Source organism: Ruditapes philippinarum, unplaced genomic scaffold, assembly GCF_026571515.1.
Source record: "Ruditapes philippinarum isolate M1 unplaced genomic scaffold, ASM2657151v2 ctg6728_1_1_1_1, whole genome shotgun sequence".
NCBI lineage: Eukaryota > Metazoa > Mollusca > Bivalvia > Venerida > Veneridae > Ruditapes > Ruditapes philippinarum.
Window position 1 is genome coordinate 20,312 of NW_026866303.1, and position 66,604 is coordinate 86,915.

Below are 66,604 nucleotides of genomic sequence, written 5' to 3' on the forward strand. Positions count from 1 at the left end.
TGCCATTCCATGAAAAGCGGCGTATGGTCCCCAAGTAATAAAAAGCGTGTGCCCTAAACGAGAAAACAATGGGCGGAACTAAATAAAATGGTATTTTGAAAGGGGATCAGAGGTTATGAAGCCTGCGTATCACAGATAAGACGTCAAAAGACAAATTTAAAAAGCAGGCAACATATCCTGAGGGTGATTCAACATTATTCAAGTAGGAATATTGGAACCACCCAACTAGAAAATGCCGAAAAGTTGAAACTAAAAGTACCATAAGCACAACAATAATGTCGTGCTGAACGAACTTCAAGGATCGGAAATATAACATCATTGATTAAATGTACGGGGAGACTTTTTACAGCCGCCACGCGACACAAATAACACGGATGTGATCATAAAATAGATAAATACAAAATCCCTAAAGAAAGCCCAACACGGCAAAATTGAAAATGTTGCAGGCTCGGTTTGATTGAGCCTGTTCATGGGCGGTACTGGAAAGTGCAAGCTACCGTCCACGCCCCCTAGCACCGGCTTAAGCAGAATTCAATATTTAAACGTGAAATAGTAAAATTTGGAATTTAGAAACATCTGCAGATGTGTTCATACGGCGGTTATCATGGAACCTTCAATGTGACACGTTAGTGCCATTCCATGAAAAGCGGCGTATGGTCCAAAGGGGCATAACTTGTTTCATAATTCAATGGATTTATAGAATTTTCTTCATGTGAGCTTGCTTGTAACCATTCATATGAATTTTTGGTTTCAAGTAAATATCTGTTCTGGTTAAAGAAATGTTATAGTAAATAAATTTAAAGACATTTAAATGGACTTAACTTTGTCAAAATACAATACAAAGTTTATCCCCCCACACTTTTTTTAGTTATGAAACTTGACATGCATATCTTACTTGCGACACTTCATATATATTTGAAGTTTCAAATGATTATCTGTTCTAGTTTTAGAAATATTCAAGTGTATGTTAAAATTTCAGAACATTTTCTAAGTCAGTTTTTGACCTTCAAGTGTGGCCTTGACCTTAAGCTGGTACAAGGGTATGATAGGTTCTGAACATTTGAGTCAAGTTTGAAGAAAATCCTTCCATTAGTATATTATTTATAGAGCGGACATGACATATTGTCTAGTATTGATTGTATGTAAATTTTAAGACCTAAAAAGGGACATAACTTTGTCAAAATTCAATACAGAGTTATGAAACTTGACCTGCATATCTTACTTGTGACACCTCATATATATCTTCTAAGTTTTAAGCAATTTGAAGAAAATTCTTTGATTATTATAGGATTTATAGAGCGAACAGGACATATTGTCTAATACTTGATCTGCATATCTTAATTGTGACACGTCATATATATTTTAAGTTTTAAGCAAATACCTTTTCTAGTTTCAGAAATTTTCAAATGCATGTTAAAATTTAAGAATATTTTTGACCTTCAAGTGTGACCTTGACCTTAAGCCGGCAAAAAAGCAACATGGGTTCTGCACATTACCTTATTGAGGTGAACATTTGAGCCAAGATTGAAGAAAATCTTTCAATTAGTGTAGGCCTTACAGAGAGGACACGACATTATGTATAATATTTGATTGTTTGATATTTGACCTTCAATTGTGACCTTGACCTTGACCTGACACATGGGTAAAATAGGCCACTTTACATCAGCCCTTTAACCCAAATGAGCCTTTCAATTAGAGACAAACTGTCCACAATATGGTAAAACAGAAGGATTGTACCTAACAACTGCAGGTATGGTCTACAGTCATCATTCATGTCAAAATTTGTCATAAATTACCTTCTTCTTGTCTATGTAAAATGAGGGTCCTGCACACACATGCAGCTTTCGTTGATATTTTATATGAATAATTTTCAACATATTTTCATATAGTGAATTTACAAATTTTAAGAAACATAAAGTTCAATAAATAAGCTTGTCTTATCTCAAAATAATTAAATCATATAAACCTACAATATACACAAATTGTTATTAAATTATTACCTAAACAGAAAAAAAAATAAAGATTGATAAAAAAAAACATCATATAAAGTACTAAATTTTGGGAAATAATGGGATCTAACATATATATTTTAAAAGGAGGAATAAATTCATACATTGTAATCTCCCTTTGTAAATAAATACTTGTATAAGAATTTTGAGTGAGTGTGACCTTGACCTTGATTCGAGGTAGTCCAAAACTGCACTCTGCACATCTTCCAGTAATATAAATATTTCTGCAAAATAGATATAATTTTAAAAGAAACAGAGTGGACACAAAATTTTGATACTTATACAAAAGACTAAGTGTGACATTGACCTTGATCTGAGAATGGTCAAACCTGCGCTCTGCAAATTGTCCCATTATGGTTAACATTTCTGCCAAGTAGTTTCAATTTCCTTCCATCAGTTCAAAAGAATCAGACCGGACAGGAAGACTTCTTTATGTGTCTAAATAAATCTATTAGTCCACGGGGCGGAGCCAATTTTGATATAAGGGAGTTCAAACTTGTGTTCTGCACACCGTCTCAAAATAAGTATTTTGTCTGCCCAAAAGTTTTTATTTCTATCTATCGGTTTAATGATACAGAACGCACACAAAGTTTTAATATCGATAGAAAATGACTACGCGTGAATTTGACTTTGACCGGCGAAAGGTCAAACCTGCAATATGCACATTGTTTCATTATGGCTAGCATTTCTGCCAAGTAGTTACTGGTTCAAAATATCCAGATCGGCCCCTAAAACCTGCTAACAGACGGGCTGACGGTTAATGACTTTACGATATTTATATTCCATTTGATGAGGTTAATACCAACAACTCGTGTGCTAAATCTGGGATCACTCGATTTCTCCATTATTTCAGACTAATTATTCTTATCATGAACTAGAACTCCGAGAGAAAGATGTGTCGCCTTGTCAAAATTAAAGCTGTCAGTTAGGCATTTTCCTTTTTAGTATAGGTTAACAAATCATGAAATACAGAAACAAGGTCTTGTGCACTGCACTTTTTCTCATTGAGATCCATCACCTTATGAAGTTTCAAGTCAAAAGCTTTCAAAGTGTAGGAGAATTGGCCCGGACAAAAGTAAAGTAGGAACATTAACAAAGTACAGAGTACCGTTTTTTCAGCATTGCATTTTTCGATGAGATGAGAAATCTATCATCCGGACGCCGCATACGATTTAAATTATTTCTTTTAACATTTCTTAATTATCTTTTGCGTATCTTTCTGTCTTGGATGCCCGAGTTGATCTTTGTAAGAAATTAAAATTTATGTTTTAGGCGTTAAAACCTTTAGGTGAATTCCTTCAAATCTAGGTAAATTAACCTCATAACTTAAATCAGTTGAACAATCCAATATTTGTATGCGAAGATAAGAAACATTAGAAAATGTAGATAAAAATGTTCTGCAAAAATTGTCTGTGTTGGAGGCATTCAGCAGGTGCGCGATGACGTAGCATCCTACCATTGTATTTACGTTATCGATTTCAGTCGCCGCGGTACAGCGGGGCGCTTATAGGGATAAAGTACTTGACGTTAAATACATCTCCTTATCGGTAGTCAACCAATTGAAATTCTATGAAGACTCTTAAAAAGTCCTTGATACTTGCAACAAATTAATTGTTTCTATGAATATTGTCCTTTCGTAAATCCGAGTCAAAATGTATAAAAAAGAAAATATATTATTGTAACAAGTTTCTAAAGAACTTACCTCTTTCAGTTTCATTTCAAAAATTGATTCATGTCCAATTCTAAATCAAACACATTTTGAAATATAGCTCTATATGGGATATTTTTTGTCTAACTAAATACATCAGGTAGTTTTATGTATTTTAACCTTATCAGTAGTTCATATAAATACACGTAATGTTTAACACATAGAGAAAAATGTTTTTTCAAGATAAAGTTTTTAACACAGATAATACTACCGGGTTGTTGTAAATCAGATAAAAGTTTATGATCCGATTGAATTGTCTCGGTCCTTTCCGTCAAACTTCGGATAAGGTTATTATTAATAAAAGCCGAGATGTTCCGGTTGGTTAATGATACTTGATAGTATTAAAATATGTGTACTTAATGCATATAATGCGAGATAAAACGATCAATATTAAAATACATACAACATACACGGTTATTTACCAGTACAAAAAATATAAATTTCAAATTATATTTTAATCTAAAGTGAATTTTATGAAAAAGAAATTGTTAAGTTATTTGAATTTTACATTCAACTGTTCACCTGACTAGTATATCGTCCCCCTGCAAACATGACAGTATGTATGGGTAAGAGTTCGTATTAAGTCTCCGTAGGGAGTCTTATCGAACTCTTACCCATATAAATGCAAATTGGCTCTTACAACTCGATATCAGATTAAGATATAGAAAGTGTCACCTATTTAATTAAGCATAACATTATTTTCCCCAGCAGTCACGTACAAACAAGGATGGGGTCCAATTACTTAATCTCGCATGTAAAAACAAGAGTTTCCAACAATACCTAGGATTGTTAATGCAATTCATTACTGTCATATGAAACAAAATAATGTTTTCCTTATTTTTTCTAGAAAATATAAACAGTCAGCAATTAATAATTGACATATTTCTAAGAGTTAAAAGGATATCAAAAAGTTACTGTGTTCTCATTTGTCTCTGCGAGCTGAGCTCCACGTGCACTATCTATGTAATAAATTTGAATGTATCCTCACATTGCTACAGTGTTATCAGCCATTTTAGAAACACTTGATCTGGCTAACTAAAGTATGCCAATCACAATTTTCACTATCAGCACTGGTTTCTTCATGAAAAAGCGGCTACACTTATTCACTGCGGTATACCGTACCCCGGATATTGCTCGATATTATGAGGACTTTCATCCCATTTCGCGACTTTGAACGGAGAACGAAGGTAAGTTCAACGACGATATTTTCCAAACTAATGGCTATTTCATTTATTTCAACGGGTTTTATATATCTAGAGGTATTTTTGTAGCTCTAAAAGACGTAAAAGTATTACAGGTATTTGTAAAATTGATTAAACTACCTCTAAACGATCTGCTGCTCACTAGGAAATACTGACCGCGATACTGTAGAATCGTTAGAAATTATTATATTATCAATATAAAAAAAATTGAATCGAGCAATTTTTTTATTCACAATCCAAGTATACTTTGTCCAAATTTCAGGCAAAAAGTGTGAAAGTACAAAAAGATACAGGCCAAAAAAGATACAAGAAAGTGTACCGAGTATTGATTTTAAGTGTACAGAGTATTGCAAAATAGCCCAACTTTAGTGTACAGTGTATTGCAAAACAAAATGAGCACATAAGTATGGAAAATCGATATTTTTGTCTAATTTTCACGTCTGTTTATCGATTCCATTACATTCTGCTGATAATGTACTGTTTATATGATATCTATTCAAATATTCAGATTCAACAATGCATTTTCAGTGTTATTACTGTTCTTTTCCTACGGGCAAATACAGAGATTTAATTTCCAATTTGATTGAAAATCACACTATGGATGAAATAAAGTGTGTGCAGGGTCGGAAGCAGGGGGAGCAGGGATGAACCATCAAAATTGACGATAAAAATCTTTAAATGCATGTCTCAAGAGAGACCCATCTCTGAAAAGAAGAAGAAAAAACATTGATTTAAGCCTCTTTTACAATTTCAAACTGCTATGAAACTATAAAAAATGCTTCAATACTGATCAAACTGGGCACAAATGTTGGCTGGACCATAGCCTGTGGAACACCATGCTCAATTTGAAATTTCCAGTTACCATGACAACGGGGGGACGTCTCAAAATTGCCAAAAAACTCCTTTTTGCGTTGTTTTTCCCACATCAAAACTGATTTCAAGGTGCAGCAACTTCTCAATTGATTGAGATAAAGTCTAAGATTTTCGGCGTTGATTACACGGTACGTTTAAATCGACCTGAGGCCATTTTAGCCCCCCCCCCCACAAGTCCCAAATCTTCTCGGCGATAAGAGGGGCTACTGTCCCACTTCAAACCCCCAAACAGAAGGGGGTACACCTCCCCTGTGGCACCTCCTTGATGTACCTTTTTACTGGGGTGTGGTGGTGGCGCCGAAAAAGTGATCACTCTTTTGAACAACATTAATTTTCTCAAACTCAAAATTTCTAAATAGCGCATGTTTTACACTATTTGAGGCCTCAAAAGGGGTGGGGTGTAAAGCCTTCAAATATGATAAACAAGAAAAGGAAAGGAAAGGCGGCGTTCAATGAACGCAACCCCCCTACGACCCAGCAACACGAACCAGTGGCAAGGAGCCCAGGCGGACCCCAAACAAAAACAGGACAGCACAAGACAGCCCTAAAACACGCCTTTATGTGGTAAAAGGTAATAAGGAACATAACCTTCTTATTGCATCTGCTGCCCTTTATCATAATCTTATCAAAATCCATTATTCGATTTTTTGAGCTGTATTCGCTCGGCAGTCATACGGTAACTCATTGCTAATGGCGTAACACATTTCACATGCAGACGGTCTGCCGTTGCTAGAGTGCAGGTACAAAATGACCGAAAGTTACCTTTATATGGATTTTTGGCATAGTAGGAAGTCGGTTGATAATAGATATTGGCACACTTGCTCAATACCATCTAATATTGACAATCTTCAGGCAGCATTAATGGACTTTGGATGCTTTTTTACTATTTAAAGTAAGATATGCAATAATTATTAACAAATTCTGGAAAGGTTGATCCTTCGATAGCAACGAGAACTTTGTAAACACAGAAAATTGCTGAGTTCGACTGAGATCAGATTTTTCATGATCAGGAATGAAAATCTGGATTATTCGCAGATGTTTCCAGTAAAGTACCTCCGTTCGAACTCTGCATATTGTGCACATATAGTGTAAATAAGTATACACAATAAGAAATATTTAAAATTAAATGCGGTAATACTCTGTGTTTACTACTTTCATTTACTCTATATTGATAACCAATACTCGTTACACTAAAAAGCAATACTCGTGACACCGGCGGGCAACTCCAACGCAATACTCGGTACACTGACATGTGTATTTATTCTCAAAATGCACTGTCATCTGGGTTCTATTGTTAATTGAACATTTACATCATAAACATTATCATCATTATCACATTTCACTCGATTCAAGTTTTTCTTTTGAGGAAGTATATGCACAAAAACATCAAATTTGACTGATCCGAGCTCATTTATCACGTGAGCAAAGAGACGAATTATACCTCCTAATTACATTTCAAAGCTATTTCTCAACATTTTTGGGGTTTCAGCAACTAGAGAAATTATCGAAGTATTTTGTTTTTCTATAAAATTTATATCAAACCAATTCCAAATGACTAAATATCGTCACTGAACTTACCTCCTTCCTCGTTCAAAGTCGCGAAATGGGATGAAAGTCCTCATTATATCGAGCAATATCCGGGGTACGGTATACCGCAGTGTTATTACTGCCGAGTAAGAGCCGATTTGCAGTTATAGTTCTTTATTTTCTAACTCTACTGACTAAAACGAAAATAATCATTTACTAACTTAAAAGAGTTGTGAGAACTAGGGCAGGATAAACAACAACACAATAATATAATGAAGGTATTCGCATTGTTTCAATATCGAGAAAAACAAAAAGAGATTAAACAACAGTCACTCCCTTATTAAAAAGTTCAAAGCTTTGTCTCCCCCATACCTACCTTGTAAATTCTTTAGATTTTTTTAATGCACTGTAATAATAAAACTTAAGATTTATAACAGAGAGTTATATACATGTACATTGTATACTGAAATTTCTTTTCGTCAATCTAAATTCGTATACGTTACCTGCATTGCCGGTTATCTATCAAAGATTAGCATAATATTAACTGTATTATAAAACCATATTTCAATGTTCATTATTGCTATTTAACCCATTACGCGATATACACGCCTTTAAACGCCTTTTTCACCCCCCTTTTTGTCGTCTCAAATGGTGAAAATTGCCTTATTTAGGCCCCCAACACTTGTTTTTGTTTGAGAAATGTTGTTAAAAAAGTGACCACTTTTTCGGTGCGGCCCCCGACCAAAAGATACATCAGGGGGTTGCCAGAAGGGGGATGTGCTTGGGGGGTTTGAAGGGGACGGAGTCCTTCTCATCGCCAAGAAAATTTGGACTTGTGAGAGGCTATACATGACCCTAGATTGATCATAAGGTAACGTGTAACCAACGCTGAAAAGCATTTGACTCTATCTCAAATAATTAAGAAGTTGCAGCACGTTGAAATCAATTTTGATGGAAAAAATCAACGCAAAATAGTGATTTTTAGCAATTTTGAGATGTCCTCTCGTTGCCATGGTAAAAGAAAATTTAAGCCTGAGCATGTTGTTTCAAAGGCAATGGTCCATCAACATTTGTGCCAAGTTTGATTAGTGTTGAAGCAGTTTTTATAGTATTATAGCAATTTGAACTTGTAACGGGAGACTTTTCAATGAAAACAGCCATTTTTCACAAAATGCTCATGAAGTAATGGGTTCATACAAAATGGCAAATCTTTTGAAAATTTCCACGAACTTCGGCTAAATTATTTTGTACTTCCTCAGTCAGTATGCTGTGAGTCGGCCACGCAACCCTTCGTATGAGGGGGTTCGTAGTATGAAAGCAAGTATCAAGATAAGCCACACTTCGTAAGTGTCCTCACATGAACATTTGTACAAATAAAAACCTAAGAACAAAAACAATTAAAATGAACTATAAATAGACATGATTTTTTTTGTACAAAATTTAATGAAATGCTAAGAACTTAATCAATCAAATTGGACTATAAGTAGAAGCCTAAAACTTCTTTTTAGCCCCACTCACCGCCTGGACATGTACCGTAGGACAGAATGAACTAATGATTTGATTTTATATACATTTTACATGTACAGTACTCACTATTATCAATAAATAGTGGAAAAAACACCTTAATTTCGGTTTCTCTGCGGCACGGGATACCTCTTTACTATTTAAAATTCCTGTAACAGGTCAAAGGAACCTTGTCTCTCAATTTGTTTAAAGTACCAATCAAACCGAGCCTGCAACATTTTCAATTTTGCCGTGTTGGGCTTTCTTTAGGGATTATTATTACTCTCTACTCTAACACTGTATGAATAAAGTAATATCAGTTTTTTACTTTTTATCAATTTTGCGTTGTAAAGAATAGGGTATGTGACAGTGAACTTGATTTTACGCACTTCTAGTAAATATCATATACTTAGAGTTATATACATGTAGTGACTGATAACCTCTGATCCCCTTTCAAAATTCCTTTTTGTTTAGTTCCGCCCGTTGTTTTCTCGTTTAGGGCACACGCATTCTTTTACTTGGGGACCATACACCACTTTTCATGGAATGACACTACTGTGTCACATTGAAGGTTCCATGATAACCGCCGTATGAACACATTTGTGGATGTTTCTAAATTCATAATTCTACCTTTTAATGTTTAAATGTTGAATTGAGCTAAAGCCGGTGCTAGGGGCGTTGACGATAGTTTGCACTTGACAGTATCGTTCATGAATAGGCTCAATCAAATAATATGATAAACAAGAACAACAAGGAAATGCGGCGTTCAATGAACGAAACCCCCACACGACCCAGCGACAATAACCAGCGGTAAGGAGCCTAGGCGGACCCCAAACAAAAAAACCAGGACGGGGCACGCGGCAGAGCACGGACATGATTATTTTCGATCTTTGAAGATCGTTCAGCACGACATAATTGTTGTGTATACATGTTATATGGTATTTTTATTTTCTTCTATTTGACCTTTTTCTACTTGAATACTGTATAATCACCCTTGGGATATAATGTCTTTTGACGTCTTATCTGTGATATGCAAACTTCATAACCACAAATCCCTTTCAAAATTCCATTTTAATTAGTTTTGCCCATTGTTTTCTCGTTTAGGGCACACGCATTCTTTTACTTGGGGACCATACACCACTTTTCATGGAATGACACTACTGTGTCACATTGAAGGTTCCATGATAACCGCCGTATGAACACATCTGCGGATGTTTCTTAATTCAAAATTTCACCATTTTTGTGTTTAAATGTTGAATTCCGCTTAAGCCGTTGCTAGGGGGCTCGGACGGTAGTTTTCACTTGGCAGTACCGTCCATGAACAGGCTCAATCAAACCGAGCCTGCAACATTTTCAATTTTGCCGTGTTGGGCTTTCTTTAGGGATTCTGTTTTTCTCTATTTTAATTATCACTAAAATGGTAAACAATTTGAAACTGATAAGAAATTCAAATAAATTGTTTAATAAATAATCATTCTTTCAAAACGAGTATACAGATCCTCCCTGTTTTCATCACGAGTAAAGTCTCTCCATGTTTTCATAACGAGTATAGTTTCTTACTGTTTTCATAACTAGAATAGTCTCTTGCTGTTTTCATAACGTTGGGTATCTCTCTGTTTTCATAACGACAATAGTCTCTCACATTTTCTTAACGGGTATAATATCTCGCTGTTTTCATAACGAGTATAGTCTGTTCCTGTTTTTATAACGATTATAGTCTCTCGCTGTTTTCATAACGAGTATAGGCTCTCACTGTTTTCATAAAGAGTATAGTCTCTCGCTGTTTTCATAATTAGTATAGTCTCTCGCTGATTTTATAACGAGTATAGTATCTCGCGGTTTTTTCATAACGGGTATATTCTCTCGCTGTTTTCATAACGAGTATAGTCTCTTACTGTTTTCATAACGAGTATAGTCTCTCGCTGTTTTCATAATGAGAACAGACTCCCGCTGATTTTATAACGAGTATATAGAGGATATTGAATAAGTGTAAGTTCAATACTGAATTTATTGCACGAGTTGAATAAAATTATATTATGCGAGCCTCTGGCGAGCATAATATTAATTTATTCAACGAGTGCAATAAATCCAGTAATGAACTTACACGAATTTAATATTCTATTTATCACATACCCAAAATAGAGACCGTTTAAAGTGAAATAAGAGTCATTTTTCATTGACGCGCCTATTGTATAACGCTAACATTTTTAGCGCGTCTTTACACTATGTTAGCATAACGCTAATGACGTCACGTCAAAATATATGCACGGCCGTGCCATACCATATTTACGGAGTCGCAAAATCGGGACGGGTGTGTGATAAATTCTCTTAATGTTTTTATAACGAGTATAGTCTCTCGCTGTTTTCATCACAAATGTAGCCTTTCATTTTTTTCATAACGAGTATAATACCCCGCTAGTTTCATCACAAGTAAAGTCTTTCACTTTTTTCATAACTAATACAGTATCTCGCTTATTTCATTACGAGTGTAGACAAACTAAAACAGTGCTTCGTTAGTCATATGGATCCGGCATACACTTGGATGGATTTTGTTATTAAGCTATTTTTTTTCTTACAATCTCTAAATGTGGATATATGCATGAAAATAAAATCATCCCCGCAAAAATATATATCATAGACAAACAGAGGACCTTGGGAGGATGACAATTTTCACAACCGCGTTAATTTCAGGGATAAAACTCTAAAATTATCGGGGCAACATCACCTAACAGAACATAATTCAAACGAATATATGTTTATACAGCGAATGCAAATGCCGTCAAAATGAGAAAAACTCTGAACGAGATAAATTTGCGCACTAAATTTCTAGAAATTCACATCTATCTACCGATTTCTGCTCCATGACAGCTCAAAGATGAAACCGTTACTTTGATTGGACGATAGACAATTGACGACACAGAAACCATCATGTCTGACAGGTCACACATAATTCTGAATTTGAAGAAAGCATGTACTAACTTGCTTAATACTGAATCACAGATGATCAAATAGAAACATTGAAAAACAAACAAACAAAAGCAACAACAACATCATAATATTACTTAGAATGAAGAAATCAAAACAAAAGACGACATCTGCATTTGAAACAGAATTAAATTATGATAGTTTAAATTATAAAATTATTACAAATAGTAGGACCTTGGATACGAATTTATTTTAGATCAATTGTGTTGGTAGATCAATTGTGTTGAAAGCTACCTATGAATGTTATTTTACATACCAAATAAAGGAACCTTTAGAAAGAAAATGAAATTGAATGTTATAACAATATGGATGTTACATTAATTCCAACAAATAAATGAGATTGACAACGAAATAAAGAAACAGTTTTAGATGTAAATATTTTCATTGCTACTTTTTATAAATATTTGTAGTAAATTTTAACATGAAATTTTTATTTTAATTAGTATCACTGTACTGTTTATGTGTTATTATAGCTTAGTTACAGTTTGTTTATGGATGTTTACTTTTCAGTTTATATATGTATATGCAATAGAAAAAGCATCGAAACACGATCTGATGTTCGAGGGGGCATAGCTCCCGAGTATAAATCAGATTTATAAGTGTTTTGATGCTCTTTCTTTTTTATCACATTTAATAACAAAACACGTTACCTGTTGTCACAATATGAAATCCTAGAAAAAAGTAACCAATAAACGAGCATCTAAATGTGACATTTCTATCGCTTTCCCTTCCTCTGTCGTCACAATAATTAAACCCTAAAAACAAATTAGCCAATCAACAGGCATGAGCCGGGATGCGATGCGGGTTATAAATACCAGAGCTCCAGTTAACGCGCTGCGTATGCTGCTAAAATATAACTGTGAACAAAAAAAAAGAAATTAAAACATATGCTTAAATAGTAACAGAAAATATATATGCCAATATTGTTAATATAAATTCTAGCTTAATGCCGAGTATAGTGTGACTCAAAATTTAGTTACTTTTCGTAATATTATTGCTGAAGCAGAATTAAATCCACCTAATATAAAGTAATTATACTTGTTTCATTTATAACGTATGTCATTCATAAAATTACCCTACAATAAATTCAGTAATAAATTGTGGGTAGGTGAAAACAGCGATCGCTTAGTTGTTGTTCGACGTAGCAGTAACATTTAAAAAAATATGTACGCTCTATTTCTTGACAGTAATTGAATAGTGGCCCGTGTCGGAGTGCCTGAGAGGGGTTTTGTCACTAAAACATTTTACTTTAATTGCATTGATTAATTAATACATTACAAAAAACCCAAGGTCCGGGTGCGCAGAATCAAATTACTCCATAATAAATCATATTTGCACCGGTCAGTAGTTGTTAAAGCGTACTTAGAGGAGCAGAAAATCGATGCTACATCCCGTTTATAGTCCTAACCTCTCATCTTGTGAGTTTAAATCAGTACATTAGATCTTGCCTACGGGGTCACCAGTTCGAAACCCGATGTGCCGTCGGAAGCACTTTCTACCAGTGTATAAACAGTTAACACAAAGAACAGGTAAATGTTTTTGTGGAATGGATTCTGAGGCTTGGAAAGTATGTAGAGGTCCAGAGGTCCAAGGTGAACATTTTAAGGAGTCTACTAATCACTTATTTTGCTATACTCAACATGTCTAACGTGTCATCCACTATATGTTTACATATTTTATTAACAGAAACATTGTTGATTAAGGAAGTGATGATAATGACATTGATTGTAGTTAGTTACTGTATTTACTGATGGCTGTGATGAATATTGCAATGATAATGACGATGATGACAATGATAATGATGAAGATTATTGAGGTGATGATAATGATATTGATGATAACAGGGCAGATGATGATGTTGATGATGATGATAATGATAATAATAATTACTACTATAATTATAATTATTATTATTATTATCATCATCATCATCAATATTATTATTATATTATTATTATGATGATCATGATCATGATAATATGCTTTTTGAGATGATTGTGGAAGATGATTTAAAGAATGATAATTCAGATGGTGTGATGATGATTTGGGTGATGGGAAAGTTGTTGATTTTGATGAGAAGTAGGATGATTCGGAGTGAACGATTATGTTGACGATAATTAACTTGATTGAAATGTAGTTTGGAAAAATGGTGATGATAATGATGATGGTATAGATAAGAATGATAATAATTATGACAAGCCTCATTAGTATTATGATAATCATAATCATATGGATGATGTGAATGATGATGATTGGAAGGCTGCAGCTTTGAATGGGTTGTTGATGACATTGTGATGGTGATATTGAGGATAGTGGTGATTATTGTTTGTTTGTTTTTCTTGTTAATTTAAGAAAGATGTATAATTTTGTGTGATAACCCGGGTTATAGTATGGTAAATGGCTTGAGAGGGCTGAGAAAAGAATCGTAACAGGTTACTCAGCAACTACTTATCACAGTCTCTTGATATTTGGTATACATCATTAACATGTAGTCCCATATCGTGGGATTCGATTTCAGGTATATTGCTCATCCACTTCCTGTTTATCGGCTTAGTTAAAATTTCAACATTAATGGTCAATGGTAGGAAATTCTCGCAACAGTTTTCTCAGCAACTACTTATCACACCCTCTTGGTATTTGAGAAACAGCATTAACACGTGGTCCCATGGTCAATTTTCATACTATCACAGGCTCATGATATTTGGTATACAAATGCAACCCGGCCTTCTTTGTCTTTTACCCATGTTTATCCTTAGATTACCATGGTCAATTTTTGCAATGGACTTGTATAAATGAATAAAGTGAGACATGATGAAAGTTTGATCACACCGCACTTTTTTGTTTCAATTAAAGTCAACTGATTATTATTCTTTGCATGTAGTCATAAAGGCTATTGACAGTATCTGGACTGCCAAATGTAAGATCTATCATCACATCTTAAACAAAATTAAATGCTGAATTAAATATCAAGCGTTTTAATATTTCCTACCTTTGACCTGTTTTATTTTGGGCTGAATATTGAGAAGTTGTTGTGTTGTTGTTTTTTGTTTTTTTGTTGTTTTTTTTTCAAATTTCCGGATACAATCATTACACATTGTTTATTTGTTTTAAAAAAAGAGAAAGTATTTAATATCTATTTGTCAGAAAACAAATGACAAGCATGTGAAGAATAGTTTAGTTTATTTTGATCATTTCGAAGCCAAAACATGTCAATGGTTATCAAATAAAAACACTGCATCATCAGATCCTATACCTGTAATAAATATAATTAGAAATATGTAGATATGTAAAAGTTTGTTTTATTATCTGTAATATAAAAAATGATATCAAAACATCTTTTTCGGATGAGATACAACGGAGATTTTGCATTAATCAAATACACAAATACAAAAAGTTGACATTGTAGATACATTATCGCGTTCTTATCTATTAAAAATTATATTTAATTACCAGAGCACAAGAAAAAAACATCAAAATAACTATTATTGACAAGTTATACATTCAAAATGATAATATTCCTTTTTTGACATATCAAATGAAAGTGGCCTTACATTTTATCATGCATCAGCTTTTCTTTCCTCAGCCTATCCATAATATCTCGTGCAGCAACGACTTCGGTTATATCCACATGAGCCATTATACTGTTCTCCATACCTACAGCGGAATCGGCAGAAACAACGCCTTCCGAGTCCGCCTGGTTGGGCTGTAAAATATTTTGTTTAGGCAACGTGAAAACATTTCTTATTTTATAAAATATTTACATCTGCCCTTCAAATTTAAATAGTTTTACATATTCCTTTATTAAACTTAAAATAATATATGTATTAAAAAGTATGTGTCATATTTTAATGATGATGTTAATTGTTGTTGTTTTTTATCTTCTCTTTTGTTTTATTTTTGTTTTATTTTTTGTTATACCCATTTGTCAAGATAAATAACTATTCTGGTCTTTGCCAATACGGAAAATATTGACCGACCTTATTGTGATTTTGGTTGGTTTATTTCAAATATTAAATGAATAAATAACAATTAACTGAACTTTAAAATTAGTTTCAACCTATCACATTTGTATCACTTATCATTTTCAAAAAAAAAAAACTTTCTCACTGTTAATGTATTATATTAATGAGATCAAATTTTGTATGATTTATTTAATATTCTACAATTTATGCATCAACTATCGTTTGTCTGTACTTTAAAATGGTTTATAGTTGCATACATGACCTTACGTATTAATAGATTAACAACATTTTAAGACAGTAAATGAATGATTTGTTGTATTTGTTGGATTTTGAGACACACCAACACTATTAAAAAAACTTTCATACTGTTCTACTGTACAAAGTTTTGTTGAGGTGACCTTTCTTGCATTATTTCAGGTACAAAGCAAACACCTGAGTATCAACGAGAATCCTTAAGCTAGCAGGATAGCTTCCTTACATGACATTCGAAGTCCCTAGCGTGGTTCATTTGAAGCCGGCGCTTTAACCACTCGTCAAAAGAAGCCTATTAGGTTATCTCATTTAAAAGAAAAAAACAATAAGTTTGTTCCCTAAATAATTATCGTTATTCAAACAATGCAAGTTAAAAAGATAATTCAAGCTGTCAATGTTGTGAGTATATGATCGATCTTGTCATAATACGCTATCGTAATGAAAATTACAGAAAAATGATGCACTTACCTGAAGCAGAATCTGGAAGAATAACTATGGTGACGCAACCCACCAACAGTAAAGCCAACATCAACTTGTTCATTCTGTCATACAGTGTTTGTCTTCAACTGAATTACTAAAGGCCGTTACAGAAATGATACTTGCAATGAATTTGAACATCTTATATAGAAATCTCAAGCAGGATACAGTTGATTCATGATGTACCTTGTTGTAGATATCTCTGTTTTACCTTGTAAAAAATAATGTTGTGTGCAAATAAAAGCACGAGCTAGGAAAATTTTAGATGCAACATTCATGTTTAATTTGAAATCTTTATGTTTTAGCCAAAGGTGAAATGTAATGTTGCATTTCCAATTACATACAAACAGACTAAGTAAATAATATCATATTTTAAATGTTTTTATTCGTTATAATGTGTACGTACATTAAACAGTACATTTCAATTCTTACCAATGTATATTGTTCTGGTTACCGTTGTTAACCCTATCTTTGCGAGTCCAACGAAACGTTTTAAAATATATTTGTAAGAACTGGGTCATTAAGTCTTAGGATCAATATCATGTTTAATTTGATTTTTCTCCTTTGATATTTTGATGTAAAATTATCTTATAACTTTACTAAAAAGTTGTCTACTCATAAAATCTTCAAACATATTATAAGTATTTTTATGACTGTGTACGAGCTTAAAACAATAAAAAATGCCTCAGTAATTAACTAACTTCCATTTAGTTAAAGTTTCTATGACACTAAGTAATTTCATGACATAATCTCAATGAAGGAAACCTAGCCAATGTACGGATACCAAATTTCTGGTAGGTGCTCGTGCTTCTAAGAATGGAATATACAAATATAATCCAATATGGTGTACAACTTATTCGAATGACTAATTCAGTATTTCAAGTCCATGCAAATAAGTAATATCAAGCGATAATTATATATTATTGTATTAAGATCTTTTATTATATTCGATGCGGTGTAATTCTAAAGGAAGGGAATGAATATAATAATGTGTAATTTTGATTTATTTCTTTTGATACATCATGTTAAAATGGAGAACAGTTCTCTCATTTTGACATATCTATTTAAATCTTAAATAACTTAAGTGATAACTTTAATACTTTGCATTATCAATATATCATTATCATAATTGTCATTTTTTTACACGCCATGTTACACGATAATGATGTTAATGGCATAAACAATATGCTAAACGACAAAAGTTACACCTCCTTGGGCTACACATGTACATTTTATCGTAACCATGATACAAACTTGTGCTTTGAAAACGAGTTTAGGTAAAATATAACTTTTTGAATGCCAGAAATTTGGCAATATTTTTTTAGGTTTTTTTTCCGCTTCGCAAGTAGTTTAAAATATATACAATTATACAGCAATATAATAATGCTTTTATCTAACCGTCATAGAAACCAATTACAGACTGAAAACAATCGCTGATCATGATAATGATATGTTTTAAAGAAAACAAAGCAACAGATTTATAGTTCAGATTACAGAAATGTGTTTTCTCGTTAAAATCTCTTTATTTTACTTGTGTATTTTTATTAAAGCTACTCGTTCAGTACATTGCAATGATTTTTTTTTCAATAAAAGATTAGAAGATTATGTTTATTGATAAATATTTTGATTATATAGCATGAATGCGAAATGTTAAACCAGTCTTATCATCATTTTATGAAAGCAGTAATGAATTTGCGTCTACTGTTATGTTTTCATTATGTACATTTATTATACATTCAAATAATTATATTATTTGCTACATCATATTGAGAAGGAAACGCTGACTATATCATTAACACACGATTTATATGCACTGTATTAAAAATATAATTTATGCTAATTAATGACAACTTGCACTGCCACAATAACTCCAAGTTCCATATACTGGTAAACAATAGCAAACATATTTAGCTGAATTTGAATTGTACTGTTTATTTGTCGATGGTAAATAATCAGCTTAATTTAAGGACCAATTAAATGTTATCATTTTGTTTCCTGTCACAGAATCTAAATACTTACTCATTTGTCATAAAACTGGGTCATCTTTTGCTTCCTTTGCATTTTGTCATTTAGTACTGTTCTAATTATTTAGTTTTTGTATGAAAGTTAAGATAGATTTTGTTTACATTTTGCTACCTTCATGACAAATTATTTCACATTTAACCTTTTTTGTGTTAAGGGGGATGGGCATCACACATTTTCTAAATCCATTTTACACTATAAAACTCATGTTTGGCCCTTCTATAAATGGATTAATTGTCTTTTCTTGGGCTTGTCTTACGCATTTGAGATTTTCAGAATATAGTATTGACTAGGACAGACGTTATACAGAACATGCGAGGAGTGTTTATATGAATAACAACTGACCGGATCACTCATGATCTAGATTTCTGTGAGACTATAAAGATTATTTGCTTACATTCATAACTATAATCATAATATCATAACCAACATCAATAAATTTCACATTCAGATTTTCTTCATAAAACTAAAACTAGGGCTTTCTCGAACTATATGAATAAAATAATCTAAACAAGGTATGGCGGAAACAAATGATATTTTTTTTAATAATAGCGGACATTTATTGTCAATGTGTAATCGGCGAATTCAATAGTTAGGTGTATTTGTTTAACTGTATCTTTCATTCAATAAACAATGTATAATCATGTTTCTGTGGCTTTATTTGATATATTTGCAAGAAAGAAAAGCCAGACTGGAACATTTGTATTGACGATTTGACTTGAAAATAAAAGCATGTTCTAGATTTTTTTCTTTTTAGATATTACCAAAGACAAAGTAATCAGAATGCCAATTCAAATCTTCATATCACCATGAAAGGTATTAAATATATTTCAAAAGTGAATCATAACAAAACATTCAGGTGTTAATGACGTTTTTATTTGTTGCATTTAAAAATTACTTGAAATTGCATTTGAAATTAACTTGACGTCAGCATCCATGAGGCAGATTTTAAATAAGAGAAACGATGTCAAACTTGTAATATCGGAAAGAAATGCGAAAGGATTGTATTGATTATTAATTGAGGGTTTAAGAGTTACATATATTGACAAAGGAACCGTTTAAGTAAAGGGAAATTACATCACAGCTCGCAAGAGACCTTTTGTTATGTTTATTTGTACTTCTTTGTGTTGTTCTTGTTATTGTTGTGCTATTATACATTACAACAACATGAATCATTAGAATGTTTCATATGTCTTTATTTATTATTCCGGTTAGGATGTACGTCGCACAAACACAGTAAAATATTTACATGGCGATTATTCAGTTTAATTGATGCATTGTTCCATTTGAGCAGAGTTGCCGAAATCCGTAAGCTAGATGCATAGCGTCCTCACACGGAAGAATCCAAAGTCCCTGACTGTGAGAATCAAATGTCCCTCTTCAACTGTGATGGGCAAATGTATATGTTACAAAGGATAGGTGACAACGTAAAGAGTTTAACCACATAATTATAAATTGCAAGGTCGTATTTCATTATGTAAACGAACTCAAGTGTGATTCGATATAATCATATGGCTCTTAATAAGGCTACAAAAGGATAATAAAATAATTCTACTGTTGGTATTTTTATCAAGGTTTTGTACAATTTAAATGTCATTTAAAAAATCATTAAATACAAGTTGATATTTAATTGATTGGTTCGAAATGAATAATGGTTTTGTTCTTATAAACCCAATATGCTTTACATTTTATGACTATTAAGAAGTATTGAGAAGAGATTTTATTAATTCAATGTTATACACTGTGCTGAACTATATCTGTTATTTGAAGAAAACACTTTTTTTTCTATATTGATTGATTGATTGATTTTGTGAGTGTTACAAACTGTTTGAATTAGTTAATTTGACCATAAATGGAAACATCTACGTTGACAAATTATCAATTTAATCAAATTCATTGTATTTTACAATAAGTTGTAAAATGGTCACAATTACATTCAGCTACGTCAGGACATATTAACATTGAGCTGCAGTCAAACCAGTAATATTGTTAATAGCAATAAATCATTTCCTATTAATGTGCAAAAACTACTGATATTGTTGCAATCAAAATAAAGTCCACATTTTGTGTCCGTTTTTTTTCTTAAATGTTGGATAACGTTGTCCCAGATATATAAGTTAATCACGTTATTTTTTATTTATTTATGTTGTCCTTGTTCGTTGAACGCCGCCTTTCCTTGTTGATTTTGTTTATCATATTTTATGTGAATAAAATGCTTATATCACAATATAACATTGTTGTCAACATCATTGTGGTCGCATTAATGGGATTTAAAACAGCAAAGTGGTTTACATTTGTTATGTTTAACAATAGTATGTATCTAGCTAGATACCGGATCTATGGAAATACTTTGTTCAAATTTTCTTTTATTTTCATATATCAAATAAAGTCTAGTTATTTGGATTTGTCTGATCAACTAAAAAAGACCCAGTTTGTCTTAATCACAAGCTGTTTAATGTTAAGCCCACGTCGCGTTAAGTTAGCACATCTTTAAATGATGTGAGGTGTAGGACTTTAGTTGTATAAACCTAATAAAACATTTTAAAAAATGCGCGACATGAAAGTTTGATAACAAATTAACAAACATGATAACAAGAAAAAATATATGTAAATGCATAATGTTGTTTTTATACTTTAACACAATTAAAGAAATAAAACATATTAAGCTCTTCTCAAACATTTGGGTATTTTCTTTAAATACCTTAATTATTTAGCGGATGAGTGTCATTCGATTTTTATAACTTAAAAACTGACATGTGAACGAATTGTAAATAGATCGTATTACTAAGCAAATATATTGACCTTTGGTTTTGTTTATTGTTTGGGTTGCGTTTATTGAACGCCACCTTTCCTTGTTGATCTTGCTTATCGTATTTTATCAATAGCCTCCTCACACGTTTGACAAAAAAGTGTATTTTTATACCGAAAGATACAACGTTGATAACATGGATCGAGGTATGTTTTACAGCCTACAATGAATGCAGTTTGTATACTGAAAAGATGATCCAAAATTGTTTGTAAAATTTAATCATAACCCTAGATTGTGTCACTCTCTTATATAGAGATTGTTATGGATCATTTTTAGATTGACTGATTGCTGTAATCTGACATTAGTTTCGGGCGTGATTTGCAAAAATAAGTTTCATGAACATAATTATGCATGTAATAAACACATAGTGTCTAAAGTATAAGTTATCAGTTTCATTTCAAATAGCTATCCAGAAGCATATGTTTGATTTGAATATATTCAAATGATAAATAAATAAAGTTATTTAGGTAATAAAAATGGTTCATTTTACTTTTGCGCATATTTACTGCTTGTCGTAGTACGATTTATACTGTCATTCGTGTTTATTACCTAAACCCAGTTTTGTTTGTGTGTGGGGGGGTGGAAAATTATTGATGTCAGGACTCGTAATGCAATACTAGTCTAAATCATTGCTGGATTATACCTGGGTAAACACAATGTCTAATAAAATACGGTGTATATACCCAAAGTTCTAACACTCACGTGATTTTGTCACTATAGACAAAGAAGGAAAAAAACTGGTGTTAAACTGCCAATAAACACCGGTTAGGGACTACTTGTATATGCGCTGTTATGTTTTCACCCTCGATTGTATAGTTTACAAAGCATTTTAAAGCAACAATAAAAAACATTTTTATTTATATTTTCAGTTCGTATCATGTTTTTTTTTCATACAATACCGAAATTATATCTCACATACACTAACGCCACGTATTAGATCCATATCAGTTAATAAATATTTTGACAAAACGGCGCCAGTCCGTAAGCAGCGTAATGAGGTCATCCTAAGTAAACAACTCATTGATAAACAAGCTGACGTTATTTCATACATACAAGAATGATAAATGGGCCGCTGATGTAAACACAATACGACGTAAGTTTTTATTGTTGAAAACTTGATAAAATAACGTTTTTTTTCTCAATTTTTCTTTTGTTTAATAATTTCTATATCTTCGCCACAGAAGGGTGCGAAGATCGAACATCGTAATGCGAAAATCGGCACCAAAAGTTATTTCCGCTTGAAGAATAACATTAATGGTTTTCCTTATTTTATCGTGTTAGAATCGAAATAACATCGGCCTGGAGTTTTGATGCGTAGGACTTGACCGCGAAGGCCGTAGGCCTGAGTGGTTAATTTTTACGCATCAAAACGACAAAACCGGTGTTAAATAGCCGATATACACCTCTCAGGCCGATGTTATTTCTTAAATAAAACATACCTTACAACTGAAGATATTCTTGTAGGGTCTTTTTTACAATCTATTCACAGAAATACGATAATGCGCATGTTTTTGCAGTAGCGTTTTTTTTTTATATTTCTATCATTTAAAAGAAATGATATTGTCGTTAGTTTATTTGTGATCTTTATGTTTGAACGAGCTTTCATTTTATGATTATATTAAAATGACAAACGGTTCTTATAAACTTTATAGCTAAAATTATCACTTGTGTTAAAACATAGCAAGAAAAAACACTTAAGAGTTATGCATTATTGTTAGTTATAATTTATTCTTAGACTGTAACTATCAGGAGATAGCGACCTCTTACAATCTTGCAAATATTGTACAACAACAGAAAGCAATAAAATTCATTCAAATTGAAAACTTGTTGCTTTTTCTTCTAAATGTTCAACAAATTTAACAACATTACCATAGATGTGTTTGTCTTGTTATACTGGATAAGTGTACTTTCTAATTAACATTCTTATTTCATAAGCATCATAATTATTGTAGATACTATTGTGATGAATATTTACAATATATTGCGGTCATATAATTACAAATCCTATGTAATGCCTTATTAATTCGTTTCAAGGCTATTAAAAACGTTATTACAATCAATTACATTTTACACTTTGACATAAATGTAAATTTTACGTTAATTTGCGTACGGGATACATCTTTATATGTGGTTGTCAAAAGAAAAACATATAAATTAAATTATTAGATATTATTGGAAATCTTGCAATCCTAAAAGTGATTTGTATATCTGATAACCAGTATTGCTACGATAAATTACTAAATATAGGATAATATTCGTTACACATTACATTCATTTTGCCATATGATAACATCAATGCCTTTAACATTTTACTATAAGTATTTACAGACAGTATAAGATGATGGTTTCATTTTATATCAAAAGCTTTTCGTTTATCTTAAACATTGAGGATTTTTTAAAATATACTAAAACCGACATTTATAAATCGGAAATATTACATTTATCGGAAACAAATAATTATATTTGTCAACTACTGCATCATACATACTGATGTGCTTCATTTGATTTTATTAGATAGGCAATTTGACATTATGTCTTTCATTCTTATAATATGTGCTAATCTTTTAAAACCAACAAATGCAATAAACTGTTTCGTGGTGTTTAACGTGTATTACTTTATGTGTACTGAAGCATAGTTAAGGGTCGAGAAGGATTTAAGAGCAACATTCGCAATAACTTCATACATCGAACTCTTTTTTAGGAATCAATATAAATAAATTGATTATCTCAATTATCCCTCTGTCTTATCGGTGTCATTTTGTAGTTTACGCCCCTTTGTTTTGTTATTCATTAAGCATATTCGTATGCATGTACTATTCTACGGAATGTGACGAGTTTCAGCGCAAAAAACATGTGTATGTTTGATGAAAAACTGGCGACTAGGTACCGGCATTTCTAAAGACATGTGGACGTTAAAAACACAATACCTTTACTCCTATCAAAGGTGGAAGACTTGTCAATTTATGTTCCTTCCAAAAGTAAAAGACATCTGTCAAAAGAAAAGGTTACTCATGTAACATTGCAAAATGTAAAGCTGGTACCCTGACCTTGACCTTGGCCAATTGATCCACTGATTCAATCCAAAGACATGTATCGACAAATAATTAGCAATACTGTTAAAATCAACTTTCATTATCACTGGTGACATTGAACCAACTGACCCCTAGCTCAATCAAAAAGAAAAGACCAAGAATATTATTTGCCTACGAAATATGAAAAACATCTGTAATTGAATAAAGGCTTTATGTGCAAAAGTGTCAAAATCTACTTTAAGCACTGATGGCCTTAACCTTACTGACCCCTTCTTTGTCACCTGGGCACGATTAACCCAAGGCTCAATCCAAAAGAAGAAGACCACACAAGTAATCATCCTTCCAAATGTAAAAAATAGACAAAAAATAGTGGCTGTGTAAGTAAATATTCAGAAATATATTTAAGACACCCGTGACCATGGCTTACTGACCCAATCTCAATACATAAGAAGAAGACCATGCAAATTATTTTTCCAACTAAATATTAAAGAAATATGTAAACAAATAAAGGATGTCTGTGCACAATTCTTAAAATATACTTTAGGACATTGATCTAACTGACATCTGACTGCTTCCAAAGGTAGAAGATAATAAGATGAATTTTGGTCCTTTTACAGTTGCCATATAGAGCCATTCATCTGTTGTCGAGAGCATTAATAAATACAAGTTAACAAATGCATAAAAAATTATATTTATTGCGAAAAAACTTCAATGATTTGAAAACTTTAGAACAATGTAGAGTTCTTATTCCAACTTAATAGAACATATAACATGCAACATGGGTTTATTCTCATAGGAATAAAAAAACGTATTTTTAAAAAGCAAGAAATAAATTTTAAATAACGTAGTTGTGTAAAGTCCTCAAATTTTTAATTATCCCACATTCATGATCAGTACAAATCAATAGTCTGACTATTATACACAGCACGACTTACATTGTGATATTTTAAAGAAAACATCAGATAGCAGTGTTATCAAAGTTAACAAGAATAAAAAAAATACCCTGGATAAATTAAAAAATATGAAAAACAAGATCAACAAGGAAAGGCGGCGTTCAATGAACGCAACCCCCCATGACCCAGCCACAAGAACCAATGGCAAGGAGCCCAGGCGGACCCCAAACATAAAAAGGGCAGGGCAACGACACGTTAATCATTAAATGATAAATAATTTGTAACTGATTAGGAATTCAAAGAAAATAATAATAGGCCCACAAAGGGGAAGGGGACAGGAGACCGGGGGAAGGGGGGGGGGGTTAATCAAAGAAATAAAAACTAGAGGCAATGGGGCAGATACTTACCGTAGACGAGAAAACAACAAGGGACACAAGCAACAGTGTCACCAAAACAGTATGAAACAACATAGACATACATCTGAGGAACACAGTGGGGCGCCGCCTTGGAACGGTCAGCAGCATAATAATGACTGCTGGGGAGTTTAAACCGGTTAATGGTGCACCAAACCTCGCTCTTAGCCCCACCATGTTCCTATAAACGAGACAGTGTAAATAAAATGAATCCCCGCCAAGTGAAATTCTAACAGTTGTCATGGTTACAAAAGGTTAAATAAGTAAAACACTAAAATGATCATGTAGAAACATATAAAAGTAAACCCAACTAGACCTATCACTGAAGGTGATTAATACCCCCACCAGCAACTTTTTGAAAAATAAGTAGTCTGAAGAAAAATTTCAACACAAACTATCAACTGTGTACAAAGAAATATTTCAATTAATTGTAATCCCAACTGGGGTCTCCAAATAAGCTTGCTTTTCACAAAGTTTGATTACAATATCTCATTCCTAACTCTAGTTATTGTCCGGAAACCATTTTTCTATTTTTAGGAATGGTGACCTTGACCTTGACCCCAGGGGGTCCAAATGCAATACCAACGTAGGTCTTCATATAAGCTTGCTATACACCAAGTTTGATAACAATATCTCATTCCTAACTCTAGTTATTGTCCGGAAACCATTTTTCTATTTTTAGGAATGGTGACCTTGACCTTGACCCCAGGGGGTCCAAAAACAATATCAACCCAGGTCTTCATATAAGCTTGCTATACACCAAGTTTGATTACAATATCTCATTCCTAACTCAAGTTATTGTCCGGAAACCATTTTTCTATTTTTTAGTAACGGTGACCTTGACCTTGACCCAAGGGAGTCCAAATGCAATACCAACCCAGGTCTTCATATAAGCTTGCTATACACCAAGTTTGATAACAATATCTCATTCCTAACTCTAGTTATTGTCCGGAAACCATTTTTCTATTTTTAGTAACGGTGACCTTGACCTTGACCCCAGGGGGTCCAAATGCAATACCAACCGGAGTTTCCACATAAGGTTGCTATATACCAAGTTTGATTACAATACCTCATTCCAAACTCTAGTTATTGTCCGGAAACCATGATGTGGACCGACCGACGGACGGACCGACCGACCAACCGACCGACCGACCGACCGACAAGCTGACTCCTATATACCCCCCCTAAACTTCGTTTGTGGGGGTATAATGACCATAACAAAAGTACTCAATGTCCTAAAGGAAGACAGAGCAACAAGAAAATCACCTACAAGGGCCCGACGAAGCAAGGCAGAAGACGAACATTAAGACAATTCAGTCCCAAAGGGCTTTACGAACTATCCATCATAGAGTCTCCCACTTGGTCCGTCAGATGCAATCAAAAGAGGAAAGCGTAGTGTCCAACTGTAAAAGGGTTGAACACTAAACATGCAGTATGTCTTAAAATAGTAGGGTCATAACCTCTTTTAATAAAACGTTTAATAATTTTAGTAAAAACGGCAGAAAAATTACCATGACCCAAAATCTTACCATGATCCAAAAAGTTTGTAAACCACATCGCCATAAAAAACCAGGCTGGCTAATCCCTTGTCGCAGAAGAGTTTTTAAATCACTATTGAATTTAGAAATTAAATCAAAGTTACGATTGTAAAATTTAGTAAATATTTCCGTAATTTATGATAGCGGTAGCCCTGTTTTAGAAGCTTGCTGGTAATAAAAATATTCCGCTCGTTGAAATCCTTTACGTTGTTACAAGCTCTAGCGAATCTAATTAATTGAGAAACATAAACCCCGTAGGATGTTGCATGGGGTACGTCTCCATCCAAATGTGGATAATTAACTATACAAAAGTCAAAGTCATCTCTTTTATCATAAATTTTCGTGTGAATAGAATTGTTGTTGATAGTAATATGAAGATCCAAAAATGATGTACTAAAATTTCAAGAGTTCGTTTTATTAAGTTGTAGTTCATGCGGATAAATGTCAGACACCATTTGATCAAAATAAGGATTATCTAAATTAAAAATATCATCAAGGTATCTGGAAGTATTATTAAATGCGACTATAACATCTTGTTGTTTCTCTTCAGAGAGACTCAACATAAAGTCTCTTTCATAGCAGTACAAAAACAAATCGGCGACCAGGGGTGCACAATTAGTACCCATAGGAATCCCTATGATCTGTTTAAATAGGGTATTACCAAACCTGACATAAATGTTGTCTAAAAGAAAAGAGAGTGCTCTACAAACTTCGTCACAGGTCCACATAGTATAATGTTTAACAATACCGTTAGTAAAAAAAGCTTTGTTAGAATTACATGCTAGAAAGGTAACTTTTTCCCGTGCAAAAGTTTTCTGAATTAGGGAAATTAGTTTATCATTGATTAATTTATGTGGCAAAGTTGTATAAAGTGTAGAAAAATCGTATGTACTGACAGTTGAAGCTTGAAAGTTATTAATTTTGAATTTATCCAAGATTTCACCAGAATTTTTAATTGACCAAAAGAGATGTTTGCCTGTGTTTTCATAGACTTTATCCCAATATCTAATTACATGTGTTTAAATGGCAGTCAAACAAGACGTCAATAAAATAGAAAGTTTACTTGTAGTGCAAGATGTAGAATTAGCAATAAATCTGGCTTTGTAAGGTTTTTTATGTAATTTAGGAATCCAATACATAATAGGAAGTTTGAGTTCTTTTTCATTAATTTGGACTTTAAGATTAGAAATATTAGTAAAATTATTGTTTACAATGTCAGATTGTTTACCATTGTCAGATCGACAACATACCATGCGCGCTCATTTTCAAAATTCACTTTATCAATCGGTATCGGTTTCATATCGATTTCATAGATTGAATGCTCTCTTAAAAAAGTTGTGAATCCTCAAAAAGGTTGAAGTTTAATATTTATTTTAAATTTGTTTACTCATTTATGCAAAAACCTTAAAAATAAATTTTTGTACACTGCATTTTTAAATAACTTACTTGTTATAGCAAAATTTATATCTTATTTTAGGTATGTCCACCAGATGCGGCAGAAATGTAATCACGATTAGAAACATCTAAACGACAATGTGAGAATGTTAATTCAATCATATTATATACACCATTAACTATGAAACTGAGAAGTTATGATCAATGAGAAGTTGATCTTTAATTATATTTTGTTCTCGTCAGATTAAAAAAAATGTTCGAATATGTTCATTCTAAATGACCAAATAGCTTTCGGTCATAATATATATATTAACTGTGTTTGTACAATATAACTATTAAGTAATGCCATTACTTTAAAACAACATAAGAAAATTAAACAAAATTAAAATTTCGTGGGACATAAACACATACTGAAGATACATCTTAATTTACAACTTTATTAGGTTTAGTGACAAACAATATTATTAACTTGTACAATTCAATTCATCATTTAATGCGTTTGTTAATGAATCAGGAACGGAAATGTAATTAATCATGATGAAATGTTATGGTGTTATCTGTTTTATTATATTTTTATTTCTTAAACCATATAACATGATAATTACCTTCATGGTATTTGAGAGTGTCTGACAGTGTGAAGGTCACTTTTTAACCTGAATGATATATCTGAATTTCTTTCTCTTTTTTTCTCTTTCTTTATTCATGTTGTATTTTAAATCATGGGAAGTTTTGAATGAATCCACTATGACATTCAAACTTGCGTTTAGAAGACTGACGCTTCAATGTGTTTTATGATGATACTAAGAAAAAGCCGCTTGACTACATAAATTGTAAAAATTAATTTCCGATCTATACCTTTTCGATGTACATCTTAAATAATTTTTATTTACCGAGGCGACACACAAGACCTGATTTTCTTTGTTCGCCCATGCTAACAGCTTTATCACAGACTTCTTCGTGGAAAGTATAGGCAGTATCTAGATTTTTTTTAGTGTTTACGCAGTATCACAATTTATGTTTTCTGTAGAAAGTGCGTTGTAAGATATGTTTCTCACAAATGTATTCAAATGTATAACAAAGGTTGAAAATACATTTTTGAAATAAATTCTACAATGAATTAACTTATCTTCAAGACGTCTGAGACTTTCAATTTTCAAGACGTTACTTGAAAGTTCGCAATGTCGCGTTCTTCCTTATCGTTAATTAACCGCCAAACAATGTATTTACTGAAGAAAATACTTTTTTTGACACTGCACATTTTTGTTGCAAGGGTACTATGATTAGAGTCAAATACATTTTTACTCATATTTTGATTTTCAATAAAAAATAAATATTCCTTCAACCAAGTGATTTGTATCATACAGCGGGAAAGTTGCATTGCTTGTTTGATGAAAAATGTAAAATCTTATAAATGAGTTATCAAAATATTTTAATTCCGAAAACACTTCAGTTAATTTATCAAATACTAGTATATATTTCATTGAACGCCCTTGTCTTTCAAATGTTTAGGTGGATATTGACACCAGGTATTTATAGTACAATTTAAACAAGAAAATAACTGAAGATATTTTCGAAAACCAAGCAGTACATCTTAAAAAGTGTTTAGAAAATAGAAGAACATATTGTAACTGTTATAGTTAATTCAATTCGTATTTCAGCTAAACAGCACATGACAAAAATATGTTTATAAAATTGTGTTATTACTTTTTTCGTAATATTAATGATATTCAATACAACAAAACAAATGTAAACATTTTAATAGTAAACTTGTGTTGCAAACATTTTTAATGATGACAATTAATTTTATTTGGAAAAATTTAAAAATGTTTTAAAGTACAATAAATAGTTTTAAAAATTTAAACGGGACCTAAAACCCGGGACCAATCAAAACGTTTTGAAAAAATTTTTTGTATAAGGGTTTTTTACCCGGGAAACGAACCTTTTCAAAGTTTGTTATTGAAAACAAAAAAACGTCAGTTTTTTACCAAAATAAAAAAAAGAATATAGAAAACCCTCCCGGGAAAAAGGGTTAAACCTTAAAAATAAATCGTTAAAAATTTTTTTAAAATTTATATTGAATCTGGTTTAAAGAAATTTTTTTAAAAAAAAGTGAGGTTTTTAACCCCTTTTTTTCCAAAAATGAATAAGTTGCTTTTTGGTTTTATTTTTTGGTTTGGGTGCATCACCAAGGGGGATCTTCCTTTAAAGGGTTGGCCCGAAGGTAACAACATATTATGTATTTACATTGTACTATACGACAGACGTTTTTAACAAATAAAACGTTTTAAAAAGGTTATGTTATTTTTTCAAGTATTGACAAAATTTATAAAGTTTCAGCAAGCATTTAATAAGGTTGATCCAGATAATCGTAGACTATTTGCATATTTCATTATCTTTGCTAAGTTGTCAAAAATACTTGGTCTTTAAAGGCCCATTATACCTCAGAAGTGCAGTCAATTTTACTTTTCAAAAACATTGTATTTTTGGTATCTTGTTAGTTTCTGTGAAATACACATTTGTCATATTGATGAACCACTTTTTACTTCTTTTTCTCTGTTGTTAATTAGTAAATTTATAGTAAATTATTTTTTTGTATTGAAGCCAATTTTGTTCAAATTTTGCTATCTTAACGACACATTTCTGGATAATTTGCGCTATTTTCATTAGTATGTAAACAGCTAACATACTCTAAATATATTAATAAAACATCTTAAACGCATTTTTGTACATTTCTAAAGAATTAAAAATGTGGATTTCTTAGTCTCATTGTGCTTTTCACAAACCGTTACATTGTCTATGGTTTTGTGCAATATCTTCGACAAAAACATTATTAAGTACACGTTACAACATTGCTTTCGTATAATGATGTGTATAATATACTTTCTGATTTATAATTTTGTTTATCAATTTGAAAGAACATCACATATTGTAAAAGTAACAAAATGTTATATTGCTGCCATGTACAGTTATAAATGTTTCATGACTGATGTCAATAAATTGTTACGTCTAATTTTTCCACCTTGATAATGTAAGAATTATGTTACCTTGCGGTAATTATGCTTAATGGTATAAAACGTTTATAGAAAATGTAGAAGAAAAATAATGGTATTTGAGTTACAGTTTGATAAGTTACAACATTATTTTGTAAATATTTCAGCCCAGTACCGACCACCTGGTGGTGGTGGTGGTAGACATTGTAGCTGCAGACGTTACTGTTGGCGAGGAGAATTTCCGAGAGGACGATGTGGATACAGACAACAGCTTTGTTGTAGACGACGATGGGGAGGAGGAGGAGGATGGGATTAAAGTGATGAATTGTAATTATTTTATATATTCGTATACCAATGATTATTTGCACACTTGATTTAGGTTAAAACAATACTGTAGATAAAAATGCATTTTCAGTGTGTAACAACCATAGATATTAACAGCAAATAAAACAAAATCATACAGGCCTGAGAAGAAAATTGACTATTTCGAATTTTACAAAATGTTTGTATTTTATTTCGCATGTAACTGTTCACACATTTACTCATTTATGTATAAGAAATATATTTACTAACGTCTTCAATGCATTGTCTATATATGTGCGATGATACTGCGAACACAGCTATTTAGCTCTATAAGCAATTTAGTTCTATAAGCGCCTATAAAAAATAGGCACACAATATGTTATCGGTCTTTGCTTAGTAGTTTTATGACACCTCAGTGTATGCTGATGGATTAAACGTTAAACCTTACCTTTGGCGTATCATATGATACTGTATCTGTCCTCATTTTACTACATAGTTTAAGTTTATCAAATTTCTTTCAGAATAAACATATTCATAATATCTAGGTATACCATGTTATCGTAAATGTAAGTTGAAAATGAGTAGATAATAATTAAGAACAGAAAATATATGTGTGTTTGTATAACTACGACCGTTTGACATGTAATTTTGACTTTATTTTCAGTTCCATAGGCTTTATCAAAATTCACAAGGTATTTTGTCTCCATGAAGAGAAAGCAATATAACAGTTAAACACGAATTAATTTGTGATTCATTGAATAAAACTGAATAAATTTTGAAGAAAAAAAACATTTCTATCTTATCTCTTTGTTTTTGTAGGTATAACCTACTAAAATTTTAATTGAAAAATGCGTTTCGTTCCGTACGTTACCATGGGGTCCCAACCTGCCAAAACTTTTTTTCATTCTTGTGGGAAAAGTAAACTTTGTCCTAAACCGGGACTTGAAAGATTTCTGGAAAAGGGTTAAAAGCCTTTTTAAAAATTTTTTCATTCCCATTTCTTTTGAATTAAATAGACATAAAAAAATAAACTAAATTTAATGAAAAATTTTAAAAACGATTTAAAAAAATGTTAAAATGTTTTTCCGGGGGCCAAATAAAAATGCATTTGCAAATTAATCCGGGGAAAAATCGTTGTTTTTTTTAGGAAAACCCCTGTCCCAAAAAAAAAAGGAAAACCTTTTATATTCCCATTAATGTAGGTTTCGGGTCGAAAAGAAAAATTTAAAAAAAAAGAGCTTTTAAACCTTTTATAAAAGTTTTAAAAACCCAAATTTTAAGTAATATTTTCAGTATATACAGTATAAAACATTCAGGGGTTTTTTTCAAAAATTTAAAAATGTACCAAAGTTAAAAAAAGAGGTTTTTTTCCCAAACTTATTGGGTAAAACATACTGCTTAAGAGAACAGTCCTTATAATGATAATTGCTCGCTGTGTTTTTCGGCCGTTAATACAAGCTCAGCGGCCATAAACTTTTCGCGGAATATATATCCAGCCAAACGATAAAATTACGGGTACTGTATTTTACACCACATTATTGTACTTGACGTTTGTTTGTTTAATTGGGTTTTACGTCACACCGACACATTATAGGTCATATGGCGACCTTTCAGCTTTACTGGTTGAGGAAGACCTCGAACGGGCACCTGAGTCGAACCACTGACGTTCCGTCAGCTAGCTGGATTGCTTCCTCACATGAACAAATCCAAAGTCCCTGTTGGGATTCGAGCGTTGAGGGGCAAGTGGTTTGAAGTCAACGACTTTAACCACTCGGCCACGGATGCCCCACTTGTACTTGTAAACATTTTAAGGTTATCTAGAATGCCGATCATCTCAGCTTGTATAGATAACTAGCAGCATTGTTTTGGGTTTTTAGTAAACAACGATACAGATGTAAGTGCACGAAAGACCACAGTACCACATAAACCACATTTTATCTCTTAAATTAAGATTGATGATAAATTATTATGCGGACAAAAATAACAACAGGTATGTGAAAGACTATAAATTATTCTCACGAAAGCCTGTAACTTCTTTTCAACAGCGGTTTAAGCTACTATAATTGATAGACTTGAGATTGAACAACAGGTTATGATATTTTGCTTTACATTCGTTCCATTATCTTTTAAGTATACCTGTCTGAGTGAAGAGAAAATTGAAATAGTATTATTTGACAAAAAAAAACAAAAAAAACAATTGCATAAATATAAAAGGTGTTTTGTGATTTAAAGGCCAATAGGGAAGATATTTTGAGCTGCCAATCACACTGTTTAATAATGCGTTTGACATTGCTACAAGAACAATTGAAACAAAATCACTTTAAACATTTTTGAATATCAGAAATAGAATATCTCCAAATATCATTATTACACTTATTGTACAAAGAGACAATATATCATGTCTATGTTTTGAGAGGTATATGGGTAACATATACGGGTATCATACAAATTTATGAAAGAAAAAAAACAGTTAATTAAGGAATAATTTTTTACTGCTCCATAGATCTTTCTTACTGCATATCAAATACATAAGCAAACACTTCAGGCAATTTCACATAAACTACAGAAAATGACATCGTGTGTGTTTTCATTATGCTATAGCTGATATATTAGATTTGCCTTGTCGATGTGACATGTACATCATGTTATTGCTTTATTTGTCAAGATAAAATATGAAAAACAAGCTCAAGAAGGAAGGGCGACACTTAATGAATGCGGCCCCACATGACCAAGCAAAACAAGACCACCAGCAAGGAAACCAGCAGATCTAATATTTCTTGATGTAAAATATCTCTATGTTAAAATGAACATTTACCTCCACAGCAATGTGATATTTAACTTCATATTATGTTTTAACATATGACTATATTGTCTTTATATTAAATACTGCTTTCTTGTAAGCATATCGATCTGTTAGAATATATCTATACACCACTATTTGATAATCTGAAATGATGATCGTATTATTGGGCTGGAAACCTTATATAAAAAAAAAACACAGTCATTGCATCAACGGTCAAATTATTGTGGTGTTCATTTAAGAAGGGTAAATGTCTTACAGGGTCTCCGTGGTTCTTTATGTACGAAATATTAATTCATTTTTACGAAATAATTATTCGTAATTACGAAATATTAATTCGATTTTACAAAATAATAATTCGTTTTTACGAAATATTAATTCGTTGTTACCAAATAATAATTCGTTTTAACTAAAGAATTATTCGTATAACGAAATAGTATTTCTTAAAAACGAATCAATATTTCGTAATAACGAATTAATATTTCGTAATTACGAATTAATATTTCGTAATTACGAATTAATATTTGGTAAAAACGAATTAATATTTCGTAAAAACGAATTAATATTTCGTAAAAACGAATTAATATTGCGTAATTACGAAATAATATTTAACAAAAAACGAATTTATATTTCGTAATTACGAATTAACATTTCGTAATTATGAATTAATATTTCGTAATTACGAATTAATATGTCGTAAAAACGAATTTTTATTTCGTAAAAACGAACTAAGTCTCGGAGAAAAAATGTGGAAAATGTCACCTAAGGGGCTCCTCCGTATTTATGCGATTTAATAGTATCACAATTTTGGTCGTGGCCTATGTATACTTAGCTTATCAAAGCATAATGTCAAAGACATCGCACTGGCACACGGAAAGCATGGCAAAATGGTTTCTTTATACGAGAAACATATATCAAAACGCTGAATAACCGAACAAAGGCGTATTCTTTTATTTAAAATAGCACTTTTGCACACTTTTATGCAGCTCCCTCGAACTTAGATCCCTTGCCCTGCGAGCGTTAACGCTTATATTACATATGTTTCTGCAGCAGTTATGCACGGAGAAAGGTTCCTTAAACCTCTTTTTTCTCAAAACATAAAACATGTCGTAATATATCATATAACTGTAATGGAAACGTTATTACGACATTCCTTGTGATTTTGTCATTATACACAGAGAAGAAGAAAAAATGGTGTTTAACTGCCAATAAACAATGGTTAAGGACTACATGTATAAACGACTATATTTTTTTCTCCCTCGATAAGATAGTTTATAAAGCCTTTTTAAGCCAACAATAATAATTCAGTTTTTAAATTATTAATATTTTGCGTTCTTCTTATGTTTTTTTTTCTTTTGATGCTTAAATAACATATTACATAAATTTACGCCACAAATGTTATACATATATCTGATAAAATTTGCATAAGAAAATTCGGTGCCATTTCGTAAGCAGCGTCATGTATGCAACTCTATGCATATTTATAAACCCATTATAATCCAAACTAACACGTAAGTTTAAATTGTTGAGAACTTGATAAATAATTCTTGAATAATAAATTGAAACGTTTTCTCTTATCATTTCTTTTGTTAAAAAATGTTTTTACCTAAGCGACAGGAGGGTGCATAATAGATCAATTTTATACTTCTGCATCAGAAGTAATCTCCGCTTGAAAAAATAGCGTAAGTGATCTCCCTTACTTTGCTGTTGCAGTCGAAATAATATAGGTTTCCGCAGTGTTAATCGAATATTTAACATTGGGTTTGTAGTTTGGATGCAAAACATAATTAACAAGTCAGGCCTACGACCTTTATTCTCTGCATCAAAACTCAAAGCTGGTGTTCAGCAGGCGAAAACACCGCTTAGAGCGATATTATTTCTGACATGAACCCCACTACACTATAGATAGGCCGTCGCTTTTGTCAAGATGAAACCGGGACTTACATGCGCAAGGAACTTGCAAGGAACAATATATAAAACCATTTTGCCTATATATGAAACAGAAGTAGCAATATATATGTTGATCTTAACATTACGTCGTAGGAATTTTTATTATATGGAACCAAAGTAGCCATTTATGGAAGCAGATGTCCTTATATGCAACAGATATATCACTATATTGAAATAAAGACATCTGGTTTCATACGTGGCTACTTTGGTTCTATATATAGAAAAATTGGTATTATATAATGTGATAATCAACTTATATATTGCTTGAGTTACGCCATATAAGAGTTACTAAGCTAAAGGGCTAGGTTCACTAACCATGGGTTTTTGCAAAAAATAATTCTATGCAAATCTAAAATCTTCATCATCGTCAACATTGATGTTTATGTACAATAAATCGTTAAATGATGTGATGACATCTATGAAATTTGAAGTCACTCAACGATAGCCCCGGAGTTTCCCATCCAGGAGATATGAGTTAAAAACTTTATCAAGAACTGTCTTGATAATTTTCGTCCTTTTTCATGCTTATCAAAATATTTCAGTAAACAATATGTTATCTCATAAAATGTAACATATATTTTTTCTTCAGACTTTAAACATTTTAAGTCATTGCTATCTGGTAGGTATTAAGATATTAAAGATTTGTTAAATTAAATTGCTTAATTGTTTAGCAAGAAGCAATAGATCTCATTATTTCAATATCATTATTATTTAAAATATTCACAAGAAGTTGCAAAACCAGCAAAAGTGTTGGGAGTCAAGAGACAACTTTTCTTTTCTTTTAACCCATTACTTCATGAGCATTTTGTGAAAAATGGCTTTTTTCATTGAAAAGTCTCCCGTTACAAGTTCAAATTGCTATAATACTATAAAAACTGCTTCAATATTAATCAAACTTGGCACACATGTTGACTGGACCATTGCCTTTGCAACAACATGCTCAGGCTTTAAATTTTCTGTTACCAGGGCAACAAGGGGAAATCTCAGAATTGCCAAAATCAATTTTTTGCGTTGATTTTTTCCACCAAAATTGATTTCAAAGTGCTGCAACTTCTCAGATAGAGTCAAATGCTTTTCAGCGTTAGTTACACGTTACCTTATGATCGATCTGGGGTCATTTTTAGCCTCTCACAAGTCCAAAATTTTCTTGGCGATGAGGGGGACTGCTGCACCCCTTCACCCCCCCCCAACAGAAGGGGGCACATCCCCTTTGTGGCAACCCCCTGATGTATCTTTTGGTTGGGGGCCGCGCCGAAAAAGTGGTCACTTTTTTTACAACATTTCTCGAACAAAAACAAGTGTTGGGGGCCTAAATAAGGCATTTTTTCACCATTTGAGACAACAAAAAATGGAGGGGGTGAAAGGGGGTTAAAAGGCGTCTATATCGCGTAATGGGTTAATTAGACTTTTCCAGGGTGAGCAAGAAGCATAATTTAGAAGTAATCAGTGACCACCAAAGTCTAAATGTTTAAACTAATAACTAGACAGAAACTATGACTTACAGAAGATCCATCTTTTTAGTGTGCATACATGTAAGCAGACCTCTATGGAATGGATGACAGTATTGATGCATAAAACTGCCTTTTTGTGGCTGTGTTTATGTGGTTAAAATGTGTTCCAATATCTCCACCGTTACATGGTACCTAACCTATGTACATCATGGGGAGGGTTGGGGAAAAATTGGACTGATCGTCATTAAGAAGATGTATTGGAATAACATTAACCAACTCTAACGTCATTGGGGTAGTCCTATCTTACATAAATTATGGTTATGAAATATTTTTTCCTTTTTGATTTGATATAACGACGGAGTAATCCAATGAACGATGATGTTCCCTGTAAAAAAATATATTTAAGTTGCGATGTAAAATACATTATCACTGGTCGCGATAATATATTACGTGTTTAATCATGTTTACATTCTTCATTCAATTTGTTTATTCTAATGTCTGTAATCGGAAAAAAGTATTGCAGCTGTAATCCTTTCAGACCCCCATCAGTACCAATTCAAGACAAGATACATCACACAATGAATGCAGAATAATTGCTTTTTTCACATGGTATCATTTGTAAAGAAACGTATTTTTTCAGTAAAAAGTGGTAGATAATATCTACAAAAACAAAGATGTAAAATATGAAATGTTTTTTCTTTAAAATTTATTCATTTTTATTCAATAAATCACAATTGAATCCGTTTTAATATTTATATTTCCCTTCATGGAGACAAAATACCCTGCGAACTCTGTTAAAGACATCGGACCTGAAAAGAGAGCCAAAATAAATGTCTAAAATGGCGTTTTCATTTTCATTTGTTTTACCAAACATAGATATAGTAATATTTACTGTTCTAAAATAGCATCTAATCATTTACAACTTATATTAACGATAACATGGTATACCAATATACTATATACTCGTATGAACGTACAATAATACAAGAAATGTTGTAGAAATGAGATCAATATCAAATTCAATATTATATAATACACAAGAATAGGTTTATATGCAATTACATCACGTTAAATTTGTCAACATACATTGAGATGTCATAAAGCTACCACGCAATGACATATTACAAATGATAAGTCTATTTTAATGGGCGTTTATCGAATAAAATTATTGAGTGTGCGCATATTCTTAGTCGACGCAAGGAAGACGATATTTATTACATTGAGTGAATAATTTTCTAGTGCATAAATGAGTAAATGTGCGAACATTTACACATGAGATAAATACAAACAATTTTTAAAATCTAATATAGTCAATTATCTTTCTTGCGTGTATGTTTTTGTTTTGCTTGCTGTTTATATCAATGACTGTGACACACTGACAATGTATGTTTCCACAGTATTGTATTACGCTAAATTATGTATCAAATAAAATTGTACAATTATGAAAAAAATTACAATTCATCACTTTAATCCCATCCTCCTCTTCGTCCCCATCGCCTTCGACAACAAAGCTGTTGTCTGTATCCACATCGTCCTCTTGAATATTCTCCGTGCCAACACCTATATCTGCAGCTACAACGTCCACCACCACCACCAGGTCGGTACTGGGCTGAAATATTTACGAAATAATGTTGTAGCATATTAAATAATTAAAATCAAAAACTCAAGTACCATCAATTTCTTTAATTTTCTACTACTGATTTATAGTTATAAGCATAGAATAGTCAAAGTTTGTGTTGTTGGTTACGAGTATCAAAAAGCCACAAATTCCTAAACTCTCAAAAAGGTGGAATTACTAGTAACAATTTAAAACATATTCACAATTGTACATGGCAGCAAGATAACATTTTGTTACTTTTACAATTAGCGATGTTCTTTTAAACTGTTAAACAAAGTTATAAGATGAAAAGAGAACTTTGTACAAAATAACTGAACCAACCATGATATGGTATCAATGTTGATACGTGCACTTTATAATAATGTTTTGTTTAAGAAAAAAATGCACAGCACCATGGAAAATATGAAGGTTTGTTAAAGATGCTTTGTGACTCAGAAATCTATATTTTATTATTCTTTAGAAATGTGAAACATACATTTAATATGTTTTATTAATTGACATAGAGCATGTTAGATGTTTAACTACTAACGAAAGTAGCGCAAATTGTGCAGTGATTTGTCTCTAAGATAGCAAAATGTAAACAAAGAAGTATATTGACTTCCATAAAAAATACTAATTCACTATAAATTTACCATTTGCCAACAGCGAAAAAGAGTTAAAGGTAGTTCATCTATATGGCAAATGTGTATTTCTTAGAAACTTTAAAAAGATACCAAATAATAAAAAAGATCTTGAGAAATAAAACTGATAGCATTTCTGAGACATAATGGGCTCAACAACTATATATTTTTGCGATTTAACAAAGATAAAGAAAGTATATGAATTGTCTTCGAACATTTGGATCAACTTATAAATAAGTAAATGCTTGGGAACACTTTATGATTTTTTCAATACTTGAAAAATATCAGATTTTTTTAAATAGTTATATTTGTTCAAAACGTATGTCGTATTGTACAAAGTAGATACAAAATATGTAATTATCTTACCTTCTGCTACGTCAGGAAGTATCACCATGGTGATGCAGCCTACCAATAATAAAACCATAAGCAACTTATTCATTGTGGAAATAAATGTTCAAACCTCACTCTATAAAAACAATAAGTAAACCAGATCAGATATGAATTGAAATAATTTTAACGATCTTATATAGGTTATCATTTTCCCGGATGTATCTATATTCTTGTTTCATGTGGTAAAAAACTGACGTTTTCTGATCAATAACAAACATGTAAGTCGTGTCGTAAAAACAACTTATACATAAATGTTTATACAATTGATTGGTACCGATAATGGAACGGTTATATTTAACAATTTTTAATAACTTTACACGTGTTATTCGAAATAAAATTGACTGTTAACACTGAAAATGTTTCTGCGCCATAAATCTACTTTTAAAATGTTTACAACTTGTCGTTGTCATTGATTATCATTAAAATTACGGAAAAAGTAATATAGTAAGTTTTGCTGTTCTGCTGTAATACGAACTAACTATAAAGATCTGCTCTTCTATTTTGTAAAGAGTTTAAAATATACTGGTAGTTTGTTTTATTAAATATCTTCGTTAACAATTATTGTTCTTGAGGTATTTTACTGTTTCTATTTTTGCAGACAATAATAGGTGTCAATATCTACCTTAAGATTTGAAGGACTTGGGCATCCACCGAAATGTTTACTAGTCTTTGATAAAATTTATAGAAGTATTTTTTTAAACAAAACAAAAAGCCTTTTGATAGTAAATTCATAAGATTCAAATTATTCATTAAGAACATGCATTCGGTACTAATTATCATGTCATTGCCACAAAAATGTGCAGTGTCAAATAAAGCATTTCTTTCAGTAAAGACATTGTTTTTTCGGTTAATTAACATAACCGAACAAACAATCAGACAAAACATCACAACTTTAATATTCAGGTCACATCTATTCGAAATTTGTATCTTACTTACTTACTTACTGGCGTTCGCTCTACACGATCACGCCAGTATCCGCGATGAAGGTTGTGGTCCGCCGCAGGTCCTCAACGTCTCCGTACAGCTTCTGCTGGAGTGTTGCACCTCGGGGCCAAGTTGCTCCTCGCCCCTGGTCGTGTCTTTTGCATCTTTGGAGGATATGCTCTGTAGTCTGGTCCTCTTCTCCACAGGGACATATGGGGGACGGCACCAGTTTGTACTTCCTGCACATGTGTGCATTCAGTCTGTTGTGTCCCGAGCGAAGCCTGGCCATCACCACTTGTTCTGGTCGGTTTAGCATGTGGTAGGCATCCGCTTCCTGTCTTGTCTTGGTGAGAGCCTTGATGATGGTGGCTTTCTCCTTGTATGTCACCTAGTTATCTGGTTGCTCCAACTGGGCTCCTACCCTAGCCAGCTTGTCGGCCTCCTCATTTCCTGGCACTCCACAGTGAGATGGTATCCACTGAAGTGCAACATTACAGGACGAACCAAGCTTGTTCACGGCTTGCGCTAGTTCAGCAACATTGTTGTTTTGTAGGGCCTCCAGAACTGATCTTGCATCTGTGAGGAAGACTACAGAGGTGATTTCTTCTGGCGAGTTTTCTATCAAAAAGACTGCCTTCATGAGTGTCTCAGTCTCTGCTCTGTAATTACTGCAGTGCTTCCCAGTGGCGATGTAATGGGCTGTTTTCTGGCCTGACGGGTACGTTATGTGAATACCACCGCCTCCATCCTTAACGGCTCTAGTGGCTGACCAATCTGTGTATACATGGGTCCATGTGTCCAAAGGATAGTCTGCGTAGATAGCCGCAAGTGTCAGACTTCTACGGATGGTCTCATTTTCCTGTTTGCCCATGTCTAGTCCAGGAATAGCAAGTGCCACTTTGACTGCAGACAGGTCATTTGGTGTAGGGTCGGTGATGTCTGCTCGGCCCAAGGGAATTGTCTGAGTGTTTAGTTCAGCTGCATGCTCTCTACTCAGCTTCTTTGCTTGATGTACAAAGCTGCAGCGCTTGAGGCGGTTCTTGGTGAATCCCTCAAGTCTGCTGTTCATGGGGTGGTCTGGGAGGGACTGGTACTTGTTTGCCTGGAGAAGGACCTTGGTTTGTCTTCTTTCGTGAAGTGTTTGAATTCCGGTCAGTTTCTCCATGAAGGCGATTGGTGTAGACTTGGTGGCCCCTGTGATGATACGAAGTGCCTGGTTCTGTACTTTATCCAGGGCTTGCTGGTTTGTCTTGGCTGTTGTGGACCATGTGGCTGAGCTGTACTCCATGGTGGGTCTTACTGTGCCCTGATATACAGTCTTCAGTATTTGCTCATTTGCACCCCAGGTTGTCCCAGCAAGTTTTCGCATCATCCCAAGTTTCCTTCGTGCCGTCCCTTCTACACGGCTGATGTGTGCTTTCCAAGTCTGCCGCTTGTCAAAGGTGACCCCAAGGTATGTGGCTTCGTCTTCCTCCTTCAGTGGAGTTCCAGCCAACATGACCTTCCCAGCTCTCTGCTTTGTTGACAAGGTGAACAGTGTGGTGGACGACTTCTCTTTGTTGATCGTGACACACCAGTCTTCGGCCCATGCTGCGAGTTTGTCCATAGCTCTTTGCATTCTGTATGTGGCCGTAGAGGCGTGTTCTTCTTTGCACCATAGCACCAGGTCGTCAGCATAAAGAGCAGCATGAACTCCCTTAGGCAGTTCAGACACCAGGTCGTTGATGAAGACCAGAAAGAGTGTCGGGGATAGGACTCCACCCTGTGGGACGCCATGGCGTAGCAGGAACTTCCTACTGTTGGATTGGTTCAGGCTGACTCTGGCTCTTCTATTAAACAGATAAGAGTTGATCCATTTCAGCATGGCCCCTCCAACTCCATTCCTCATGAGCTTTACTTGTAGCCCTTCTGTCCAGACTTTGTCGAACGCTCTTTGTAGGTCAATCCATGCTGTAAGGACCACCTTTTGCTCTTGGAATGCGTCTTCGACTTCCTGCGCTAGGTATGTAGTCTGGTCTTCTGTGGAACGGAATTGCCGGAAACCAGCCTGTTCAGATGCCAGCAGGTCATTGGTCTCCAGGTACCACTTCAGGCGTGCGTTCACAATCCTCTCCATGGTCTTAACAACACAGCTGGTGAGGCTGATTGGACGGTAGCTGGCTGTTTTTTTTTGGGTCCTTCCCTTTCTTCAGTATAGGGATCATCGTTGCCTCTCTCCAAATCTATGGTAGCTGCCCTTGTTTCCAGCTGTAGTTGTATATGTCCAGGAGTTTGCACATTGCTGTATTGCCCAGGTGTGTCAGCATCTCATTTGTGATTCCGTCAGGACCGGGAGATTTTTTGGTCTTTAGTTGCCTGAAAGCTGCCTGAACCTCATGAAGCGTCAGGCGTGAGTCGTCCATGCACTCTGACGTAACCTTAGGTGTTTTCCTGTCCCTTTGTTCTCTTCTTGCTTCCCTCAGTCGTTCACTGTTGATGGGGATCTCGCTGACATCTTTGTAGTTTTGGGCAAAGACGTTTGCTGCTGGTTTGCCCACCAACAGCTCTCCCTCCTCTTCCAAGGTAACTGAGCCTCTCGCATTGTCTTGGTCGTCGTTCAGCTGTTTTGTCAACCTCCACAACTTTCGGCCATCTCTCTCGAGGTTCAATGAAGCTGTCTTGTGTCTCCAGCTTTTTCTTTGGGCCTCTAGCTTGTGCCTTAGGAATTTGGCCTTGGCATGCTGTAAGTTGTGGTTTGCATCCTGTGAGGGATTGTTTTCGGCTTCAACTCTGGCTTCGGACACCTTGGTTTGCAGCTCCTCTAACTGCTCACTCCAGTAGGGCTTGTAGTCTTTCCTCGCACCTCTAGGGATGGACTGCTGTGCTGACTTAAGGATGCATTGGTTGAAGTCCCTGACTATGTTGTTAATGTCTCTGCCTTCAACTCTGATGTCTTTGCAGAGTTCATCACTCACAGACTGGAAAAGGGGCCAATCAGCCTTTTTGTAGTTCCATCTGGGTAGGCTAGATGACATAGAGACAGAGCGGTCCAGTATGATGAGGACTGGACGGTGATCACTGCCTCCAAGTTGATCAGTGACTTTCCTCTGGACATGTCCGAGTATGTCGTCAGTACAGAAGGCAAGGTCAGGCGTTGATGTCGAGTGCCATCTTCTCGAGTAAAAAGTTGGGGGAAACTCCGGCTGATTGATGAGGTTCAGCCTGTTGTCATCCTGCCAGGTCTCCACTTCCTCTCCTCGGTTGTCCATGTGGTCATATCCCCAGCTTTGTGAGTGACTGTTGAAGTCTCCAACAACCATGAGGTTTGTTGCTTCCATTGGGATACTGTCTAGGGAAAGAGCTTTGTCATTTGGAGAGTACATATTCACAAGAGTCATTTGAAAGCCGTTCAATCTGAGGCTCAGCACTTGGAATTCCGAGTCATCCATATGCATTTTAGTCTGGATAGCATTGATGTTGTTCCTGACTAATGTCATGATGCCTCCTTTCTTTCTGCCAACCCTGTCGCTTCGGAAGCACTGGTATCCTCTGATCTTAAAGGATTTAGCTGGTTGCAGGTGTGTTTCCTGAATGCAACAGACATTGATGTCATTCTCATGAAGGAAGTGCTGAAGTTCAGTCTTTTTGTTGAAGACTCCTTCTGCGTTCCAATGCATCACTTTGAAGTGTTGCTGTTGGACTTTCCTCCTCCTTGGCTTGTTGTAGCCCTTTGGTCTCCTCTTGGCATGATGGAAGGAGTGACCCCCAGTAGCTTTGGGTGGACTCTGTCGAGGCTCAGAGCCCGGCACTGTATCTCCCTGGAGGGGTTCCAAAGATCCAGCACCACATCGATGAATACCATTGTTTCGTGTAGTCATAGCGTTGGTTACGTGATGCAGTGGTTTGTTAGAGAGTGCCAATGGCCCATTCATCAAACCTAAATAGGCCGTGAATTAATATGATGTAAACAAAAACTCTGAAAGATTGGTAATCCCTCTTGTATTAGTCAATTAAAGATTATTGATTCAGAAGTGAATAGATTCATAATTGAAGTTCTTTAGTATCATAAATAGTTTAATAGATAAGTGAGGGATAATGATCAATGATAAGATACGGCATATCTTTATATAAAAGATAATAATAAATAGTTTTATTCATCATATAAATGCCAAGACTCATATCAACTCTTGTATTACTTATTACTTTATAACAATAGCCAAATAATTCGTTCTATAGATGTTAACAATATTTGAAATAAATATCGAAAATTTCAAATATAAAGTCATGAAAACAGCACGGAATTTTTTAAAAGAAATGCATTTAAACATAGTTATACATACATGTTGAATAAACATATTGCTAAGTAATAATGTCGATTAAAGGGAGACACAGACAAAATTTTCATTTCTTAGTTTTGAATTTTTATCATTCCTAATTCTGTAAATGCCCTCAAAATCAATATATTAGACAGTCAAAGGAACAAAACTTTTCTCCATGTAAAGAGTAAAATGGTGGTTTGCTAACCTGACCCGCGTGGGTCAGGTTAGAGCGCTAGGATTTTACAATAGTTGTCACAGTGAACTCTGGAAACGTTAAAGAACATGTCAAATGAATGATTTTGACTTGTTTCAATCATACAATATCCACAGTATTTGTTAATGTAACTTCAAGTATTTGTTCAAGTCACCTGACTTGTTTTAAAACTATTCGGTGATTCTATTTGCGTCTAAATTTTGTACAACATATATAGATATATTTATGTTTCAAATCCAAAATATATAGAATTTAAAGAGTAATTCATGCTGAAACTTTTATAAATGTCATTTTAGCTCGAGTTGAGTAGAAAAGATCATTTTAATATTTTTGTCATTATTTTTGCCTGAATATCCCTTTAAGAGGTAATTTTGTTGTATTTTTATTCTAAGATATGACCCCGGATAGACATTGTTTCTTTACAAGATGTCTGTCGTTCCATTTCTTGATTATTGAATAAAATAATTCTTGTATACAATGAAGCTTTACATTAATTATTTTGTGAATTTTCTAAAGTGTAACAAAGAATTTTTATTCGATCTAGATATATGTGTTTCTTATTTTAGAAACATCATGGCTATTAAAATGTATCAAGGCCAAATACTATGCCAAATAAATGAATGATGTGCTTGTTAATATGCTAGGCTCTCGCTTTGATCTATACATTAATACTGATTGCGATTTTATATTATATTTTTATCATATTGACATTATTTTTCCAAGCTGTGTTATTTAATATATTCAATTCGTAATGGTTTTTTTGTTTGTTTTTTTTATTTATTTTGGGGACATAAACTGTGAAATATTGAAGCTTTATGTTGTTTTCCTGGGAAATTTGAAGATTGATACATCGAAAAATGAATGCAGTCCGATTACAACTGTCACATAGTACAGTAGCATATTAAAAAAAATCTGACATATGTTAATTTTATCCAGGCTATATTCTTATTTTATCGATTTAATTGTGAGTCTTTGTTAAATTTTGTAGTGGTGTTGTCTAAACAAAAATGTCCCTTGTGTTAAATTAATTTCAAAAAATAACATGTGTGCTAACTTAAAGTGACATACCTTTAACAGAGTAGTCTATAAAAACATTTTTGAAAGGTTAAAAGTTTAGGAAAACATTCGTTTTGAGACTTATCCTGATGATAAAAAGACATATTGATTCAGTTGTTGTTATTAATTCAAAGAAAGGTTTTTCAGATATTAAAATAAAATGAATTATAATGTCTATCGGTCCGTCTGTCCGTACGATGTTAACCTAAAACGGTAAGTTGGATTGTTCTAACTTTCTACCTGTACACATGGCTTAGTAATTTACACACTTACTAATCAATACAAAATACATGATCTGGTTTAGTAACACAACTATTGCTTTCATTTGTTAAAGTTCTTGCCCTTTTTCAGCACTAACAATTTGATTATGGTTGACCTTAACCGGAAGTTCTTCCTATACTAATGGCGTCATGATTTTCATGCTAGCCTATCATTACAAAGTAAACGTTATTGCCCAGTTATATAGCTGTGCATCCATATTTTCCAGTTATTTCCCTTATCTTATATTTGGTAGGAACATAAATTGAAAAATCTTTTGCAGTAGTCGGGGGTCAGCCGGCTAAAATAGATTTTTTACACTTTTGCTCATACAGCCTTTATTCATTTACAGATTTTATTCATACTAAGAAGGAAATAACTTGCATGGTATTCTGCTTTTGGATTGAGTTTGGGGTAAGGGGTCAATGTCATGGGTGCCAATGATAAATTTTTAATTGCTTACACAGACTTTATTTATTGACATACGTTTTTCATATTTTTAGGTTAACATCTTATGCGGTCTTCCTTTGAAATGAGCGACGAGTCAGTCGATCAAGGTCACCAGTACTAAAAATAGATATTTAAACTATTGCATATACAACCTTTATGTATTTGATATGAATAAGGTGCCAGTGGGTCAATTTTAGGGGTGCCAAAATATTTTTTTTAACTTTTACATGTTTATCATTTTTCTTTTGACAGATGTCTTTTATTTTCGGTAGGAATATTAAACATGGGAATTCTTCTATCTTTGAAAGGAGGTAGGGGTCAGTTAGGTTAAGGTCACCAGTGCTTAAAATATATTTTTACACTTTTTACCATACAACATTTATTTCATTACAGACGTATTTCATATTTGGCAGGAAGATAACTTTCATGACCTTCTTCCCCTTGGATAGAATTAGAGGTCAGTATGTCAAGGTCAGGGGTGCCAAAAAATACTTTATCACTTTAGAGTGTGAAACATTTTTCTTTTGACAAATACCTTTTATTATTGGAATGAACATAAATTGTCTTCTCAATTTGAAAAGAGTCAGGGGCCAGTTAGCTCCAGGGCAGCGTTTTACTAACATTACGTAGGTTTTTACGAAAGAATTATCGTAATTTTACGCTTACGTTTAAATCGTAAGTGTGTTCGACAAAACGTTCGTAAGTTTTTTCTTAAACTTACGTTAAAATCGTGAGTAACTCTTCAAAGGAGGTTTTAAGAATTAGTCAATAAAGAAGCGTTTTGGTAATTTTCAATGACCACAAGACATTTTTAAACAAGGCTAAACTAGAATTTCGTAGCGTCATCAGGAATGTTGCTGTGCAGTTCGTATTTTAAGTGCATATTGTGCCATCAACCACACAGGGGTTTCTCTCGATTTTAAAATAAATGTATTATTTTTATATGAAATGTATACCTTAATCACTTAAACAACAATATTTGTTGTTTATTTATTTATTTATGTATTTATTTATTTGTTATGTTATTTATTTATTTTTATTGTATTTATTGATTTAATACCTATCAATTAAAAAGAAAACCCCTTGATTTTAACGATTAAAATTACACCATGCGAACAACAAAAGCTATTTAAGTTTGTAGTCATTATTGTAGTGTAACCTTTAAGTATTTTAGTGAAGTTATGATATCTGAATATTTGCTATAAAAACAACTGCAACAGATACTTTTATGTACATTTGCAAATCATACAATTTAATGCACAGAAAAAGTTCATCATCAATTTAGATACTCTCCTATCCCGTCTTCACTTACTTGATACAGTATTAAATTTACTGAGTTTCAGTTAACATTATATGTACTTTATAAAATTCTCAATAAATCTTTATTTAGCATGTTAAAATAATATAAAACACTTAACAACTGATTTAAAATACATGAGGTCGAGCTCAACAACGACTAAGGGCGGTATGGGGAACCGGTATATTTGTGGGGAAGAATATAATAGTTAAAAGGCTTTCGTCTTTAAGCTGACAGTTTTTTATATTTACTAATTTTCATTTTCAACAAGTCCGTAAAGCCACATTATCCTTTCCTTACTTAGATTTTACTTTTGTAGAGCCGCTTTCACCATTAAAATATATTACCAGTCACATCTGTCTCTAAATTCTAGCACGAAGTTATATGTAATATTAATCCGAGATTCTAGCTTTCCTTCTCTGCCATAATTCATTGATGATGTCAGTCTTTTTTACGTAAGTTTTAAGTCAACAAATTTTAAGCGGAACTTTACGTAAAAACTTACGAAATTTTTACAATAAAAAACGTTATAGCATTGTTTACATTTTTGGGGTAACTTTTCTTTTCATATAGTCTGATTTTATTGACCTGTCAATTATAAATACATTATACGTAGCACTCATTTAAATATTCGATTCTCCTTCGGTTCTGTCCGGATAGATTATGGAAATTAGTTTGGGGTATATGACTAATGTTTTGAAAAGTCACATTAATTTATCTGAATGCTTATGTTCTTGTCATATCCGCAAAAGCTCAGTCGTTTGAGTGATTAACTAATATATTAATCTATGGTTCGATCCATATTTTTGCCATAATTGTTTTAAGACCCATCTTTTTCTTTATTTTTTGACGTATGTTTTAATGAATAGGGCTTGCAAAATATTCTAAACGGGTATGACACAATTTACAACCACAAATTTTGTTTTGTATTGGATTATTTGGCATTAAAATGACATTTAATGACTTTAATTTTAATTCTTAAACATGCTATTTCAAAAGTGTACGGTTCAGAATGATTGAATATTTGTCACATGATAGCAAGTATAATAAACTTTTTGTTCTATTAAGTAATGCATACATGTAAAAAAGTGATAAGATAGGAAATGTTATAACATTATTATGTTTTTATTCAGTAAATCACAAATGAATCAGTTTTAATATGTTTTTCTTTTCCTTCATTTCTTGTAGACAAAATATCTGGTCAACTCTGATGAATAAATTGAACCTGAAAATAGAGGAAAGATACAAATAGAAATGGACTTATTAATTGTCAATTATTATACTTAAACAGATAATGAATACTAGTTCATAACCTAATGAAATTTAGCCTGAAACTAATCGGGTGGGCTACTCAAGTATGAAATGTTCCTCTGCATAAATGTGTACGTGAGTGAACAGTATGTGCGAGATAAATAATGTCCATTTTCTTTTCTCGTGTGTATGACTTTCTATTGCTTGCTGCTAATATACCTGGCTGAGACACTATGACTATTTATTTTCTCTATAATATTGCATAACGCTAAATTATTTTTACATGTACATATTCCTTTCAAAATTATATGTGCATAATATTATTTTCAAATTAAGATCATAGGGAATATTCACCACTTTAATCCCATCCTCCCCATCGTCTTCTACAACAAAGCTGTCTTCCGTACCCACAGTGTCCTCTTGAATATTCTCCATACCAACAACTATATCTGCAGCTACAACGTCCACCACCATCAGGTCGGTACTGGGCTGAAATGATTACGAAATAATGTTGTAGCTTATTAAATTGATATAAACAAAAACTCATAAATCATCAATTTCCTTCGTCATTTTCTATAACTGGGTTATGTATGTACTTGTAAGCATTGAAGGTTTACAGTTTGTATTGTTTAATATTAAAATGCAAGAAGATTCTTAAAAAAATTATCAAGATGGGAACAAAAGACGAAACAATTCAATACATGATGTCATGAAATATTTATAATTGTACATTGCAGTAATATAAAATTCTATTACTTTAACAATTCGTGATGTTCCTTCAAATTGATAATTAAAGTTATAAATAAGAACGAGATTTTTTACAAAATAATTGGACCTATCATTACACGATGGCAATGTTGAAACGTATACTTGATAATTCTTTTATCGCAGAAATTGCACAACACCATGGGACATATGACAGTTTGTTAAAGGCACATTGTGACTCAAAAATCCTTATCTTTTTTTTAGGAATGTGAAACATGCGTTTAAGATGTTTTATTACTTTATTCAAAGCATGTCAGATGTTTAACAGCTGAAGAAAGTAGCTCAAACCGTGTGGTAATGTGTCGTAAAGATAACAAAATGTAAAAAAGTAGTATTTTGACTTCCATACAAAACACTAATTCACTTTCACACAGAGAAAAAGAAAAAAAGGAGTTCATCTATAATGTAGATGTGTATTTCTTAGAAACTGTGACAGGATACCAATATCAAAACGTTTTTGAGTAGCACTTCGAAAGCATAATGGTCTTTACTAATCAAGTTTTTTTATGATTTAACAAGGATTAAATAAAAATATATGAATAGTCTACAAACATCTGGATCAACTTAAGTAAATGGATGTTAAAAAAACATTATTAAAAAATAACTGAATCTTTTTAAACAGTAATATTTGTTGAAAACTCCTGTCGTGTAATACAATGTATATACATTATATGTATCTTACCTTCTGCTACGTCAGGGAGCATCGCAATGGTGATGCAGCCTACCAATAACAAAACCATAAGCAAGTTATTCATTGCAAAAATAAATGTTCAAACCTCACTCTATAAAAACAATAAGTAAACCAGATCAGATATGAATTGAAATAATTTAAAGATCTTATATAGGTTATCATTTTTCCCGGATGTATCTATATTCCTGTTTCGTGTGGTAAAAAAAACTCACGTTTTCTAATCAATAACAACATGTAAGTCGTGTTGTGAAAACAACTTATACATAAATGTTTATAAAATTGATTGGTACCGATAATGGAACGGTTCTATTTAACAATTTTTAATGACTTTACACGTGTTATTCGAAATAAAATTGATTGTCAACACTGAAAATGTTTCTGCGCCATAAATTTACTATTAAAAAGTTTACAACTTGTCTGTGTCATTGATTATCATTAAAATTAGGGAAAAAGTAATATCAACGTTGAACATTATTGTTATGTCATGTTCTGTTCTTTTGTAATACGAACTAACTATAACGATATGTTCTTCTATTTTATCAAGAGTTAAAGATCTACTGGTAGTTTGTTTTATTAAATATGTTCGTTAACAATTTGTTTTTTAAACTTATTGTTCTTGAGGCATTTCACTGATTCTATTTTTGTAGACAATAATAGGTGTAAATATCTACCTTATGATTTGGAGGACTTGGGCATTCACCGGAACGTTTACTAGTCTTTGATAAAATTCAGAGAAGTATTTTCTGAAACAAAACAAAAAGCCTTTTAAAAGCAAATTCATAAGATTCAAATTTTTCATTAAGAACATGCATTCGGTACTAATTATCATGCCATTGCCACAAAAATGTGCACTGTCAAATAAAGCATTTCTTTCAGTAAAGCCATTGTTCTTGCGGTTAATTTACATAAACCGAACAAACCATCAGACAAAACATCACAATTTTAATATTCAGATCACATCTATTCAAAATTTGTATCATTCATCAAACCTAAATAGGCCGTGAATTAATATGATGTAAACAAAACATCTGAAAGATTGGTAATCCCTCTTGTATAAGTCAATTAAAGATTATTGATTCAGAAGTGAATAGATTCATAATTGAAGTTCTTTTGTATCATAAATAGTTTAATAGATAAATGAGGAATAATGATCAATAATTAGATACGGCATATCTTTATATAAAAGATAAGACAAATAGTTTTATTTATCATATAAATGCCCATACTCATATCAACTCTTGTATTACTTATTACATTTTAATAATAGCCAAATACTTCATTCTATAGATTTTATCTATATTTGAAATATATAAAAAATATTAAATATAAGAAGTCATGAAAGCACTACGAAAAATTTATTTCAAAATGCATTTAAACATAGTTATACATACATGTTGAATAAACATATTGCTAACTTAAAGTAATAATGTGAATAAGAGGTAATTTTGTTGTATTTTTATTCTAAGATATGGCCCCGGATAGACATTGTTTCTTTACAAGATGTCTGTCGTTCCATTTCTTGATAATTGAATAAAAAAATATTGTTTACAATGAAACTTCACATTAATCATTTTGTGATTTTTTTATAAAGTGTAACAAAGAATTTTTATTCGATCTAGATATATGTGTTTCTTATTTTGAAATGATCATGGCTATTTAAATGTATCAAGGCCAAATACTATGCCAAATAAATGAATGATGTGCTTGTTAATATGCTAGTTGCTTTGAGCTATACATTAATACTGATTGCGATTTTATATTACATTTTATCATAGTGACATTATTTGTCCAAGATGTGTGATTTAACATATTCAATTCGGAATGCTTTTTATTTGGGGGACTTTAATTGTAAAATAGTGAAGCTTTATGTTGTTTTCCAGGGAAATTTGAAGATAGATACATTGAATAATGAATGCAGTCCGATTACAACTGTCACAAAGTACAGTAGCGCATTTAAAAATCTGACAAAGGTAAATGTCATCCAGGCTATATTCTTGTTTCATTTGATAACACTCTTATCTGATGTTTTCATATCAATATCACCTTGTAAGTCGTGTTATATATAATGTCCATACGATTAATTGGTACTGATCATGAAGGTGGGATAGTTAAAATGTTTGATGACTTAACACTGTCACAATATTTGGAATTAATATATTATTTTAAAAAAACATTATTTTTACAACATGAGTTTGTTCTTAATAGGATTTAAAAAGGATTTCTGAAATCAGTCATTGATAGCTACCATTAAAGAAGGAGGAGGGTAATATCAACGTGTTCCAAACACAACCTTTAAATATGTTCTTTTAAGCAGGAATACGAGCTCTATATTGCTCTGTGCTACTATTTCAGTAACAGTTTTCAAATGAAGTTCTCAAACACATACTATTTTTTGTATTTATTGACTATTATTTCTATTTTATAATGTTCTTTAGAGGTTTCCCTGTATCATAGTTGTATGCTCTCGACAACAGATGATAGGTTATGTATGGCAACTGTATAATGGGCCATTAAAACCATCATCTCGGTGTTATTATATATTTCATTTCTCTTGTCATGTAATTTACAAGTGACTAAAATAAAAAGGTCGATAGAGAGATGCAATAGCATTTTTGTAATAAAGAAGGGATAACAAATTATGTTTTATTTGTGATTCAAACATAGAATTCAATTGCATCTCTTCACAACCCTGCATGTCACAGCCTTGTCAGTTTAAACATAATCCTAATTACCGTTTTGGAAACACTTATATGGAAGAAATATGGACGACTTGCACTTATTCTTTATCCCTCTTGTACACCTCAGTTAAACCGAGTCTGCAATTCTCATGTAATTTTGTTGTGATTAATGCTTCCGAGGGATCACTTTGTTTCCAGATTTTTATACGTCACAACAGCAGGTGCCAAGTGTTGTGTGACAGCTGTAAAAAGATGCCCCGTACTTCACTTCAGTGTTGTTATATTTTTCTGCTCCTTTGAGATCATTGATGTCAGCACTATTGAGTGTTGAGAATTGAGTACTGCTCAAGCCGGTGCTAGGGGGCGTGAGGGATATTGCACTTATTCATTATCCATCATGTTCAGACTCAAACCGAGTCTGCAATTATTATGTAATTTCGTTCTGATTTATGCTTCCGAGGGATTCTGAGTCTTTGTTAAATTTTATAATAGTGTTTTCTAAAAAAAAGTCCCTTGTGTTAAATTAATTTCACAAAATAACTTGTATGCTAACTTAAAGTGACATACCTACAACAGAGTAAGCTATAAAAACGTTTTGAACTAAAACGGTCAGTTTGATTGTTCTTTTTTTCTATAGCCATGGCTTAATAATTTACACACTTACTAATCAATACAAAGTACATAATCTGGTCGAGTAATATAACTATAGCTTTCATTTTTTCAAGTTCTTGCCCTTTTTATCAGCACTAACAATATGATTGTGGTTGACCTTAACCGGCAAGTTCTTCCTATACTAATGGCTTCATGATTTTTATGCTAACCTATCATTACAAAGTTAACGTAATTGCCAAGTTATATAGCTGTGCATCCATATTTCCCAGTTATTTCCCTTATCTTATATTTGGTAGGAACATAAATTGAAAAGTCTTCAATCTTTTGCATTAGTCAGGGGTCAGCCGGCTAAAATAGATTTTTTATACTTTTGCTCATACAGCCTTTATTCCTTTACAGATCTTTTTCATACTAAGAAGGAAATAACTTGCATGATATTCTGCTTTTGGATTGAGTTTGGGGTAAGGGGTCAATGTCATGGGTGCCAATAATAAATTTTTAATTGCTTACACAGACTTTATTTATTGACATACGTTTTTCATATTTTTAGGTTAACATCTTATGCGGTCTTCCTTTGAAATGAGCGACGAGTCAGTCGATCAAGGTCACCAGTAATAAAAATAGATATTTAAACTTTTGCATATACAACCTTTATGTATTTGATATGAATAAGGTGCCAGTGGGTCAATTTTAGGGGTGCCAAAATATTTTTTTTTTAACTTTTACATGTTTATCATTTTTCTTTTGACAGATGTCTTTTATTTTCAGTAGGAATATTAAACATGGGAATTCTTCTATCTTTGAAAGGAGGTAGGGGTCAGTTAGGTTAAGGTCACCAGTGCTTAAAATATAATTTTACACTTTTTACCATACCACATTTATTTCATTACAGACGAATTTCATATTTGGCAGGAAGATAACTTTCATGACCTTCTTCCCTTGGATAGAATTAGAGGTCAGTATGTCAAGGTCAGGGGTGCCAAAAAATACTTTATCACTTTAGAATGTGAAACATTTTTCTTTTGACAAATACCTTTTATTATTGGAATGAACATAAATTGTCTTCTCACTTTGAAAAGAGTTAGGGGCCAGTTAGCTCCAGGGCAGCGTTTTACTAACATTACGTAAGTTTTAACGTAAGAATTATCGTAATTTTACGCTTACGTTTAAATCGTAAGTGTGTTCCACAAAACGTTCGTAAGTTTTTTCTTAAACTTACGTTAAAATCGTGCGTAACTCTTCAAAGGAGGTTTTAAGAATTAGTCAATAAAGAAGCGTTTTGGTAATTTTCAATGACCACAAGACATTTTTAAACAAGGCTAAACTAGAATTTCGTAGCGTCATCAGGAATGTTGCTGTGCAGTTCGTATTTTAAGTGCATATTGTGCCATCAACCACACAGGGGTTTCTCTCGATTTTAAAATAAATGTATTTAAAGAGCATTAAGGAGAACCGCATATGATCCATCATAGAGGATATTTTAAGAGTTTTTATTTGTTTTGAGAAGTGAAAGAACGACAATGTCCGCAAGTGAAAATGTGGATTTTTTTTATTCTCATTTTTATATGAAATGTATACCTTAATCACTTAAACAAAAATATTTTTGTTTATTTATTTATTTATTTATTTACATGTATTTATGTATTTATTTATTTGTTATGTTATTTATTTATTTTTATTGTATTTATTGATTTAATACCTATCAATTAAAAAGAAAACCCCTTGATTTTAACGATTAAAATTACACCATGCGAACAACATGCGTAAAAAGATGACACAAAAATGCCACACGCAAACAAAAGCTATTTAAGTTTGTAGTCATCATTGTAGTGTAACCTTTAAGTATTTTAGTGAAGTTATGATATCTGAATATTTGCTATAAAAACAACTGCAACAGATACTTTTATGTACATTTGCAAATCATACAATTTAATGCACACAAAAAGTTCATCATCAATTTAGATACTCTCCTATCCCGTCTTCACTTACTTGATACAGTATTAAATTGCAGTTTCAGAGTTTCAGTTAACATTATATGTAATTTATAAAATTCTCAATAAATCTATATTTAGCATGAAATAATATAAAACACTTTACAACTGATTTAAAATACATGAGGTCGAGCTCAACCACGACTAAGGGCGGTATGGGGAACCGGTATATTTGTGGGGAAGAATATAATAGTTAAAAGGCTTTCTCTTTAAGCTGACAGTTTTTTTATATTTACTAATTTTCATTTTCAACAAGTCCGTAAAGCCACATTATCCTTTCCTTACTTAGATTTTACTTTTGTAGAGCCGCTTTCACCATTAAAATATATTACCAGTCACATCTGTCTCTAAATTCTAGCACGAAGTTATATGTAATATTAATCCGAGATTCTAGCTTTCCTTCTCTGCCATAATTCATTGATGATGTCAGTCTTTTTTACGTAAGTTTTAAGTCAACAAATTTTAAGCGGAACTTTACGTAAAAACTTACGAAATTCTTACTTGCGCAAATTTTTAGTAAAACACCTTTACGTAAAAAAAAATCTTACGTAAGTTAAAACTTACGCAAATCTTAGGTGTAAGTACGTTAGTATAACGCTGCCCAGGTCATCAGTGCTAAAAATATTTTTTTAGCTTTTGCCTATACAGTTTGCGGTCACATGTCCTAACCATACGTATTTACAGTTTTTTCTAATACAGCATTTGAATTCTTTTTCAATTTCTCATATTTAGAAGAGAAGAATATATTTTAGTCTTTTATGTTGGAGTAGTGTTTTGGGTCACTGGGTTCAGGTCATGCATTCATATATATTTGATAATATTTTATTTTTCAACTTAATCAAATATCAATGATATGTGAACTTTTTACAATAAAAACCGTTATAGCATTGTTTACATTTTTGGGGTAACTTTTCTTTTCATATAGTCTGATTTTATTGACCTGTCAATTATAAATACATTATACGTAGCACTCATTTAAATATTCGATTCTCCTTCGGTTCTGTCCGGATAGATTATGGAAATTAGTTTGTAGTATATGACTAATGTTTTGAAAAGTCACATTATCTGAATGCTTATGTTCTTGTCATATCCGCAATAGCTCAGTCGTTTGAGTGATTAACTAATATATTAATCTATGGTTCGATCCATATTTTTGCCATAATTGTTTTAAGACCCATCTTTTTCTTTATTTTTTGACGTATGTTTTAATGAATAGGGCTTGCAAAATATTCTAAACGGGTATGACACAATTTACAACCACATATTTTGTTTTGTATTGGATTATTTGGCATTAAAATGACATTTAATGACTTTAATTTTAATTCTTAAACATGCTATTTCAAAAGTGTACGGTTCAGAATGATTGAATATATGTCACATGATAGCAAGTATAATGAAACCTTTTTTCCATTAAATAGTGCATACATGTAAAAAGTGATAAGATAGGAAATGTTATAACATTATTAATGTTTTTATTCAGTAAATCACAAAATGAATCAGTTTTAATATGTTTTTCTTTTCCTTCATTTCTTGTAGACAAAATATCTGGTAACTCTGATGAATAAATTGAACCTGAAAATAGAGGAAAGATAACAAATAGCAATAAATGGACTTGTTAATTGTCAATAATTATACTTAAACAGATAATGAATACTAGTTCATAACCATAACATGAAATTTAGCCTGAAACTAATCGGGTGGGGCTACTCAAAGTATGAAATGTTCCTCTGCATAAATGTGTAAACGTGAGTGAAACAGTATGTGCGAGAATAAATAAATGTCCATTTTTCCTTTTCTCGTGTGTATGACTTTCTATTGCTTGCTGCTAATATACCTGGCTGAGACACTATGACTATTTTATTTTTCCTCTATAATATTGCATAACGCTAAATTATTTTACATGTACAATATTTCCTTTCAAAATTATATGTGCATAATATTATTTTCAAATTAAGATCATAGGGAATATTCACCACTTTAATCCCATCCTCCCCATCGTCTTCTACAACAAAGCTGTCTTCCGTACCCACAGTGTCCTCTTGAATATTCTCCATACCAACAACTATATCTGCAGCTACAACGTCCACCACCACCAGGTCGGTATTGGGCTGAAATGATTACGAAATAATGTTGTAGCTTATTAAATTGATATAAACAAAAACTCATAAATCATCAATTTCCTTCGTCATTTTCTATAACTGGGTTATGTATGTACTTGTAAGCATTGAAGGTTTACAGTTTGTATTGTTTAATATTAAAATGCAAGATGATTCTTAAATAAATTATCAAGATGGGAACAAAGACGAAACAATTCAATACATGATGTCATGAAATATTTATAATTGTGCAGGGCAGTAATATAAAATTCTATTACTTTTACAATGTCTGATGTTCCTTTAAATTGATAATTAAAGTTATAAATGAGAACGAGATTTTTTTACAAAATAATTGGACCTATCATTACACGATGGTAATGTTGATACGTAAACTTGATAATTCTTTTATCGCAGAAATTGCACAACACCATGTGACTTATGACGGTTTGTAAAAGGCACACTGTGACTCAGAAATCCATATCTTTAATATTTTAGGAATGTGAAACATGCATTTAGGATGTTTAATTAATATATTTAAAGTATGTCAGATGTTTAACAGCTGAAGAAAGTAGCGCGAACCGTGTGGTAATGTGTTGTAAAGATAACAAAATGTAAAAAAGTAGTATTTTGACTTCCATACAAAACACTTATCAACTTTAACTTTACCAATGGCCAACAGAGAAAAAGAAGAAAAAAGAAGTGCATCTATAATGCAGATGTGTATTTCTTAGAAACTCAAACAGGATATCAATATCAAAACGTTTTTGAGTAGTACTTCGAAGGCATAATGGTCTTTAAAAATCAAGTTGTTTTACGATTTAACAAGGATAAAATGAAAATATATTAATAGTCTACAAACATCAGGATCAACTTAAGTAAATGGATGTTAAAAACATTATTAAAAAACAACTGAATCTTTTTAAACAGTTAAATTTGTTGAAAACTCCTGTCGTATAATACAATGTATTTGTATATACATAATATGTATCTTACCTTCTGCTACGTCAGGAAGCATCGCCATGGTGATGCAGCCTACCAATAACAAAACCAAAAGCAACTTATTCATTGCAAAAATAAATATTCCAACCTCACTCTATAAAAACCAGTAGTTAATGAAAGCAGATCAGATATAAATGAGATTAATTTTGACGATCTTATATACGAAAACAGCATCCAGGATATATCTATTTTCTTGTTTCATGTGGTAAAATCCTGATGTTTCCTTCACAATAACAAAATGTAAATCGTGTTGTAAAAACACTTTATACATGAATGTTCAAACGATTGATTGGTGCCGATAATGACAAGGCGATATTTAACTATGTTGATGACTTAACACAAGTTGTTTAAGATAAAACATTTTTGTATTCAAAATGTAGTTGTTTTTCGTTTTTGAAACATGAGCTTAATATTACAATGATTACAACTGTTTTAGTGTCATTTATTGTTGTGTTTATTACGGAAATGGTACTATCAATGTTTTAAAAACATAATTGTATTGTTATGTCCTGTTTAGCTGGAAAAGGAACCCATTATAATGAACTGTTCTACATTTTTATCAATGTGTTATGTTGGTTGTTTTCAGAAACATACTATTTAATTTGCATTCGTAAACAGTCTGTTTTTAAATCAATTGCTCTTGTGGTCATTTCCTTTTTGAGATTTTTATGCAATAACAAGACGACAACATCTAAATAGAAATATTTTTAGGAATTTAACATCCACTGAAAAATTTACGAGTCTTTGATTAAATTTATAAAACCTTTTTCTGAAAACAAGTATTGTGTTGAAACAAATTTAAAAATTACATTATGCATCAAACAAGCAATTCTGCCGAATTTATATTCCCGCTCTATATATCATATGATTATAGGAAAAGAATGATACTAATAGGAAGTTTCTTAATTATTATGAACATCAACATATGAGAAAAATGGATTTGTTACTTATTACTAAACAAAGATGAAAAACTTGTACAGTGTCTTGACATACATTAAAACAATTACAAAAGTTCGCCATCTTGTTTGAAAAATATTGACAATTGAAGTACAGTTTTATACAACAACAAAGAATATGTTTTCATTATCTTAAGAAAAGTTTTGCTAGTTTCATATTTTTAGTTGAAAAGTGCTAATAAAGGAACATAGTTTTAAATAATAAATAAAACCAATGAAAATGTCTATGAAAAGATTTTTTGTTTTTTATTGAGACAGGTACTTATTTTACATCAAATAAGAAGATGGTGTGGTAAGAAAACCTGTTAGATTTTGTCATATTTTAAAATAGGGGCATTAAAATATTATTAAACAATTTTTATCTTGATACAAATCTAAACATTTGTGAAAAATATAAAGAACGTTTACCATGCCGATTTCAAATAATTATCATTTTAGTTGTTTCCATATCGCTACCACATTTTTTTTTTTTTGGTTTTACGTGACATCGACACAGTATAGGTCATATCGCGACGTTCCAGCTTTACTGGTGGAGGAAGACCTCAGGTGCCCTTCCGTGCATTATTTCAGGCACGAATTGGCACCTGAGTAGAACCACCGACGTTCCGTAAGCTAGCTGGATAGCTTCCTCACATGAAAGAATCCAAAATCCCTGTCGGGATTCGAACCCACAGCGCTGAGGGGCAAGTGGTTTGAAGTCAACGACCTTAACCACTCGGCCACGGACGCCCCTCGCTACCACATTAATTTGTTCTTAATTTCAGATTTAAAATACAAAATAAGAAAAAAATCAAAATGCGGACAAACAAAAAGACGAAAAAATACAAAAAGCAAAAAATGCTGGGGTTTAAACTCACACCCTATCGAAACTTTGTGTCCTCATTGAGAAGGAAGATTATGTATTAGGCATCTAATACTTTAATACCATTAAAAGTTGTGTTGATAAACTTAAATATAATACATTATAGCAAACCATGAAAGTTATAATCAAAAATGGATAAAATAAATTTCATAGTTTGTATCAATATTTGAATTATTTATGGAAAATGTGCTCAGTGAGACCAATTCACATTAAATATAAATGACATTGACTCACTATAAAAAGAAACAAAGCTACAGGGCCATAGTGTTAAATAATAAATGAAACCAATGACAAATGTCTATGAAAAGATTTTTTGTTTTTTTTTTATTGAGACAGGTACTTGTTATTTTACATCTGTGGTAAGAAAACCTGTAAGATTTTGTCATATAAAATAGGGGCATCAAAATATTATTCAATAATGATTATCTTGATACAAATCTAAACATTTGTGAAAAATATAAAGAATGTTTACCATGCCGATTTCAAATAATTATCATTTTAGTTGTTTCCATATCGCTGCCACATTCATTTGTTCCTAATTTCAGATTTTATATACAAAATAAGAAAAGAATCAAAATCCGGACAAACACAAAAACGAAAAAATACAAAAAAGGAAAAAATGCTGGGGTTTGAACCCACACCCTATCGAAACTTTGTGTCTTCATTGAGCATCTAATACTTTAATACAATTAATAGTTGTAATGATAGACTTAAGTATAATACATTATAGCAAAACACGAAAGTTATAATCATAAATGGGTTAAATAAATTTCATAGACTGTATCAATATTTGAATTATTTATGGAAAATGTGCTCAGTGAGACCAATTCACATTAAATATAAATGACATTGAATCACTATAAAAAGAAACAAAGCTATGCATATATGTTGAATAATTTCGATTGTAGAGTACAGCTGTAGTCCCCAGCAGTGCTTATTCTGCTGACCGTACCAAGGCGGCGCCACTCTGTGTTCCTCAGATGTATGTCTGTTATTCCATACTATTATGGTGACATTTTTTGTCCATTGTTGTTTTCTCGTCTACGGTATGTATCTTCCATTTGCCCCTATGTTTATTTAATATTAATTCTGCACACATCCCCGTCCTTATAGTCCCCTTCCCAAATACCCCTTTACCTTTGTAGTCCTATTAATTAGTCGTCTCTTTAATTTCATTGTCGGTGTCTATGTTTTCCTATCATATATTATTATAGTAATCACCTGGTCCGTGCTTTGCGCCTGTCTTGATTTCATTTGGGTCCTGTTGGGCTCCTTGCCGGTGGTCCTGTGTTGCTGGTCGTGTTGGGGTTGCGTTCTTTGAACGCCGGCCTTCCTTGTTGATCTTATTTTTCATATCGTTTCCTTATTTCTAAAATATGGCTCCGGACAGAATTTTTTATTTACAAACTGTCTATCATTAAGTAAGTGCCATTGCATCTTTGGTATAAAAAGTAACAAAGTATTTCTTATTTGCTTTATTTTAGAAAAAAATGCGACTATTTAAGACTTCTAAAGGTTCATAATTTAATAACACAGGTGTGGTTATTAGGTTGGAAATTACCTTGTTTTAAAATGCATTCCGATTTTGAAATGATTTATACGATATACAATTAAATCAGTGTTTAGAAAATCGTATTTGAATGTGTATTGTGTTTTTACTACCACATTCAGTATTGTTATATTTTCTGGTAATCGGGATCGTTGATTCCAATACTATGAGTATTTTGGGATTGAATTTCCCTCATACTGGTGCGACGCAGCGGCGAGGATAATGTTGCACTTTACAAAACTCTGTTGAACAGTTTCATTAGAGCTAAGAATACTATTTTTTTCCATTTTTTTTTTCTTTTTTGTTGGCATTGTTCTATCAAAGGATCGCCACTGTTCATTTATTTTTGCACTGTCAATGTTCAAATGTAATGTTTCTGATTCAGCAATAGTCAGTTGTTTGATTTTGATTTCATTTTTAAAAAAGATCATATGATATACTGTCTGCAAATATCTGTATTATAGTTGTATTTAATACAATAGAGGAACACAGAATCCCTAAAGAAGGCCCAACACGGCAAAGTTGAAAATGTTGCAGATACGGTTTGATTAAGCCTGTTCATTGACTGTACTAGAAAGTGCAGGTCACCGGCCCCTAGCACCGGCTTAAGCAGAATTCAACACGAAAATGGTGAAATTATTAATTTAGCAGCAAAGAATGTCTGGAGTACAATAAAATAACTCCTCAAATATTTTTCCCATACTTAAACAATAAATATACTTTTCACTTCATTGAAAATATAAATGATGAACATAATACTTATTGTATCAATTAATTTCTAGTTTATTTTGTGCATGTTTTATATTCTATCATTTGCTCTGTCAATGTATTTACTAAGTTAGTGTTGATTTACTGTTACAACTGCCTTTTGGCGTCTCGTCTGTGATATGCAGGCTTCATAACCTCTGTTCCCTTTTCAAATTACAATTTTATTAGTGCCGCCCTATGTTTTACTTGTTATGGGCATACGCATTATTTTATTTGGCAATCACACGCCGCTTTTCATGGAATGACACTAAATTGTCACATTGAAGGTTACATGATTAACGCCGCGGATATTAATAGGTTCAAAATGTCACCATTTGTCAATTTTAATTGTTGAATTAAGCTTAAATCGGTGCTAGCGGATGTGGAAGGTAACTTATATTTCCAAGTACCGTCCATGAACAGGTTCAGTCAAACAGAGCCTGCAACATTTTCAATTTGTCGATTTGGGCATTCTTTTCTCTATTTAAATATTACCTTTAGTAAAATGTTTACCACTGGCATCAACGTGCTATTGAAAACACATATTTCTTAAAGAAATGTCTTACACTTTATGTTACACAATCAGGAACGATGAGGAGAAAACATTTCTATTGTAAATATTTTGTAAAGCAATTGTTAATACTGATATGATCTAGAAAAGATGGTGAAAGGATCTTCTCATAAGTATCTTACATTCATCCTCCTTCTGTACTTGAATTTCACATCTTCCTATTCCATATTTTCCAGCAGTATTTGCATCTAAAATTGCGGCAAACACTAAGTACTAAGTACTATCTATAATTACTTATGTGGAAGAAAATCAGCACGATGGAAATATCAGTGAACTTGATTTCTACCTTAAACATAGGAGGACATTCAAATAGATTACTACACATTTTACAGCTGTTCTAGAGTTTACATAATACTTAGATAATTCTATTGTGACTTCTCATTATTTACTTTATTTTAGATTTACATGAAACATTGTGGGATTACGTTCCGGCATCCATTTTATAGTTAGCAAGCCTTTCTAGAAATACTTATATACAAAGAGATGTGATGTGTCAATATAATGGTAATTTATGTCAACACTCGAAGGTTTGCATTGCCTGAAACCATTAAGAATAAACGATACCATAAATTACAAAAAGTCAATTAAATGAAAATTGACGTTTACTGTTTCAATTTAACATATAAGAAAAGTAAGATCAACATAATTGTTAAAATATTCGAACAAAATAGATTTTAAAATTGTTCTTTATTTTCTTTTTTTCAAGTAATTATCAGGTAATGACATTTTCACTAATTAAAAATCAAAATGAGGTTTAATTTTATTATATGATATTTTTGAAGTAATGAGTTGTTTTTTCATTTGCAGAACAATCTAAAAATACATTTACATACTGTATATTTTTTCATTATTATTTTATGGATTACCTCTAAACGCCTGACAAAATACGCTGTTTTGTATCATTTTCTTTTCGATTATTGTAAGGTTTCGGAAAATGTGACAATGTAATGAAATGTTTATTGTCATCTTGGTAACAATGGTCGCACTCACACAGTAAAATGATGTGACGGTGTGAATGGCGACACAAATACAATGTATTCCCAATCGGCCTTTTTCACATATAAAAGTCCATTTATAGACAGTAAATTGTTTTTCGCATAAAAGTTTATTTTTTCATTCATTTCTTACTCAGACAGCACAAAGGTATACATAAGAAATCATTGTATATTTGGACAATTGAATTATTGGTCATGTGAATTTGACTCAAGGGTCCTTCAATTAAGGAATCTGAACCGATGTATTTTGTATTGAAAAGAACTTCAAGCTTCCCTCTTACTAAATTATCTTTAGAAAAGTAAAATTATTTTTTAACAGTAAATTGTTTAATATAATTGTAATTCTTTTCATTCAAACAAAATGGAAAATGAGATATTGTAATGATCTAGAAAAGTTTACCTGTTTACTTCATTTGTTCATTTTTACTTTCTGTCATTCATTGACCCTACTTTCGTTTTGAAGCTTTTACTGGCAATAGCACATTAGTTGACTGGTGTCTTAGTAAATTTTCACAAGACATCAGATCAATGTCACGTATCATGCCAGATTTTATTCTAGTCTGTAAGAAGTTTAAATCCCTATATGTTTTCCATGCCAGAATCTGTTGTGTCATGTGTTTTC

At 32.4% G+C, this 66,604-nt stretch overlaps 4 long non-coding RNA genes across 4 annotated transcripts; 1 reads left to right on the top strand and 3 right to left on the bottom strand.

Moving 5' to 3' along the window:
* Window positions 1-14,970: 14,970 nt before the first annotated feature.
* LOC132732064 (uncharacterized) lies at window positions 14,971-16,615 on the bottom strand. The gene is made up of 3 exons (XR_009625974.1): window positions 16,490-16,615; window positions 15,359-15,510; window positions 14,971-15,060 (listed from the first exon to the last, which is right to left on the bottom strand). It is a non-coding gene; the product is annotated as an uncharacterized LOC132732064 (long non-coding RNA).
* Window positions 16,616-31,055: 14,440 nt separating this feature from the next.
* Window positions 31,056-32,684, top strand: LOC132732065 (uncharacterized). Its single transcript, XR_009625975.1, has 2 exons — window positions 31,056-31,917; window positions 32,558-32,684. It is a non-coding gene; the product is annotated as an uncharacterized LOC132732065 (long non-coding RNA).
* Window positions 32,685-50,341: 17,657 nt separating this feature from the next.
* Window positions 50,342-52,029, bottom strand: LOC132732067 (uncharacterized). The gene is made up of 3 exons (XR_009625977.1): window positions 51,918-52,029; window positions 50,825-50,959; window positions 50,342-50,444 (listed from the first exon to the last, which is right to left on the bottom strand). It is a non-coding gene; the product is annotated as an uncharacterized LOC132732067 (long non-coding RNA).
* A 6,647-nt stretch (window positions 52,030-58,676) lies between these two features.
* Window positions 58,677-60,459, bottom strand: LOC132732066 (uncharacterized). The gene is made up of 3 exons (XR_009625976.1): window positions 60,297-60,459; window positions 59,181-59,315; window positions 58,677-58,779 (listed from the first exon to the last, which is right to left on the bottom strand). It is a non-coding gene; the product is annotated as an uncharacterized LOC132732066 (long non-coding RNA).
* Between the last annotated feature and the right edge of the window lie 6,145 nt (window positions 60,460-66,604).